The following is a 72,089-nucleotide window of genomic DNA, read 5'->3' as shown; positions in this document are numbered from 1 at the left end:
AAAACCATATAATCTGTAAATAGAAATAATTTTACTTCTTCCTTTCCAGTTGGAATGCCTTTTATATAACTCTTCCTTGTTTAATTGCTCTGGCCCAGTGCTATGTTGAATAGAAGTGGCAAGAGTGGGCATCCTTAACTTTCTCCTGTACTTTGAGGAATAGCTTTGTCTTCCACTAGTAAACATAATGTTAGTTGTGGGCATTTCATGTAAGGCCTTTATTATGTGGTAGTATCTTCCTCTTATTCGTAGTTTAATCATAAAATGGTGTTGAATTTTGTGGAATGCTTTGTCTGAATCATGTGGTTTCTGTCTTTCATTATATCAATGTGGTATGACTTGACTGATTTTTGTATCTTGAATCATCCTTGCATTCCAAGTATAAATCCAACTTGGTCATGATGTATAATACTTTTTTTTTTTTTCCTTTGAGACAGAATCTCACTCCCATCCAGGCCGAAGTGCAGTGGGGCAATCTCGGCTCACTGCAACCTCTGCCTCCTGGGTTCAAGTGATTCTCCTGCCTCAGCCTCCCGCGTAGCTGGGATTACAGGTGCCTGCCACCATGCCCAGCTAATTTTTGTATTTTTGGTAGAGACAGGTACTGGGAGAGATGGGGGCAGAAAACAGCCCTCACTGATAGCACAGAGCCTCACCTCTTCACACAGTCTCTTTCTCCTCTCCTCCTCTGCCCACACAGTGACTCCCAGCCTCTAAGATTCCTGCTTTCAGCAATGCCCCTGATAGCATACCAATTATCTGAGGAGTTCTCAAACACCAACTCTTCACTGCCCATTAGCACAATGAAGAAATTGAGGAAAATGTATATGTCCCTGAATATTGCTAATGGTCTTAGAGCAAACTGCTGCTTATTCTGCGTTATATACTTCTTAGTTCATTGGGGTTAGGATGTCATTTTTTAATGAAATCATGTTAATAGTGTTTGTAAAATGAATGATGTGCAACCTCATGAAAAATTGTATGTTTTTTGAAGGAGTAGAGGAAGCAAGGAGGTGTGATAAAAATTTTGACTGTTGAAGTGGCATGGGGGCAGGTTGAACTTGTCCAAGACTGCTTCCCTGCAGGCCAGCCTCCTTCAAGGCTTCATGAATGCTCTCCATTTCTGGGCGTAAGGTCATCAAAGCTGAGTTCTAGTAGAAGAGACATTCTAGACGTCTAGAATGTCTGATGCACACACACTTAGAGGTCTAGAGACACCTGTTCTAGAAGTCCACCATTATGCCTCCACTGCTTAGGTCTTGAAGAGAAATCACATTCATTCATTCTACAAGTATCTACTCAGGACGTGATATTTGTCCGGTGAGTGATGAGCACAATGGTTGATAGGCAGAGACAAACAATAATCAAAAAATGAGTCATAAAGGGTAATGAAAGCTGGGTGCAGTGGGTCATGCCTGTAATCCCAGCATTTTGGGAGGCGGAAGCAGATGGATCACCTGAGGTCAGGAGTTTGGGACCAGTCTGGACAACATGGTGAAACCTTGTCTTTACTAAACATACGAAAATTAGCCAGGCGTGGTGGCCTCTGCTGAGCTCTCTTTTGTGTTTTAATGTAAGGTTAAGGAGCTCCTGGGCCTTTGGGGATTCTCTGCCAAACCAGGTCCCATCATCATGGCTTTCTCCCTTCTCTGCACTGGTGGACAGATAATCTGCAGCTGCACACAGGACACACAGAGCTTACCCCTGCTCACTCAGGCTCACCTCCTAGGATGTCTCCTAGGCAGGCAGAAATCGAGGCTGGTTTGCCACACTCACATTCGGGGACCAGGGACCTGCACCTGCCCTTGCTATGCTCAACTGTCTCCCGGGCTGTCACCACTGCCCTCAGAAGAGCTCACACTGCTGGTGTGCCCAACCGTTTCTCAGGCTCTTGCCAAGAGGCAGCAAGAGAGTTTCCCCTACTCACCTGCCCACTGGGAACAAAACTTTATTTACTTTTTATTGAGGTAAAACAGATTTAACATAGACTACCATTTTAATCATTTTTGAGTACAGGATTTATTGGTGTTAAGCTTATTTACATTGTTCTCTTACCATCACCACCAATCCATCTCCAGAACTTTCTCATCATCCCAATATCAGACTGTGAACCCATTAATCATCCAGCTCCCTGCTCCCTTTTCTTCAAGTCCCTTAATTTGAAGTGGAATGAGGAGACTATTTTTGAAATTACAATGCTCACCTTTTGTTGACTTTCTCCTTGACAACCTTCCCTTGATTTAGTCAGATGTCCCCACCCCCTGGTTTCTAGGACAGATTCCTCCCAGGCCTCAGGAGACTGTGCCCCATCTGCTGATGATGCCATAGTAGGACCCCAACAGGAAAACTAGGATATCTAATGTGCAAGGGCAGGGTTTTCAGGGGAGAGTAGGGGTTTCCTGAGAATTCTGGAAGCATGTCTGGAACTAGAGCCTTGAGTGGGAAGTACAGCATTTTTCTATCAGCAAAGCACTGAGAATGGGGAGACACCTTCTGAGGGGGCATCACAGGCAGGGGAGAGGAGAGGCAGACAAGCACTGGCTGCACTTATACTCAGGTCTTTGAGCAGCAGAAACAGTCTGGAGTGTGTGGTACCACTTTCTCATTAGGATGCTGTGCCTTTTCTTACCAATTTTTGAGAACGTTTGGAATATTATGGATAATACTATGGATAATAACCCTTTATCTATCAAATGTATTGGGAAGTTATTTTCCCAGTCGATTTCACTTTTCAACTTTTTTTATTTAATTTATTTGCCAGAGTGAATGTACAACTTCTTATGTTGTCAAATAATAACATAGGCCTTGAAAACTTCTGGACATTTCTATTTTGGTTTAAAAGGTATCCTTAGTCCCAAGTTATTTTAAAAATACGTTCTTTTAAGTTTTCATCCTAGATACATATTTTTGTTTTGTTTTGTTTTGTTTTACACTTAGAAGTTCTTATCCATTTGTTTTGGGGTGAGACAGGGGATAGGAGGTCAACATTATTTGTTTCCAGAAAAACAGCCAATTCTGCCAGGCTCATTTACTAAATAAACTTTCCTCCACTTAAAATAAAATCAGTAATATCTTTGTTTACTATCAAATTGTGATAAATATTGTGATTTACTTTGATACCTTCTAACTTATACCTCTTATTTGATTGTATTGATTATATAGCCTTAATAATGTTTTATTTAGTCTTCCATCAACATTTCAAAATAAAAATTTTATTCTCCATCTCATTCAGTTGCTTACAGTAATTATACTAAATTTGTATAACTTGAGAAACATGAAATCTTTAGTCATATTATGCCATCCAAGAACACAGTCTCGTTCCATAGGAACATCTATTATTTTATATACTGTAATACATTTTGATAGTGTCTGATTTTTCAGTTTTCTGAAGTTCATAAATATTCCATAATAAGTCACCTTTGAATTGCTTTTGCAATGTACACAACAAAATTTTATTTTAAGCAAATCATTGAAATAGTAAGAATTTCATGAAATCAAGGTGGTCTACCTTTGCTCATAACAACCCTTCATCTCCTGCCTTCTCCTTGTTTCTCTACTCCTCCTTCCTCGTCCTAGAGCACTAGTATCAAAACATGTCCATGCAGCCACCTTATATTGGGTCCCACCAGAAAGTAGTCCCCTGAAACTCAAGCCAAACACCACAGGCAACACAAAGAGACTCACTGGGTGGTGTTGGCAAAGTCTGGGTCCAGGCCCTGTCCAGGATGTACTTACTGAAGCAATCTGGCTCCACATGTCTTGCAAATGATTTCAAAGCAGCTACAAATCCCTAGACCCAGGAGCCCCAACATCTTGAACAAATAGCTTATTTGAAATGCGAAAATTATTCCCTGACCTAAAGGAAGAACAGCAGCCTCCTCAGTAGTGAGTCAATCTCTCCCGGTCTTTCCATGGAAGGCCCAGGCTCTTCCTGGCCCTACAGGCAGGGAAAGTTCCAGTGATCTTGCAAAAGTCCCTTCATCCCTGCTGTTTGGTGGGCTTTGCTTTACCAAACTGGCTACAAAGGTTTGAGGAAATTAGCACATGATCAAACCATGAGAACTGGAGCTTCAGGTTTGCAAAAACCAGCATGAGCGCAGCCTGGAAAGATGTCAGCTTATCCTGATGCAGGAAAGGTGAGGCCTAAAGCTCTGACCCCACATGTGAGGACAAGAGATACTGTGGAAAGTGGAGGGACTAAGAATATTGGCATGAATATAAAAGTTACACCATTGATCTAAATATGTTAATAGAAGCCCCATTTTTATATCAAAAAGGCAACAGATAACTCCCTCACATTGGTATTTCAACAGGTATCTTCAATAGAGCTGCTATTAATGTATTATATATGCCTGCAAATTCAAACTTTTTGACTCTAAGTAAAAACAGAAAATTTATATTGTGACTCTGAGTACCCCCATATCTATAAATGAAAATAAAAGTTGTATGAAATAATGCTTGATGCACTCTCATATATTCAATTCTATTCCACACTATTCTATTCTCTTCCATTTCATCCCATCCCACTTTTGAAAAAGGTCATGGAAGGCCGAGCAAGGTGGCACATGAGAGGAGGTTAATGCCTGTGCCCTCCAGAATAAAGGACAAAAGCAGTGACTAAACAAGTTCATTTTGACTGGAGTATTTGAGAGAGAACCCTGGACAGCAGGGAAGAGACAGAAAATCTGTGGGTCAAGGAGAGACCAGGAAATTTCCTGGTCATTCCTAATACTTGTTTGTGAGGCCAGAGAACCTGGAAGCCTAGTTTCAGGAGCCAACACCATCATCAGAAACCACGAAGGACCTCTGTCCCAGTGAGGGCACCCAGGGATAGGGGTGTCTTGCAGAGTCAGTTGCATCAACTCAAGCCCTGTCCTTAAGGAGTTCATTTTTCACAAATGCACTCGATTTCTTTGGTATATGACAACTCCATGATTTAAGAATCGTAATGCTGCGAATTTCCAGACAGAAGCATGAATTCTTTAGAGCAGCACCATCCGGTAGAATGCTCTGTGAGTTTTGCTTTCAAATGCCGGATGCCTTGTTTATCGCTTGTGAAATGCTTTACCAGGTATACTGAGGTCTTGTGAAAACACAGATAATGTTGACCAATGACAACTTCAAAACCTCTTGTGTTGACTCTGATGAAAGGTAAGTATTTAAATTTAATTTAGATTTACAGATGTTATTGAGTATCCACTATGTCCCAAAGCACCATATCAGGCAGTGGAGATACAGCACTGATCAAACACACATGCCAGCCCTTGTGGAGTTCACATGTCAGTTTGTATGTGGAGAGAGGGGGATTGCAAATTTCAAAATGAAACAGAGTTAACTAACAAAACAGGGTTTTCAGTATGGAAATCCAGAAACTTTTCAAATGAAATCTTTTCACCTATAAACCCATTAGACCAAGGCCCATTGCTGTGTCATTTTGCTAATGCCACAGTTTTCCTTTATTTTCAAAGACGCCAGCAAACTCTGAGAAATTCTATGGCTTACACATATTGCTCTCAGGCAATAAATTGCCCTTTCTACAGTTGCTGTAGAGTAACAGCTAACAGATAATTCTCAATAAGTTGTAGAAATTGTAGGTACCTGTCCTAGGGAATTTACATCTATTAATGCATTTAAACATCACAGCAGGCCAGGTGCGATGGCGCACACCTGTAATCCCAGCACTTTGGGAGGCCGAGGTGGGTGGATCACCAGGTCAAGAGATCAAAACCATCCTGGTCAACATGGTGAAACCCTGTCTCTACCAAAAATACAAAAATTAGCTGGGCGTGGTATTGGGTGCCTGTGATCCCAGCTATTTTGGAGGCTGAGGCAGGAGAATCACTTGAACCCAGGAGGCGGAGGTTGCAGTGAGCTGAGATCGCGCCACTGCACTCCAGTCTGGTGACAGAGTCAGACTCTGTCTCAAAAAAAAAAAAAAAAAATCACAGCAGCCCTGTGAGGTAGGCCCTACTATTGTTCCCATTTTCAGATGGGGAAAGTGAGGCACATAGAGGGTGAGTAACTTGCCTGAGGTCAAGCTAGTGACTGGTGGTGTCAGGAGTCACACTCCAGCAATCTGTGCTTTAACTACTAAACCAGACCGAATTTCAAAAACCACTGCTCTTAAGTACAAGTAAAATATCTCCAAGAATATTCTGAGCAGTTCCAAAGGCAATGGGAGGTGCTTTGACTTGGGTACTCAAGGGTTCCCAGGCACAGACAGAGCCTCTGCTTTCTGCCCTCAGTCATGACAGCAGGGCCTAGTCTGGACATAGGTGGGCACCAGAACTTGTCAGCACGACAGAAGGAAGAGATGAACCATAGCATAATCTTTCCTGATCTCTGTGTATTATCCTGAAACCCCTTTGGATCACATCACCCTACTATAAAGGACATTTGAGCAAAGACCCAGTGCACAAAGCTTAGCGCTTGTTTGGGATGTTGACGTCCAGCAGAGATAGCTTGTAGCAGTTGTCACAGATAGAAATGCCATGGAGGGCAGTCAGCAGTGATGGAGGCAGCATTCCCTAGTGGGTCAAACCAGCCTGTAAGGTCTGTGGGTTTGCAGACCTGATGATTTGATTTTGTCAGAACACACATATTGTTCCCACACAGAGAGACCACCTTCTGTTAACCAAGTCCCCATTGTGGGATAAAGCTCAATGTCAAGGCATTCATTTACAAAGAGGAGCCTTTGTTTCTCAGTGACAAGGATCTGGTGCCTGATCATCAGGGACCCTCTTATCAGAGTGTATGAGATTCCATATTAAAAATCAGCGGTTGTTGGTGATCACACAATCAGAACAAAGGGGCATATTTTCTAGGTTAATAAAATTGTGGAAACAGCATTCAAGGGGCCTGAGAGTCCCTGACCCAGACCCAGGAGTGGATCCACCCAAGGCGTTTTCACCCACCCTGGTGCAGAATGAGCTCCTCTGTTCAGGTGGAGAGTAAGTGCCACTGTTTAAATGACAGCTGTGCTTCTCCACGCTCTTGGCTGAAAAGCAAGAGCAAAATCGACCCCAGCTCAATTGAGAGGAGTTACTGCATTGACGGTGATATGAGAAGGGGGCAGGGAAGTGCTGGGAGGAGAAGGGCAGGGTCCTCGGCGAGGGCTCCACCCCCGGGTCTGTGCCCACGGACCTAGGTTAGGAGAGGCATTTCTGTTTCAGTGCCCAAATGTATTTCCCAAGACCACCCTGGCCTGCCACGCCCCCATCCTGTGCCTAGAAAAACCCGGAGACCCTGGCGGGCAGGCACATAAGCTGCTGGACGTCAAGAGGAACATGCCGGTGGAACACACCGGCATCTGCCATCAGGCCATTGACCAGTGGATGGCCGAAGATAAGGCAGGGGGTCTAATTGAGCGGACTAACGCAAGCCGCCTATGGACGGATGGCTAAACTGAAAGAGCACACTGTAACACATGCCCGCTGGGGCTTCAGCTGTAAACATTCACACCTAGATCCTGCTATGGGGTCGGAGCCCCACAGTCCTGCCTGTCTGCATGCTCCCCCTAGAGGTTTGAGCGGCCGGGCTCGGAAACAGTAAGCCACACCCCCTTCACATGCCCTGCGAGGGGGATAAGGGAACTTTTCTCCATTCATTGGGAAAGCAGAGGACCTTGGCTAGGAACGGGCAGGGCTAGAGGACCAGGAAGCAGAAAGCACGGCAGTAGTCCTGCAACACGGCCAGTCTGTCCTGGACACCAACCCCAGTACTGTGCCTCTCTCTCAGGTTTCAAATCCCAGGGAGGGGTATCTAATTTTTTAAGCTAAGGCATGTGCCTGGCCTTGACCTAAAAGAGGCCCAGATACCGATCTTTCTAGACTGACATCCCACTCTTTAAGGGACGTCAGGGCACTTTTCAGAAGTGGAACTCAAGGCTGGTCTGCTCCAAAGCAACAGATGCCCACAGCGAGTTAAAGCTCATGAGACAAAACGCATTACCTGCACGCCTGTAATAAAAAGAAGTTCGATTTACTGGGCAGGGGGAGTGTACTGCAGAGGAACCATGAGGTTTTGCTTGATGATTCTAAAGAGGGTTTGAGTAACAGAGAGTCAGTCTGGATTGGATATTGCCTGGAAGTGGGTGCAATTAATGATTAGTTTTCTTAATAATTTTTAATTAGGAGCCAGGGAGATTAAAGTGAAGTCGTGGGTAAAGAAGCAGTTGTCAGTCTTGTTAGCAGAAAAGAGAGGAATATGTAGTTGTTGAGTCTCCTAGTCACTGTCTTATTTCAGACATGGACAGCATGGCCTTCCCTCTTTATATTCTGGGAATATCTCTGATGTTCCTTGGGAACCTCTGGGCTAGCTGTTAGCTGTGAGCTGTCACTTTGGAGTTTCTCACTTTCTCAAAATTTTGAACATTAATCAAAATGAATCTGGTTTCCAGGCCCTGACTTTCCCTCTAGTGACTTAGGGAGACGTCAGCATTTAAGGTGGTGTCTGCTGAGAGCTGATCACATTTTTAGTGACTGATGTCACCAGAACTAGATAACGGGGTGCCTGAGGGATGCCCTGCAGCTATTGACCACGGTGGCTATAAGGGGAGAGGGACTGGGCACAATGTTATTAATAAGTCTGAGGATTCCTTTAGATTTTACCAACTTTTTCCTTATGCCAGGTGAACACAGTTTCCAGTTGAAAGAACTTCTTTTCCCCAGATAAGATTAGTTGGGATACCAGAAACTTTTAATGGTTTCTGAGATTGGGTCATTAACATAAACAAAATAACTGGATCACAAATTGTCAAAATGCATCCCTCACGCATCAGTGCAACTTCTCCTCTAACTGTTGATGGCTCAAGTCTTTCTGAACACATTAATCTTGGGGTGAGAACTTGGGAGATAAACACAGTCATGTTCTTTATAAATAAGGAGCCTCCCTGACAGTAGAAGTCACAAAGAAAGAAGACCATGGGCCTCTTCCCTTTGAGTTGTTTTCCCTCTTGCTATGTTACTGCTTGAGCTTCCTTTGTGGGCTCCATATTATCTCTGTTCTTTCCACCACTCAGAAAAACACCACAGGGTAGCTCCAGAGTGACCACAGCCAAGCCCCAGCTCTGCCAGCAGGCCCCCATCTTCTCATGATTCTGTGGGCTTCTGTTTCCTGGCGTCTCTCTTCTTCCTGGCATCTCTCTTCATCTCTCTAGGCTCTTGGTGAATTTGTACTGGTGGAAAAAGATGTCAACATTAGTAAAAAAGGAAAGATTTACAGCCTGAATGAGGGCAATGCTAAGTATTTTGACAGGGCCGCCACTTAATATGTGCAGAAAAAGAAATTCCCTGAGGTGAGTGAAGAAAGCCCAGGTGGGTCATAGGGAGAATGTTGTCTCCATGGGATCCTGTTTGGGTGGTGGCTTCAGGGCGCCTTGTCGAAAGAGGCTGGAGCCACTGTTCATAGCTCTGGTCAGTATGAGAATGGCAGACTCTGCCTTTCTTCATAAGCAATCAGTATCTTTTATAGCTAAAATTTACCTTCTAAAGATAATACTTTCCTTTACATTTAAGTTGTTCCAGGAGAAATTGTTTATAACAAAAGTTAGGAATAACACTTGCAAAACTCAGAGCTCAGGCCAGAATCACTCTTAAGTCATTTGTTTAAGCTCCAACCTATAGGTTCACTCACTCAGTTGCATTTGCTTTTCGAAGGAATAATTAATTACGCAAGAGAACTTCAAAAAGCTCATGGAAAAAAATGAAATTAAAAGATAAACACAAAAAATATAAAATTTATTTCTTAACATAAGCTCCATTGAGCTCAAGACACTTTTGTAAGGGTTTGTACCAGCCATTTAGTCCAACCCTAAACCCAAGGTCCTGGGAATTTAACCCTGCCAAGGCAATCTTTTTTATGTTAATTGCTCAAGAAAAATGGATGCCCTTTAAAGGTTTTTTAATATTAGAAAACAAGAAGAAGCCAGAAGGAGCCAAATCAGGGCTGTAGTTATATTCCATTAAAACTCTTGCAAAATTCCCTTGTTTATTAAATTAATGAGAGGAATGAGCAGAGCATTGCTGTGGTGGAGAACTCTCTGGTGAAGCCTTCCTGGGCTTTGTCTGCTAAAACTGGGGCTTTCTCAGAACACTCTCTTAATAAGCATATGTGGGCCAAGGAGCCCCAGTGTTGTGAAAATGAATGGCTGTGATTAGTCAAGGCCAAATTGTATCCTGCACCTTCAGAGGCTCTTGCTCTCCTCCCCCAAGTTATGCCCATCTATAGTTATCTGTCCATTCATCCATCCGTCCATCCATCCATCCATCCATCCATCCATCCATCCATCCATCCATTCTTATATCCCTTCATCCCTCCCTCCCTCCTATCTATCTATCTATCTATCTATCTATCTATCTATCCATCCATCCTCCTTCCTATCTATCTATCTATCTATCTATCTATCTATCTATCTATCTATCTATCTATCTATCCATCCTTAAGTGAGAGATTTCTCACAGCTTTTCTTTCCAGAGCAAAGCTAAGTTGAAGAGTAGCAACACCTCCCTCTGTTATGTGGAGTCATTCTGGGCTTAAAAACTAGGAATTTAGGAATGTAAGTTCTACCTCTAGTTCCTGGTAGTTCACTGTGTGTCTTCTGAAAGATTCTTTCTGTATTTAAATGTTTTGGTTTCATGACTTAATGTTTTCTCCAAATATAAAAATTGTGTGTGTTCATGTGTCACACGTGGAAGGCACCAAAAAAATAAAATGTAAACAAAAACCATGTGTAAGTGTCTTCACTCTCAGGAACCCCACTGTGAACATCATCATACATCTCTCTAGGTTTTGTTTTCTTGCAAATGTGTTTACATAGTTATCAAATGTAATCCAATCTACTTCATGAGTGTTTCCTAATTATTAAAAATTCTTCAAAAGCACATTGCTGTACCATAATATATTTAATCATTCTCAGGTTGTTCCACACTTAGCCTGTGTCCAGCTTTTCACTCCATAAAAAAATGTTGCAGTGAGCCCCTTTGTGCCTTGTCTTTGCTGATCTGAAAATTGCCTTAGAAGGTAATCCTAGAAGTAGGATTTCTGGTAAAATAGAATTGTGGATCCTCACCTTAGTCTTCACTGTTAATTCAGTCCAAGATGTTTCATCTTGGATCCAATAAAGTGCTAAGTAACTAAAATACCAGAAGACTTGGTAATTTCTTGCCTGTAGTATGGTTTCAAGGGATGCAACTAGAGGATAATATAATATAATGATGTTCACTATAATTATGAGTTGGAGATAATAATAATAACAGTTAACATTTGCTGGGTGAGTAATAGGTGGTAAGCCCTGTTTTAAGTGTTTTACACGTATTAACTCCTTTATTCTCATAACAACTCTTGGAGGCAGGTACAGATGGGGAAGATGAGGCACAGAGGGGTTCAATTACTTATCCAAGGTAAGTGGCTGAGCCAGGATTCAAACCCAAGCATTCTGGCTGCCAACCCACACCCTTAACCACAACATGACCCTGCTTGGAAACAATCAAGTGGGGAAGAACCCTCACCTCCCACACACTGGGTTGCATGGCTTAGGGCTTCCTAACCTGCAGGGAGATAGTGCCTCCTCCTTGCTGGCTGCGGAGTTTCTGCCTCCTTCAGCTTGGTTCCTTTTCCTGCTTTACAGGCTGTGCGCCTGCTGGTTGTGGGCAGGACAAAAGCCCAGATGAAGAACACCCAATTCTGTTTCTGGAAGAGGAATATGTATTAGGTTGTTCTCAGGAATCTGCTGGAAGGGGGATGGAGGGAGGAAATGAGTGAGAAAACACTGCTTCAGGGGTTTGGTATTTTGTGTTCTCATTTTCGTTTTTGACAATCAGAGCATGAGGCTTGCCTAATTAGCAGTAATAGCTCCTTACATTTTTCACAAATGCCATCTGGTGCAAGGCCAGATGTGATCTATAAAATCAGAGTTCCTAGAGATGACAGGTCTAGTGGTAATGAATTCCCTCAGTATTTGCTTTTCTGCAAAAGATCTTATTCTCCTTTGCCGATGAAGCTTAGTTTGGCTAGATATGAAAGTCTTGGCTGGAGTTTCTTTTAAGAATGTTGATCATTCCCTATGACTCATGGGGAATGGACCTCTGCTGAGAGGTCCACTGTTAGTTTAACGGGCTTTCCTTTGTAGGTGACCTGACCCTTCTCTCCAGCTGCTTTTAACGTTTTTCTTTCATTTCAAGCTTGGAGAATGTGATGATTATGTGTCTTGTGGATGATCTTCTTGTGAAGTATCTTACGAGGGTTCTCTGCATTTCCCGAATTTTCTGTTGGCCTCTCCAGCTGAGTTGGCCAAGTTCTCATGGGTGATAACCTGAAGTATGTTTTCCAAGTCGTTTCCATTCTCTCCATCTCTTTCAGAGACACCAATGAGTCATAGATTGGGTCTTTTTACATAATCCCATATTTCTCAGAGGTTTTTTTTTTCATTCCTTTTTATTCTTTTTTCTTTATTCTTGTCTGTCTTATTTCAGAAAGCCAGTCTTCAAGCTCTAGGATTCTTTCCTCATCTTCATCTATTGTGCTATTAATACTTGCGATTGCATTATGAAATTCCTGTAGTGTGTTTTTCAGCTCTATCAGGTTGATTACATTCTTTTTCATATTGGCTATTTGGTCTGTCAGCTCCTGTATTGTTTTATTGTGATTCTTAGCATCCTTGGATTGGGTTTCAGCATTCTCCTTAATCTTGATATCTTCATTCCTGTTTGCATTCTGAATTCTATTTCTGTCATTTCAGTCATCTCAGCCCAGTTCAGAACTCTTGCTGGAGAGGTGATGCAGAAAGAAGGCACACAGGCTTTCTGAGTTGTCAGCATTCTTGCATTCATTCTTTCTCATCTGTGTGGGATTGATGTTCTTTCAGTCTTTGAAGTTCTGTCCTTTGGATGAGTTTTTTTTTTTTTTCTTTTATCCTATTTGATAACCTTGGGGGTTTGATTGTGGTACAAGGTGAGTTCAGTGGACTGGCTTTGTTTCTGGAAGATTGTAGGGGGGTCAAAGCTCAGCTCCCAACTTCTGGACTGTGTGCTCTAATTCTGGACTTCTACTGGGCCGATTTTGTTCCCAATTTCCTTGAGATTAGGAATCCACTGTGTGGGGGGTACAGAGGTTCTCCCAGATAACTGGTCACAACAGTAGTATGGGTGGTGCCAGCCAAAGCGCTTCATAGGGTGGTGGCAGTGGAATCTGTCCTCGTTTGCATGTGCCAGCAGCAGTGGCAGTGGCACTGTGGAGGAGTGCATGCTTGTCCATTGTGGTGGGGTGCTAGTGGGTGCTGGGTTGCCAGCCTCTGTGCAGGTGTTCACAGCAGTGGCAGAGGCAGCATGGTGTCAGGAGGAAGGGCACCCCAGCTGGTGTCTTATATGTATTTGCACTAGTGATGGTATTAGCATGTGGATGGGGTGCTGGTGGGTGCAAGAGTGTGTGTGTCCTCTGTGTGTGCTCCTGTGGGTGGCAGTGACCACTCAGGGTGGACGTGTGTCCATTATTCTCCATGCCTAGTTTCAGGCTGGTGGTAGCTTGGTGCAGAGGTGGGGCATTAGTGGGGGCAAGCTCTACCCATACACACATGCTCTGGCAAAGCCCTGGGGGGGCTGGACTGTGGGCAAGTGTATGCAGGCAAAGCAGCACAGGGGAGGCTGCAATCGTGGGAGGGCATAGGCAGGGTGGTGTATGTCTGTGGGGCTACTCTGCTGGAGCTCTTTGCTGGTCAGGTATGGTCTGCCAGCACAGGAGCTATGATGTGCAGCCCTAGGAGGTACCCTCTGTGGGCACCCAAGGCTGCACTACAAGAAGGCGTGGCCAGACTGGGGCCCTGGGAGAGACTGAGGGATGCTCTGGTCGGACCCGCCCTGTCTCATGGACCACCCTGCAGAGTTCAGATCCCACAGTTCTCCTAGGCCTTAAGACTCTATAGGAGCAAGTTGAACTTTAGGGGGATGGGTGTCCCTGGCCATGCTCCACTAGAGAAGCTCCTGCAACAAACTCTCTGGGCTCCACACTGGCTGGAGTTCTGCCCCTACCCCTTCTCTAAGCAGCTTTCCCTGCCAACTCAAGTGTCCACGGTCGTTGAGGGACCTCCTCCTGTCAGGGTTCCAGATGCCCATGACAAGATTGGGATACTCCTTGCCAGTTCAGCTCACCCCTTCTCCAGGAACCAGAGATGGTGTTTCAAGAAGGAGCTCATAGTCAATAGTAGATAGTGCTGCTTAGAAGTTAAGTATAGTGTCCATAGGCTATGGTGGTGATTGGTGACCTTGGGGGAAGTGTGTTCCACTGGAGTGATGGGATGGAAGTCGAGGAGCAGTGGGCAGAAGAATTGGGGGAGGTGGTGATGTGGAGGTGGTGATGTGCACACCTCCACACCTCTATGAAATGTGGCAGTGGGGAATCCCAGGATGGAACTAGAATCTGATATGGGGCCTTTGGATGAATTTCTAATCAAATGGGAGATCGTTGAGCTGATGGGCTGAGGCTGAAAGAGAAGTTGAAGTACGTGAAAAGAAGAGATGGGGGAAGATGGATGTCACTGAGTCTGTGAGAAGCAGAAGGGGGAGGAATCAGAAGACAAGAAGAGGATGGGCTTTAGGTAGGAGTTGGACACCACTTCTATTATAACAGGAGGAAAGGCAGGATATTTACTTAACACCTGTGACTGGCAAATAAGGAACGTGGTCCCATCTCCAGGAAGCTGCAGTCTAGTTGGAGTGGCAAGACATTACAACAAAAAAAGAATAATTCAGTGTGTGATAAGCCTACAGGGCCCAAATACTATAGAACTGTGTAAGCATTTACAAGAAATACTTCAAGTTAGGTTTCACTTATGTGAAACCTCACTGCAAATCAAGGAAGGTTGAGGTCCCTTATGTGGCCTCATTGGCTTTGTTCAGAGATTTCTCAGGCTTGGTTTCCATCTTAACTTACTTTAATGGTTTGTTGGTCACACACACACACACACACACACACACACACACACACAAACAGTTTCTAACCAAAACACCTTGAGAAGACATCAGTTCACATTTGATCTTATTGGCATTTACTCAGTTCTTGATCCATTACTCACTCTAGCTTGTGTTCAGGTCTTTAAAGTCTGGATATGTTATTTTACCAAAGTATTAGTTTTGAAGCTTGCTTTGCTTGTCATTACTCATTAACCCCAAACATTTTTGGAACACAAAACACTTGATGGCTGCCCTAAGGAATTTGCTGTCTCCTTGTGTGCTGTCAGAGAATTATTAGAGAAAGAAATCATAGATGGATCACTGAATGAGGAAAACCAACCTGCCTCAGCGAGCAATGTAATCATATTGTCATGCCTTACCTCTTATGCCTACTCTGAGGAACATCATGACCTTTGACTTATTTCTCTCTGGTCAAACATCCTTTTCATTACATGTGTGAATAGTGGAATCGAGGTTTACAAATAAGTTGTTTTATTTCTTTTCTTTTTTTTTTTTTTTTTGAGGTGGAGTCTCGCTCTGTTGCCTGGGCTGGAGTGCAGTGGCCGGATCTCAGCTCACTGCAAGCTCCGCCTCCCGGGTTTACGCCATTCTCCTGCCTCAGCCTCCTGAGTAACTGGGACTACAGGTGCCCGCCACATCGCCCGGCTAGTTTTTTTGTATTTTTTCAGTAGAGATGGGGTTTCACGGTGTTAGCCAGGATGGTCTCGATCTCCTGACCTCGTGATCCACCCGTCTTTGCTAAAGGTGTTTAAGATTTTGCCACGGATAAACACTGCATGCAGTAAGAGCAGAGTAGTCATTTAAGGACGTCTACTTCTCAGAAAGCTAAAACGATTGTGAACCACAGTGATTCAAGCAGGAGCTTCAAGGAGCTACCAAAAAACTGTTGTTCATGTAGACTTCCTCTTTCCTTCCTTCCTTCCTTCCTTCCTTCCTTCCTTCCTTCCTTCCTTCCTTCTTTCTTTCTTTCTTTCCTTCTTTCTTTCTTTCTTTCTTCCTTTCCTTTCCTTCTCTCTCTTTCCTTTCTCTCCTTCCTTCCTTCCTTCTTTCTTTCCTTCCTTCCTTTCCTTTCCTTTCTCTCCTTCTTTTCTTTCTTTCTTTCTTTCTCTTTATTTGTTTAGCTGCTCTCTTAAGATTGCTACAGGATATTGTCTCTTACTTTAAGTAGTCCTACATTTAATAAGTCCAATCACATGTTGACATTTAAGGGGCTCATAATGAACGAAAGGCACAATTGTATAATTGTTTCAATTTCTACACTAGTGGGTGGAGGATAGGGGGTCAGGAATGTAGAGGTCACCCCAACTGGATGTGTGATCCCAGAACACGTACTGACTAATCACGAAGGCCACTGAGTTTTGTCTCTTCTCTTTCTGCCTTCTAGGACAGCAGTGCTCCCTATGGGGTCAGGTATGTGAGCTCCATAGTGGTGGATATGCACCACATCTTGGTCTATAGAGAAATCTTCATGTACCCGGGCAACCAGAAGAGCCCTCAGGGCAAGGGAATTCTCCTTTGTCCACCAGCTGTGCATCCAGTCAGGGAGCAGGAGGAGCTCTCTCCTGTCACACCTGCTGTTTGGCTACTGTGCTGCTGCTCCTTGGCATGTCTGTGTGGTGGGCAGGAGAAGAGAAACTAGCTCTATTTCCCTTGAGTGAGCCTCCAGGCTGTGGTAGGTTTGAAGGGAGAAGGCCGAAATCATGTGACTGGTGATTCTTACTGTCCTTCCCCTTCGGCCTCACACTCAGCATTCACCATGAGCCAGCTGTGTGTCTTATTTGCCACAGGCTGCGTCTGACTTTTAGCTTCAGCACCAGCTGATTTGGGGTCATAGACCCCATAAGGAATCTAATGAAATTTATCAACACACTTCCCAGAAAAATGCATATAAGCATACACATTACATACACATTACATGTTTAGAGGGTTTACAGATGCCCTGAAATCTACCCAAGAATCCCCTAGAGAAGTCCCACACCCCAGAATAGGAACTTCTGCTCAGAGCTCATCAAATACGACTGTAAATGTTGTTCCTGGAAGGTCTAACTGCAACTCAGCTCTATCCCATATCCATTAATTGCAGGGCAGAGGCCAGCCGCAGAAGTCGTAACTGACAATTTTCTTTTGCGGGACCTGTGGCTGGCAGCTCTGGGTGGAGAAGATCTCCTTGATGCAAGAGCTGAAGGCTCTTCCCCAACATCAGCAAGCCTGGGGAGCTGAGCAGGTGGTCTTTGTCCTGCGCTTCCTGGGCCACCTTCTCTGGCAGCAGGGAGCAGCCCCGGGCGGGATCAAGGAGCACTCTTGGAGATGGGTCAGGCTTCTTCTTTTTTTTGAGACAGAGTCTCGTCCTGTCACCCAGGCTGGAGTGCAGTGGCACAATCTCGGCTCACTGCAAGCTCCGCCTCCCGGGTTCACGCCATTCTCCTGCCTCAGCCTCCTGAGTAGCTGGGACTACAGGCGCCCGCCACCACGCCCAGCTAATTTTTTGTATTTTTAGTGGAGACGTGGTTTCAGCGTGTTAGCCAGGATGGTCTCGATCTCCTGACCTTGTGATCCTCCCGCCTCAGCCTCCTAGAGTGCTGGGATTACAGGCGTGAGCCACCGCGCCCGGCCGGGTCAGGCTTCTTAAGGGGAAGGACCCCTCCAGCAGGGCTGCGTGAGCTGGGGACAGCATGGCCCTCCCATCAGGAACTCACTGGAGACACCTGGGTCTTGTCAATCAAATTATTTTCTGTCAAACAGTTGGGATGAACATTTCCCTCAAGGGGCCCCAGACTGCACCTGAAGGAACTGAGGTCTCCCTGGGTCTCCGGGGTTCTGGATGTGGATGTCCTGCGGACAGGAGGGGGCTTTTCTTGTCCTCCTGCTCCGGCGTCTCTACCTGACCCTCCTCCTCTATCACTGCTCTGGGCTTTCCTTGGGTCCTCACCTTGGTCTTATTCGGCAGCCTGGCTGGGATCGGAATCAGCTTCCTAGCCCCGGTCACCTGCTCAAGTGGCGAAGGCAGTTGGAGAGGGAACTGGCTGCTGGGAGGAGGTATCCTCACCGAGCTGGGGTGTCCCAGCATCATGGAGTTGCGAGCAGACAGCACAGGTTTCTTCCTTGAGGGGAGCCGGCCGCCCACAGCAGGCAGGATCCCCAGGGGGACGTCCGTGTCTGGCGGGAGAGGACACGGTTCCCTAGGGGCGCTGTAGAAGTTGACTGGAGAAGGCCCACGGCTCTGCTGAGGGTTGAAGAGGAATCGGAAAGGGCCCGGGGTAGGCGTGGGCGCCGCAGGGTGAGCCGGGCCAGGCTGAGAGGACTCACGGGCTATGGGAGCTTGTGAGCGACGGCCCGGCAGGGGTCTGCGGCGGGACCCGGGACGAAATATACTTAATAAATTGCCCATTTAGAGCAAGTTGTGCGGGTACAATGGCGAGAAAACGGTCAGTAATGGAGACGCTGCTCCGTAGTCGCTCACTTCTCTTTCGCCAGGCGCGCACTGGGCAGCTGAGCGCTTGTGACGTCCCAATGGGGCTGGTGACAGAACCAGGGCGCGCAGAAGCGCGCGGGAGCACCCCCGTCCTAGGGCGCCTACCAGAGGGGTCAAAGGGCAAAAGGGAGAGCCCCACCCCCACCACTCCCGCCTCCGCAGAACCCAGCAGGACTCTCTCACACCTGGGGACATCCTGCTCCTGGGGGCAGGTATGTGGCCCCTGATGGGCCCCTCTGTGAGGCTGTGGGGGATGCAGGGCTGACATATCAGAGCCCTTTCCGCCTGGCGCTTGGCCTGGGCACTGTCTTGGCACCCAGTGGCCCTGTATTGCCCGGCCCTGTCCCCTGGGTTACAGGGCCAGAATCTGCTGGAAGCCCAGCACAGGGCCACCCGCATCCTACCAAGTTCCCCCAGGGCTGTTCCAGTGCCTCTGTGCCGCCTGAAGCCAGGCCCGTCTTCTCCATGGCGGCCCTGGCAGCTAGGGCCACCAGTCCCGCTATGCAGGTTTCCAGGGAGAGGATGCTGTGCCCTGAACTGACTGGATGCTGCCCCTTACCACATCCCTTCCTGGCAGGCAGGGTCTCCACTTCTTTTCACAAATTTACCTAAGACCTTCCCACAAGTCCTTCAGGTGGTCATGGCCCAGCTGGGCTTTGAACCCGGGCTGTGCGATTCCACAGCTGGCACTGTGGCCTGTGTGCCTCCTGATCATGGATACAGCACGTATTCTTATTTTTTCCTGTAGTCCTGGGGTACTTAGCACCGTGTACTATCTGTAATAAGCACATGCACACCTAGAAGGAGGCCTTCACGTCAACACGTAAGTTGACCATGGCCCACTCTGGGCTCCGGTCCTCTACAAAGATATAGGGCAGGGACTACCCATTGTCAGCACAGCACCATCCCACATTGCTCTTCTAATGGAGCGTTCAGCCCAGATGTTTTTTCTTATCTAGTGGGAAGGATCCAAGTATGTAAAGATTATGTTCTAGATCAGCTTTGGTCTATCCTGAAAGAAATTCACCAGGGGAATTATTCCATATTGGTAAGAAGCCAGTTTCTTTGGCCTTCCTGAAATATGTCTTGAAAGCAAATATGTCATTTATTTGCAAGTTAACAGTGGAGCAATGTATTGGATTAAAATATGATCAACAAAGTTTGGTCATTGTGAGCATGCCAGCTGGATCCACTCTTCACCACACATTAACACCTAAATACAATTTCTGATCTTATGCCCAAGAGAAGGACATACTCTTGGGTGTCTGGACAAGGAGAACATGCATGAAAAATCAATGATTCTTCTTACCCATCAGGCAAGTGAAGTCATGGAGCAAACCACGACCCCATAACTGGAGAGACAGAATAATACCAAAGCCACAACTTACAGCCTCAGAAACCCACAGGTAGAGACCTCCACAGGAACAAGCAACTGGGTGGGGAAAGCAAAGTGCAACTGACAAATTGCTGGAGGCCCAGTGTGAACAAGGCTGAGAGTTAAAACTCTAAGAGTTTCCAGCCATAGAGAGGCCCCATGAGCTGTAAAGCTTCAATAGCTCTACTGGGTTCTGAAAGTGAAAAGGTGTGAAATATTGCATTTCTCTAATAATTAGTAATGTTACATTACTCTGGTGGTTAGTAATTTTTTCCTTTTTTCTGGCCACTTGTATGTCTTTTTTTGAGAAGTGTCTGTTAATGTCTTTTGCACATTTCTTGATGAGGCTATTTGGTTTTTAATTTTGTCTTGTTCAATTGTTTACGTTCCTTATAGATTCTGGATATTAGGGCTTTGTCAGATGCTTAGTTTGCAAATATTTTCTCCCCTTCTGTAGGCTGTCTGCTTACTCTGTTGATAGTTCCTTTACTGTGCAGAAGCTCTTTCATTTAATTAAGTCCCACTTGTCAATTTTTGTATTTGTTGCAATTGCTTTTGAGGATATAGTCATAAATTCTTTGCCAATGTTGATGTGCAGAATGCTGTTTTCTAGGTTTTCTTCTAGGGTTCTTATATTCTGAGGTCTTACATTTGAATCTTTAATCCATCATGGTTACTTTTTGTATATGGTAAAGGTAGGGGTCCAGTTTCAGTCTTCAGCATATGGCTAGCCAGATATCTCAGGAACATTTATTGACTAGGGAGTCCTTTCCTCTTTGCTTATTTTTGTCAACTTTGTTGAAGATTATATGGCTGTAGGTGTTTGGCTTTATTCTTGGGTTCTCTATTCTGTTCCATTGGTCTGCATGTTTGTTTTTGTACCAGTACCATGCTGTTTTGGTTACTGTAGCCTTATAGTATAATTTGAAGTCTGGTAGCATGATGCCTCTGGCTTTGTTCTTTTTGCTCAGGATTGCTTTAGCTATTCAGACCCTTTATTAGTTCCACATAAATTTTAGAATAGTTTTTTCTAGTTCTGTGAAAAATGATGTTGGTAGCTTGATAGAAATCGTATTGAATCCATAGATTGCTTTGGGCAGTATGACCATTTTATCAATATTGATTCTTCAAATTAATGAGCATGGAATGTTTTTCCATTTGTTTGTGTCATCTCTGATTTCTTTCAGCAGTGTTTTGTAGTTCTTGTAGAGATCTTTTACTTCCTTGGTTAGATGTATTCTTACATATTTATTTATTTATTTGTTTTTGACTATTGTAAATGGGATTGCTTGCTTTATTGGGTTTTCAGCTTGATTGTTATTGTTATATAGAAATGCTACTTATTTTGTACATTTGTATTATATCCTTAAACTATATCGAAAGCATTTATTAGTTCCAGGATTCTTTTGGTGGAGTCCTTAGGATTTTCTAGGTGTAGAATCATATAGTTTGACTTCTTTTCTTATTTGGATGCCTATTGTTTCTTTCTCTTGCTTGATTGCTCTGGCTTGGACTTCTTGTTATGTCAATTTTATCTGAATTTTTAAAACAATGTATTAGAGATAAAAATAAACATATCTACAACATGAGTAATAATTGCAGACCAGGGGTTACGAACCCTGAGAATCGTCATTTGAATCTTTTTTTTGTGTGTGGGGGGGAGGTCACTAACTGACTTTTTCTCATTCATGCTCAGGATACGCATTGAGCACTCTTCATCTAACAGCCCTGACCCATGCAGAACCTGCACCCAAGAATCAAGCTCAGGCTTTTTGGCCACTCAGTTTCCAAGAAAAGCAGCTTTATGGACTCTCTCAAGTGTGGGCTGCTGAGGAACTTTCTCTAAAGGTGAGGTCCTGACTCTCCTCTCCCTCCCAGCTACAGCAGATTCCCACCTTTGCCCCGGCTCTAAGCTTGCAGATGGACCTCGGATGCTGGCCCCTGTCTCTCCAGCATGTGTTGGCTTCTACGCTCTCTCCCATCAAGGTCTGGAGGAGGAAGGGTTTTGCATCAGTCCTTGGCCTATGGCTGACACAGTGGCTTTGGTGGCTTTCAGCTGTGGTCTAGGCTGGCTGGTGACCCTGTGTGTACCCCTTGCTTTCCAGCAATGGCAAACTGCCCCAGCAATAGCAAAATAAGGGTTCCACTGAAATCACAGCCACAGACACAATGGTCCATCATTGTAAATGTGCCAATTGCAGAATTGCATCATGTTCTACTCAGGGCTCTGCCCTTAAAAGCAAAGCTTGGACTCACACAGGTCTAAGCATAGCATAGACCAAATATCGGCATCAGGAGGAATCCTCACCTCTTACACCTTCTTCCTGGAATGCTGCAGGGTGTTGCAGAAAAGGAAAATGCAGTGGAAAGGCTGGAGAGAGAAGGCCAAGGCTGGGAGGTACATGATGCCCTGTGCATGGACTCCCTTGAGTCCTTTCTGGCCTGCAGCCTCTGTAAGCATAAAAAACCTGTACCCAGACTGTTTCTTGTTTTTCTCAGGTTTGTCAAAGATCAGATGGCTGTAGATGTGTGGTATTATTTCTGAGGGGTCTGTTCTGCTCCATTGGTCTATATCTCTGTTTTGGTACCAGTACCATGCTGTTTTGGTTACTGTAGCCTTGTAGTATAGTTTGAAGTCAGGTAGCGTGATGCCTCCAGCTTTGTTCTTTTGGCTTAGGATTGTCTTGACAATGCAGGATCTTTTTTGGTTCCATATGAACTTTAAAGCAGTTTTTTCCAATTCTGTGAAGAAAGGCATTGGTAGCTTAATGGGGATGGCATTAAATCTATAAATTACCTTGGGCAGTATGGCTATTTTCACAATATTGATACTTCCTATCCCCTTTTGATTGATGGGTTCAGTTGTTTCCTACCATAAGAGGCAGTTTTCTTTCAGCATCTCAATATTGTAGTTCACTTCCCACTGAAGCATGAGATAGGTAATTTATTTCCAATAAGTTTGATGATTTTCTTTTTCTCTTCTTTCTTTCTTTCTTTCTTTCTTTCTTTCTTTCTTTCTTTCTTTCTTTCTTTCTTTCTTTCTTTCTTTCTTTCTTTCTTTCTTTCTTTCTTTCTTTCTTTCTTTCTTTCTTTCTTTCTTTCTTTTTTGTCAGAGTTTCACTCCTGTTGCCCAGCCTGGAGTGTGATGCGCGATTTTGGCTCACTGCAACCTCCTCCTCCTGGGTTCAAGTGATTCTCATGTCTCAGCCTCCCAAGTAGCTGGAATTACAGGCGCCCGCCACCATGCCCGGCTGTCTTTTGTATTTTTAATGGAGACAGGGTTTCACCATGTTGGCCAGGCTGATCTTGAACTCCTGACCTCAGGTGAACCAATTCCTCAGCCTCCCAAAGTGCTGGGATTGTGAGCCACAGCGCCTGGCCAATTGTTTTCTTGTAAGTATTAAAAATGTCTTAAAGTCTTCTTTGACTTTTCTTGATGACTTCCCTTGCAATTGTTTATGTCACTACTACCACTAACAACCTGAAGCCCATGGTGGAGCTGCTATTTTATTTTTCACATGTCACTAGTCCATCATTTTCATAGTTACAGGAAGGGACAAAAGCTGAAGGTATACTTACAACCACTATGTGGGTAATTGCCTTATTTCCATCTGCCGACTTTTCTTCTTTCAGCCGCAAAGTTTTCACATCATGTTCTTGCGTTCTTGCCACTGCTTCTGGTTTAACCTCTGGCCCCTTTATGACTGCACTGATAACTCGAGAAGGAGTCTGGCCAGATGCCTGCTGAGTAGGAACCGAGAGTCTCATTACAGGTGTACCATGGGCTACTGAAAAAGGGGTAAGTGCTCTCACAGCCAATGGCATTCCAACAATGTTAATGCTTCCTGATCCAGTTAAATTTGACTTTGTCTACAGTCGACACTGTGCAAGCTGTGTAGCTGGGATGGTAATAATTTTGACAGGCTGCATGGTAATTTTGTCTCGGTTTTCAGTAGAAGCTGGCATCATAGTAGGGATTATCTGAATGACTACTTTTGGAGAGGTCACCGTTGTTGGACTAGTGCTGGTTATTAATGATGCACCTGCATTGACTGACTGAACTGCCACAGTTGAAATGTCCTGACCCAGTGATGTCATTACAACAGTACTTGCATTGCCACACGAACTGTCCTTGGAGCTGCTATTGCTGATACAGATTCAGTGGTAACTGGAAAGCTGCATGAAGCATCGTTACCAGGGGCAGTGATATTCACGACTTTAGCTACACCCTTCTCTGCTCTGAGTAGCCTTCTCCCCCTCAAGTCAGCTAGGCTTAATAATAGTTACAATTGGCATTAATCAGCTGCACCTAGCATTTCTACATGTCTGCACCCACGCTTTCTTTAAAGCGTTTATAAGGGATGAATTTTTCCCCCATGAACAGAGGATGTTGCTTTCAGGAGACTTTCTGCAGACAGTGACACTCATTCCAAGATTTTTCAGCAGTAGCTCCTGCTAAATCTTCATTACAGGTTTCACTTCTGTCATCATCTACGACCACTGTGTTTTTGGGCATATCCTTGAACTGATATACAAGCCTCTGTCCTTCGACCTTTGCAAGAATTCCCCTTTGGTAGCTTTGCAAGAATACCCCTTTGGTAATAGTATCTCAAAGCTTGTTCCATAGTTTCATAGTTCATGTCTGGTTTGTTCTTATGCTTTCCCCAAAGCTTAGAGACAGCCTTTGAATCCACCAGCCTGAATATGCCTTTTTCTCTCTGAATCCATTTAATATACTGGGGACAAGTATTTTTATCTTTAAGTATATCTAAAAGAAACTCCTACAAATATATTATGTTTCCTTTTCCTTCTCTCGGTTTTTCTTTATACCTGACTCAGGAGACCCGCTGGAAATTGGTGATTGTTGGGTCTTTGGTTTACGGCCAATTTTTTTCCTTTTCATTGGTTCGTGGTTATCTGGTGAGGCAGGAATAGGAGAGGTATCCATTGGTTCAGATCCCTCAGTTGACATCTCCACTACAGTTTCTGTAATGACATCTGGCCTCATAGCAACATGGATAAATTCAGAACTTCTTGCATCCCTCAAATAGGTAGGAGATTCGATAGGAAGCAGGGCTTTAGCAGCTTCAATTCTCTTTTGGAGTCGTATTCAAAATAATCTTGCTCAGGCGAATGTCTTAAAGCATTTCTGCTGTTTTCCTCTAGTGGCTTCATATTTTGGGGTCTTATATTTATGTCTTTAATCCATTTGAGTTTATTTTTCTATCTGGTGGAGGATAGAAATCCAGTTTCATTCTGTGTGTGCACATCCCATTTTCCAAGCACCATTTGTTGAAGAGTCTGTCCTGTTTGCAACGTGTGCTCTTGCCTTGGCACGTTGTCAAAAATCAGTTGGCTGTAGAGGCATGGAGTTATTTCTGGGCTTTCTGTTCTGTCCCTTTGGTCTATTTGTCTTTATGCTAATGTAATCCTGTTTAGGTTATTATAACTTTGTAGTGTATTGTGTATTTTGAAGTCAGGCAATATGATGTTTGGAGCTTACTTTCTTTTTTTTCTTCTCCAGATTGGTTTGGCTATTTGGGGTCTTTTTTGGTTCCATATGAGTTTTAGGATTGTTCTTCCTATCTCTGTCAAGTGTGTCACTGGTATTTTGATAGAGATTTCGTTGAATCCATAGATAGCTTTGGGTAAGACTGGCGTCTTAAAAATACTAGTTTTTCTAATGCAAGAACACAGGACATCTTTCCATTTATTTGCGTGCTCTTAATTTCTTTCATCAATGTTTTATACCTTTCAAAGCAGAGGTCTTTCAGCTGCTGGTTAAATTTATTTTTAGGCATCTCATTTTTTGTGGCCATTTTCTATGGAATCATTTTCTACATTTTCTTTTCAGATAGTCCATTATTAGTGTATACAAATGCTACCAATTTCTGTATTTTGTCTTTGTATCCTGCAACTTTACTGAATTCATTTATGTTAACAGATTTTTTTCGGTGGAATCTTCAGCATTTTCTGTATATACGAGTATAAATCTAGAGAAGAGTAAACTCTCATACACTGTTGGTGGAAATGTAAATTAATAAAGCCACTATGGAGAACAGTTAGGAGGTTCCTCATAAAACTACAAACAGAGCTACCATACAAATCAGTGATCCCACTGCTGGGTATATACATAAAAGAAAGGAAATCAGTATATTGAAGAGAAGTCTGCACTCCCCTGTTTACTGCAGCACTGTTCACAATAACTAAGATTTGGAGGAACTCTAAGTGTCCATCACTAGATGAAGGGGTAAAGAGAATGTGGTCTATATACACAATGGAGGACTATTCAGTCATAAAAAGGAATGAGATTCTGTTATTTGCAACAATATGGATGGAACTGGAGGTCATTATGTTAAGTGCAACAAGCCAGGCACAGAAAGATAAATGTAGCATTTCTCACTTATTCATGGGATCTGAAAATCAAAACAATTGAGCTGATGGGCACAGACAGCAGAAGAATGGTTGCCAGAGGCTGGAAAAGGTAGTGGAAGGGGATTGGTAGGGGTGGGTGGGGATAGTTAATGGGTATAAAAAAAATTACAAAGAATTAATAAGACCTACTATTTGATAGCACAGTAGAGTGACTATAGTCAAAAATAAAGTAATTGTACATTTAAAAATAACTTAAGAAGTATACTTGGATTTTTGTAACAGAAAGGATAAATGCTTGAGGGAATGGATACCACATTCTTCATGATGTGATTATTATCCATTGCATGCCTGCATCAAAACATCTCATGTACCCCATAAATATATGCACCTACTATGTACCCACAAACATTAAAAAACTAAAAATAAAAGAAAAATAAAAAGAGATGCATCCTTTGGTTCCTGAAGCACAGAGGTGCTGCTACGAGGTGCAGGAACTCCTTGTGGCAGCCACAGCTAGAGTGAGGTGGATGGAGATGCTGGTAATGGAGAGTGGAGTCCTGGTGAGCTGCAGAGAAGGCCGCTGGCAACCATGCTGGTGAGATGCCTTATGCTGGGGTCAGGGTGGCCTTAGGCCAGGCTCTGCCTCTGCCCATTCCAGCTGTGTGAGAAGCTGGTGGAGATCAGCCTCCTCACACCCATTTCTCTTCCTGGGCCCGTAGGAAGACTACATTTCCCAGCCTCTCTTGCTTTTAGGTGAGGGCCAGGGGTTTTGTCAAATGGGGTGGGGGTAGAATTACATCTAGGTTGACCCCCAATGCTCAATCCTTCATCCTCTCTCTTCCCTTCTGAGCCACCTCTGAAGCCATGCATTTTAGAGACAGAGTCACGAGACTCGGCAGGAGCCTGGAGGCCTGAGCCATTTACCTTGTTGCTATCAGCCTGGCATGGGAAGGAGAAACAAACCTTTGCTGGATTAAGTCACTGGGGTTTCAGGCTTATTTATTGCTGCAGCATAACCCATGCTATCCTGACTAGGGTAGACTAAGCTTGGCAACATTTTTCACCTCTCTGAGTCTCCCTTTCTTCATTTGCAAAATGTTAATTGTAATATCTGTTGTACTCAAGGCCATCTTTGCTGTAGGTAACAGAAACCCATCCATTCTGGCTGAAGCAGAAAGGGAATTTGTTGGAATATTTCAGGGGACTCTTATGAAATCCAGCACCCACTGCCTTCCTAGCCTCAAGGACATATCCTTCACGTCCCAGCATTGTCATCCAATCCACTGTGTCTCTGTGTCTCACAGAGGAAAAAATCGGATTGTCTTAGTTCGTGTCAAGTCAGCTGTAGCCAGAGACCAGGGTCACATAAGAACAATGTGTCCTTGGGTTTTCTTATGAGCAGGGTGCACTTTTCTGTTAGGTGGGCATCAGGAGGGAGAGGGATTACTAGTGCCATTTGTAAGGAGTCATCTCTGCCCTGTAAAGAGATCCAAGGGAAGGCCTGCTACTTCTGCTTGCATCCAGACCAGCTGTCGACCCCTTTCAGCCACATTTAAATGTTAGACATTTGAGTTACCCGCATGGTCTGAAATTGCAGCTGGTGACCTTTCAGCAAATCTTAAAGTTCTTTCAGGGCGCACAACAGTGTGGACACACAGAGCAGCCCAGAGGGAGGGAGAGTGGTGTCCACTTCACAGTTACTTCAGCGCCACTGATGCATCCGTGAGCACAAAGCTATTTATGGGCTTGCTCTGCTTGGTAGAGACCCTCACCAGCCTGAGACGAAGTAGTAAGGATGAAAGGAGTCTCTGAACAATAGGATAGTCTGATGGTAGTTCATAGGGCGGGACCTCCACCCGAAGGCTAGGATCTGGGCTGTGACTCTAGAATACTAGCGGAGGTCACATTCTCTGTTAGCAAAACTGTGCTAGGTTGCTTTCCATGCACCCTATCAAGTGATCCCAACATACAGTTTTGCATGAAACCTCAGCATTCCTGCATATAGCATGGCAGACACCTTTGGGGCATCTGCTCAGCGCATGATCCCCATCTCATACAAAAGAAAAAGGATGTGATCATCATCGCCAAGAAGGTGCGTCCAGGGGCTGCAGTGCCCCTGCTCGCCATTAGATGATGCTACTGAGCCAGGAACAATCTGCTTTTCTTTAATTTCTGGGATTTTCCTCTATTTCTCAACATTGGTTTTCTAGAAACAATGGATTGCCACTTTTCCAGTTGGAAATCTTGAGCTGTCTAATGAAAGAAGACTCTACAGTAGGACAGTGATTCATTCAGGAAATAGTTCAGAGTGATGTACGGAACCACCTCAGTGGGCAGTTATTCACGGCTGTTCACTTTATCTGTCAGTGAAAAGTGACACATCTTTTGGGGCTTGAATTTGTGGAGTCCAGTAAAAACCAGAGTTCCTGGGAAGAGCTGTAAAATACAGCCTAGTACTCTCACCCCCCTTCTTGTTTCCATCCCCACCCTCACCCCACACTTTGCAAGGGGGTTATTGTTCCAGCAGAGATTTGTTCATGCCTGGTGAGCTGTTAGACCAGTCTAGAAAGGAAATCACGAGGATCCTGTGCTCTTGTCTAACACAATGGTAAAGTTGGTTAGTGCAGGGCATGGCTAGGGTGGGACCATATTCACTATGGGTCCACGAATAGCTTTTTATAGAGAGAAGTTTGCTGGCGGTCAAAAGGTTCAACCAATGTTCAGCAGCAATACAGTAACATAGAATAGATGCTATTCTATCTGACCCAAAAAGTTGGCTGAACTCCTTAGGAGTCACAAGCACACTGGCCCTGATATTTCAATAAACTATGAAACAAAGCACTGACCCGCCTCTCTCTCAAATGGAATAGCATCTATTGGGCTATTTACCCTTCTTTTACACATTGGAAATTGCGGACAAGAGGCTATTTCTTTGTAGATTGGCTGGAAGAATTGAAAAGGTAAAGTAAAGCCAAATGTATTTAACCTCTGCTATACGCCAGGTACTGTGCAAGACACTTTTACACTTGTCTCACATAATGTAAGCCACATCACCCCTATTATTTTAAACTTTCAACTTCAGTTGGTATGACCCTCGTTTCTCTCTCCTGTCTAATCTGCCATTGTCTTCTACCATTGGTCTGAACTACACAGGTTTTCATGCAGCTCTTGAATACTCCATACCCGCTGATCTCTCTGCCTGGACCTCTCCTCTCTAAGATGAGCATGGTGGCTAATGCCTGCAATCCCAGTGCTTTGGGAGGCTGAAGTAGGAGGATCACTTGAGCTCAGGAATTTGAGACCCGCCTGAGCAACATAAATCAAAATACAAAGAAATAGAAAAAGTAGCTGGGCATGGTGATGTGCCCCTATAGTCCCAGCTATTCAGGAGGCTGAGGTGGGAGGATTGCGTGAGCCTAGAAGTTCTAGGCTGCAGTGAGCTGTAACCACACCCCTGCACTCCATCTTGGGCAACAGAATGAGACGCTGTCTCAAAAAAAAAAAAAAAAAAAAAAAAAAAAAAAAAAAAATCTGTTCTCTGGGTCTCTCTGTGTGTCTTCATTCCTTAATTCTAGTCAAGCCTGTCATCAAATGTGACCCCCTTCATGGATCTCCAGCCCCTCCAGCCTGTGTAGGTTTTCTTTAGGGCACACACCGCAACCTACTTGCGTGTGTGTGCTGACCTGTGTGCTGCCTGTTCTCACACTAGAATGTCAGTTCCAAGAAATCTAGCCTTGCTGCCAGTATCGCCACCCCCCTGAAATCCCAGCGCCCTGAACGGTTCCCAGCATACGCTAGAAGCTCAACAAGTATCTGCTGAATGAAACCATGCATGAATGGACTAAATTGGATCACTATGGGATTCACTGAATTATTGTAGAGATGTTGGAGAATTTCTAAGTTTATAGATTATCAAACTTTTTTTGTCTGCCTCTAACTGAGCATGGAAAAAAAAAATAGAAACAAAGCTCAAATGAAGCTAGGCTAATACTCATTGGAAAGTCAGGGAAAACTAATTTGGGTAGAAGGAGAAATGACCCTCATCTCACTTGAAGTTTTGTTACCAGTGTCTAATGAGCCAAGGACTCCAGTCCCCATCACTAAGGGCTCTCTCAGGACCTTGCACACAGGCGGCTGTACAAAGGACCCAGGGACTTCCCTCCATGGCAGGAGCTGTCTGTGACAGCAGAGTGGCTGGGTGTAGGGATGTGGGTCTTTCAAGACCCCACCCACTTTATCTTCTCGTCTTCACATTGGACAGGCGAGTTGTCCAACACAAAACCCAAAAGAGTATTTTTATGTAAGCTGACACACCCTGCCCTCTGTAAGTCATGGTGTTTTTTGATAAGGATATGGTGATTCTCTTATCTTTTTTCCATGTGGTGTTCTCTGCTGCACACAACCCTGACGTAGCGCAATTGTGCTAATGGGAAGATGCGCTGACTGGGTGGTGCTTCCCTCTCTGATTTAGAGGAAATACGTGGTCTGCTCTGACCCACTGGATGGATCTCCCAACATTGACTGCCTAGCCTCCATTGGAACCATCTTTGCCGTCTGCAGAAAGGTGAGTAGACAGGCAAAATGTGAGGAGGGCTGACGTTTCATGCGTCCCTCCTGGGGTTGTCCCTGGAAGGTTCCCAGGCTGAGAGTCATGAGTTTGGAGTCCTAATCTCTGTCCCCCCACTAACTAGAAAAGCCACTACAAGCAAACCACAAACTTCTCTCTTCCTAAGCTCCTCATTAGAAGAACTGAATTGGTGATTCTCCCTGTGACTACTTTCTGTTGTTCCTAGGGCAGTAATGTAGAAGGGCAGCCGGGATCGTGTTTTGAAATCTGGATGCAGATGTCAGACATAGTATTAGGTTCCAGGTGGTATCCAAAGACCCACTCTGTTTCTTCTTTCTGCATCTCACCTCTTACGGTATTCATTTTCTTTTGCTGCCAGAACAAATCACCACACACTTAGAAGCAGCAAACAACACCTGTTGATTGCCTCCCACTTCGGTAGGTCAGAAGTCCAGTTGACTTGGCTGGATTTTCTGCTTAGGGTCTCCTGAGGACAAAATTGAGATGACAGCCAGTGTGGCTCCTTATCAAGAGGTTCCAGGGGAGAATTTGTCTCTAGGCTCACTTAGGTTGTCAGTGGAATTCAGTTCCTTTCTGTGGTGGGATCAAGGTCCTCATTTCATTGCTAGCTGATAGCCAGGATCCTTCTTGGCTACTGAATGCTGCCCGTGTTCTTTGGCTTGGTAGCCCTTCATTTTCAAAAGCAGCAACAGTTAGTCAAGGTTTTGAATCTCTGACACCACCTCCCCATCTTGCCTCATCTCCCCTGTCCCTAGCCACAGAAAGTTCTATGCTTGTAAAAGCCGGTTTTATTAGATTGGATTAATCTAACCAGGATGACCCAGGGTGATCTTCCTATTTGAAATCCGTACCCTGATTACATCTGAAAACTCCTTATTGCCATGTAATGTTCAGTATTCACAGATTCTGGGGATTGGGGTATCTTTGGGGCCATTCCGCCTACCCGGAAACCCTAGCAAACAAAGCAATGAAAGAATGAAGCAACAAAAGCATGGATTTATTGAAACCAAAGTACGCTCCACAGAGTGGGAGTGGGCTTGAGCAAGCAGCTCAAGAGTGCTGATTGCAGAATATTCTGGGGTTTAAGTACTCTCTAGAGGTTTCCTATTGGTTACTTGGTTTACAATCTATGTAAATGAAGGAGTGGTCTGCAACCAGTCTGATTGGTTGTGGAAGGCAACCAATCAGAGGCTGAAGTGAAGTTACAAAGTTACATCCTATGCAAATATCTGATTGGTTTCACTTCAGCCTCTGATTAGTCCCCTCCTGAAACCAATCAGCATGCCTGTGGTCTCAGCTACTTGGGAGGCTGAGGCAGGAGAATCGCTTGAACCTGGGAGCCGGAGGATGCAGTGAGCTGAGATCGTGCCACTGCACTCCAGCCTGGGTGACAGAGGGAGACCCTGCCTCAGAAAAAAAAAAAAAGAAGAAGAAGAAGGAGAAGGAGGAAGAAGGAGGAAAAAGAAAGAAGAAGAAGAGCTGGATGCAGTGGCTCGCTCCTGTAATCCCAGCTCTTTGGGAAGCCAAGGTGGGTGGATCACTTGAGCCAGGAGTTCGAGACCAGCCTGGGCAATGTGGCAAGCCCTGTCTCTACACACACACACACACACACACACACACACACACACACACACACACAAATAAAACAATACAAAAATTAGACAGGCATGGTGTCATACACCTGTGATCCCAGCTACTCAGGAGGCTGAGGTGGGAGGATGGCTGGAGCCAGGGAGGTCAAAGCTACAGTGAACCGTGATCACTCCATTGCACTCCAGGCGGGGGCAACAGAGCAAGATCATGTCTTGAAAAAAAAAGAACAAGAAGAGTATCTCTATGCTGGGAAGTGTTTGTTAATTACATAACTTGTCACTTTAATCCTCACAATACCCACAGAGGCAGGCATTTTTAATTCCCCTTTCACAGGTGAGGAAATGGAGGCTCTACAAATTTATGTTTCTTGCCCATAGTTACATGGCTGTGAAGAAGCAGAACCATGTTTTGAACCTAAAACCATTTAATTCCAAAATTAGTGGCCTTCATTACTCTTTACTCATGTGTTTATTGTCTGTGTCTGCCAGCCACATTGTGCTCACCACTCGTCTGACCAGTAGTATATCCTAAATAAATATCTGTAGAATGAGTGAATACTATCTCCCCTCACAACCTCAGACTAGAAGCATAATGGTCGTAGAGCAGTTCAGTGCTTTGTTTCATAGTTAATTGATATATCAAGACCAGTGTGCTTGTGACTCGTAAGGAGTTCAGCCAACTTTTTGGGTCAACAATAAACAAGGGAGAATTTTATGTTTTAGCTTACAAACACATCATCTGGAGACTTTTGTAGAATGTAAAAAAATTTCCTGCCTGTGGCTGGGTGTGGTGTCTCCTGCCTGTAATCCCAGCACTTTGGGAGGCCAAAGTGGGCAGTTCTCTTGAGTTTGACACCAGCCTGGGCAGCGTGACAATACCACATGTCTACAAAAGATACAAAAATTAGCTGGGCATGGTGGCACACACCTGTAGTCCCAGCTACTGGGGAGGCTGAGGTGGGAGGATCACCTGAATCTGAAGAGGTTGACACTGCAGTGAGCTGTGGTCATGCCACTGAACTCCAGCCTGGACAACAGATCAAGAACTCATCAAAAAAAAAAAAAAAAAAAAAAAAATCCTACATGCTAGATCAACCTCCTCAAGTTGTTACAAAGCTCACAAATTTGAGTTAAATAGAATTCATGAACAAAATGTTTTTCAGAGGGAGCTAACCAATCTAGCCACAAATGGGAAATTTTCCCCAAAATATCAATACTCTAAACACGATGGCAAATATTGTTCCTTCTATCAACAAACCCAAATCACATCTACAGGTGTCTGATTTTCATTGACTTCAAATGATTTCAGACCTAGTGGCATTCCTCAGCGTCCAACTTTCTTTCTCCTCTTCTTCTCTTGGATTCAGTCCTTCAGACATAGAATTTTTTCTCCTTAGTTCAGCTAAAACCCAGGTACTTGTCTCATGACCAGGAAAAATTAGGCACACAGACACATTGAAAGATGAGGAGAGCAGAATGTATTAAAAGAAAGCCTCAGTGAAGAAAAACAAACAAACAAACAAACAAAACCGGGGATCTTGCCAACAGGCGGATCACAGACTGAACACCAAATACCAGGCCCCCACACATGAGATGAAAAGGCCAGGATCCTCCCCACTGCATAAGGCGTGAATTCCTGGTAGCTCCACCCCCATTTCCCCAGTGCACAGGTGAGCCCTTAGTCTGAGGCACTCCACATTGCTTTATTTCCCTCACGGCACATGTGTTAAGGGAAGGAAGTTTTCACCGTGGGCATCTTTAGGCAAGCCCCCTGTGCATGACCTGGGCGGCGTTTGGCTGTCTCCTGTCTCTATTATTTTCTCCCAAGTTAGCAGGTTTATCTGAGCGGTGTCCTTTCCATCTGCCTTGATCCTTTCCTTACCACCTACTTGCATTTGCCCACTCTGTCGCTCAGTGCATTTCTCCCAGGATGCTCTGGCCACACTGACCAGGTGTCTCTATCTCTGCTGTTTCTCTTTTGTTTTGTTTTGTTTTGAGATGGAGTCTCATTCTTGTCCCTTAGGTTGGAGTGCCGTGGCACGATCTTGGCTCACTGCAACCTCCACCTCCCAGGTTCAAGAGATTCTCCTTCCTCAGCCTCCCCAGTAGCTGGGATTACAGGCGCCTGTCACCATGCCCAGATAATTTTTGTGTTATTAGTAGAGATGGGGTTTCACCATGTTGGCCAGGCTGGTCTCGAACTCCTGACCTCAGTTGATCTGCCTGCCTCAGCTTCCCAAAGTGCTGGGATTACAGGTGTGAGCCATTACACCCAGCCAATCTCTGCTGCTTCTCTTTAACCTGAATATCGTACTATGTTTTCTTGAACCTGTGAACTTCTTGTAAATATTAAATACTAAGAGCTTCTCAAAATGAGACCCCACATTCTAAACAGAATTTATAGTCAGGATTCCAGGGAAGGTCAGCAGAAGCACTTTGCTGTTCAAGGTGTTGTCTGTGGAGCATCGAGGTCACTTGGGGCATTAGAAAGATATTCAGGAAGGGAGTTACTAAGTCTGAATTTCTGGAGATTATTTTAGTAGAGGAGAATGATGGGTCTATGGCTATCCTTCTTCCTTTTTTTCCCTCCTGTCTAACAATTGTGTATCTTATGATCAACATCTCCCTAACCATCACCCAATCTCAGGGTAAGCACCCACCATTCTACTCCCTACTTCTATGAGTTCAACTCTACTAGATTCCACGTAGAAGGGAGACATTTAGTATTAATATTTCTCTTTCTGTGTCTGGCCTGTTTCACTCAGTGTGATGCCCTCCAGGCTTACCTATCTTGTGGAAAATCACAGGATTTCCTTCTTCTTTTTTAAGGCTGAACAGTATTCCACTGTGAATATATGCGACATATAAAAATTCATTCATCCACTGATAGGCACGTGAAGTGCACGTGAATGCTTCCAGCATCTGTGGAGCCGTGAGGACTTGGTATCCCCGTTCCCTTCAGCAGAATCTTCTAGACTCCATGTTCAAGGAGCCCCTCGAGGTTGTTTACCCTCGTCATCCCTTAGTGGGCTCTTGACTTAAGCTTCTGGATTAGCCAAAATGGGATGAGTTGTTTGCCAAGCATTGCTAACCATAGTCTATCTTCCTTGTGGGTGAACATAAATCCCTACACAAATAACTGGTTGGCACCTGAGCACACTCGGTACTGGAATTTGGTTTTTGAAAATGACAGCTGTCACAATGGCTTCCTTGGAGAATGCATCACTGAGGATTGTGGTGGGAGCTCAGGAGCAGGCAGTGCCTGTGGAGGAAGCCAGGAAGGGGCTGACCTGCAGTTCTAACTCGAGTCACCTTGAGCAGGAGACAATGGACACGTGATGTGGGAGGGGGGAAGGGGAAGAAGAGGTCATTCACCCTTTGGAGCATCTTAGGACCATTTTCTTCCTTTCCATGTCCTTTCTGTTGATATTTCCCAGTGTTTCTCACTGGATGCCTTTGGGGATTTGGGTGAATGGGAACTCCTGTCCTTGCAGGATATTTCTTGTCCGTGGCTTCCAAGTATCTAACATGCTAGCATCCCCTACAGCCCCATATTGTGAAACCTAAACAATAGCTACACACATTGCCTGATGTCCCCTGGGTTGCTGCCATACTCTACGAGAACCACTGTGGAGCTGGATCAGAGGAGATCTCACACAGTGTGGGGGAGAGGCCTGTATCTGGAACAGCTGAGGTGGCCATGTTATTTGGTTTCCAAATGGGCCAAATGATGAGAGCTGTGTTCCCAGCTCTCATCAGTTGACATTGCCTAGGAATGTGTTTTTAAACTACATTTGCTAGAGAATCAATGGGACTAGGCATCTGGAAGTAAAACCAAAGTCCTCTTGTTTCCCTGGACCAATGGAGGATGGGCAGAGGAGAATGACTGGCTGTTTTCATTATTAGACGGTGCTGGAGGCTGCCCCATCGAAATTGGACCTTGCAGACAGGACATTCCAGGGGCCCAAGTGAGCTGCCCAACTGGGTGGGGCAGGACAGGGTTGAAGGTGACTGAGACCGAGGTTGGAGTTCCTGGGGAAAGAAAGAACATGGGCCAGGGCTGATCTGTGTGGGATCTACTCTGAAAGTTCACAGGAAATAAACTAGGGCAGTGGTGTGTGGGAGCCTCCAGTGCTGTCCCTGAGAGCCGTGCATGTCTTCCCAACTCAGTGACATCACATGGGGTACTTGAAATCAGCCAGGATGGGAGCATTTACACCACAGGAATCAGCAAATGCTACAGATCGGTGCCTGCTTGCCCACCAGAGGTAGCTGACCATCTCACCATTGTTTTAGAGGTCTTTAATAGCCCCCACAGCTCCACCCTGGCTGTAGGTACCCCTTATTACAGAGGGAGGTTGCACCTTCTACTCCTCTGTACTCACTGCTACCAATAAAACAAAGCCCAGTGCAGCTGAGGCAGGATAGGTAGTCAAGGAAATGACCATGTTTTCGGGATGCAGCAACCATGGTGACCAGTGACCGTACCGCCAACACAGTAAGTCTTAACATTTACATTGTAATTGAGCTTATGCAAGCAAAGCTATCTTCAGTAGGGACTTTCCCTTCTAGAGAGCATACACATTTTGATTTTACCTCTCCTCAAAATGACCCTTTGCTCATAATTGTAAAAAACATGGCCAGGTGTGGTGGCTCACACCTGAAATCCTAGCACTTTGGGAGGCCAAGGCGGGTGGATTGCCTGAGCTCAGGAGTTCAAGACTAGCCCGGGCAACATGGTGAAACCCTGTCTCTACTAAAACTACAAAAAATTAGCCGGGCATGGTGGCGTGCACCTGTAATCCCAGCCTACTCAGGAGATTGAGGCAGGAGAATTGCTTGAACCCCGGAGGCGGAGGTTGTAGTGAGCCAAGACTGTGCCACTGCACTCCAGCCTGGGCGACAGAGCAAGTCTCCATCTCCAAAAAACAAACAAACAAACAAACAAAAAACACTGGGTAGAGATTTAAGATGTTAATGAGACATGCAATGTATGAAGAAGTATGTACAGTTACTGCACATGTGCACCCAGAAGACTACCCAGAACATGCTTATTAGCAAAACCTCTTCCCACCTCCTTATTAATAACCATGTAAGACTCCCATAAAGGGGGTTTCTCCAACAACAATCAACGCTGTCTCATCCTCTCACGCTAAGGAGAAGCCGTGCTGAACTCTCTCTCTCTCTCTCAGGGTGTACTGTCTCTTCTGCACCTAACTTTCAAAATATTCTTTTTCCTTTACAATAAAATCACTCTATGTTGCATCTCCTTTGCTGTGTGCCTTTTGTTTAAATTCTTTTAAACCAAGAAGACAAGAACCGAGGTGTCGCATCAGCCATCAACACAGCCGTCCAAATCTGCCTGAGGATGCTGGTGTTGCTTAGCCAAACCCAATTGTCCTTCTAAAAGAAAGGAGGGACTCCTTCTATGACAGGTAGTGACAGGGGATGCATCTTTATTTTACATCAGCATCCATTTGTACTACAATCACTGCAAGTCCCATTCTTATCTGATTTTAAAATAAGAGTTTCAGGAGTTGGCATATTTTTATTTTGTTTGATTCTTCTTCGACTCAGATTTTCCATGAACTGATATTAAAAGTAGTTTGCTTTGACTTCATCAGACAGTGAAGAAAGATGCCCGGGAATATTTTGAAAAATGAAAAAAAAAAAGGGGGGGGAGGGGGGAGTTTGCCCAGAATGAAAAAATCACCAGCTGCAAGCTGCATTTGCATAATTAAGAGCTGCTGCTCCATCCATGGGCTCTCACTACACCCTGCCACGTGGGCAGGGCCACATTGCCTCTCAGTGCTCTTGTCTGACCTTCCCAGACTGGCAGATAGTCTCCTCATTAGCTTGCAGATGTTTAGTCCTCTTTTCTGATGAGATAAATGAAAATAAATTGCCAGGGTTGGTGCTGGAATAGAGGAAACTAGAAACTAGGAGATTCACCAGGGCTTCAAAGAGCAATGCTGTTACCAAATAACATTCATTCACTCACCCACTGACGACATATTCCAAATGTCTACTGTATGCCAAGAGCTGTTCTGGGCACAGCAGAGACCACAGTGAACAAAATCGGCAGAACCCAGCCAGGAAACAAATAAGAAAAATGCCATATAGCGTAAGTTGAATCAATGGGTGATAAATAACAGCCTACAATTCACCACCTGCTTCCGTAAATAAAGTTTTATTGAGACACAGCCACACACTCCTGTCTACGGCTGGTGTTCATACATGGCAGAGTTGAGTTGCCACAGAAATCATCTGGCCCTCTACAGAAAGGGTTGCTGCCTCCTGGGGTAGGTGCCATGCAGGGAATTGAAACAGGATGAAGTGAGATGAGAGGATGGTGGAGTCTGCTTTCACCTGGCTGATGAGGACCTCTCTGATGTGACCCTAAAACCAAGACCTGAAAGGCAAGAAGAAGGAAGCAGTCCGAGGAAGGGCTGGAGGAAGGCAGAGGAATAGGGAGTGCGAGGGGCTGGGGCAGTGGAGTTGAGTGAGCTCAAGCGTAAAACAACAAAGAAGGAGGGTAACTGGGCTAGGGCCAGATGATGGACCCAGGGGTGCAGGCAAAGAACAATGCACAAGCAATGTGACCCCCACGATGTGACCCGATGACATGACCTGAGAGGCGGCACAGCTTTATAGACCTTACCCAGCGGGGTAAGGAGGTTGGGTTTGGGTCAAGTGTGTTAAGCTGGCAGGTGCAAGATCTGCCTTAGGTTTAGGAATTACCCCCGCCTGCTCAGACTGGAGCCTCGGGGTCAGGGGGCGGAGCAGAGGGACCTCATAGGAGGTGGAGCAGAGGGACCTCATAGGAGGTGGTCTTGGCAACCAGGGGAGATGTGACGGTGCTTGGACTAGGGCTGTCCAGGCTCTATTACTTAGTGAGCCTTGGGCAAGAATACATGTGGGACCCTCCGTAGGAGCCAGGCCCGGTGGGAAGGACCTGGGGAGTCCTGTAGCTGATGCTCACCCGGGTTGCAGACGTTACCCACACAGCCTGTCATTTGACTGCCAGGATCTGTGCGGTCCTCTCATGAGTCCATTTCAGAGGAAAGTAACCCAAAGCTCAGAAGTATGAGGTGGGTCTTCCCAGGTGAAGGGGACGTAGCAGACGGGGGCATCCCCCACAAGCCTGCAGTGCTCTGTTGAGTATGAGGAGGGGATGGGGGACATTGACCATCATTTAAAAATCAGCAGATCAGACCTAAAAATGTGGATATTTGGCTTCTTGTAGGAAGCCTGTTCCACATTGGATACACCATCCTGCATGGTGCTGGGTAGTGGGGAGGGGGCAGCTGCTCCACTTAGAGGGAAACAGGCTCGATTTCATGATGTTCTCCACCTGCAGCCCAACTTCAAGAGTCAAGAGTCCCTTAGAACAGGAGAGCTCAGAAGCAGGTCCTGCCCCTGGTGTGAAATTCTGCTGTGTGATGAGATTTCCAACCAGGGGAGAAGTACAGTACCCTGCACAGGAATGCATTGCAGTGTGTGGGCCCTGGTAAGGTCATGCCTAGTGAATGTCAGAGGCGACATTCAGTCTCAGAGCTCTCTGGCCAAAGCCAGGCAGCCTCTGGGAGGATCTGGCAAGAACAGGAGTGTGCAACCCCATGGAGGCCCCCATTTTTTAATGCTCAGGTGGTCCATTGGCTCCAGAGGGGTGGGTAGAGTGTTATCCAATACCAGGAAGTAAGGAGCTTCACCTACAGTTAAACCAGCATCTGTCTGAGGCTATAAAGAGGTAGGAGGCTGTGCCCACAGGCCCCATAGCACCTTTTCCTCCTGCCTGGTGTGGGGAAAGCTTGACTTGGGGTGTGCACCTGCAGCCTTGAGTCTGAGGTAGCCCTGGGTAGGAAGCACAGCTCAGCAGCTGGACCAAGAGTGGATGGGAAGATGCCACCAGCCCTGGGCCAGGCAGGTCAACAGTCACTTGATGCTCTTACAGCCTGTGCATCAGCACCAGACCACACCCCACAGGCAGGGGACTCCTGTTCAGGTGGCATGGGACCAGTTGGGGTCCTGCACTGAGCACGCCATGGGTGCTGGATGGAGTAGTGCTGGGAAGATTTAAAGCTTCACCTTTCAGAAATATTTGAGTGCAAAGAACACACTGAAACATTAAAAGAAAACACTCCCTACATCTGTATCTCCGCATTAACTATGACTTTCTGGCTCTAATGAATGGAATCAGAGTCCATGTGCATTCTGTTCTCTGGAAAGCTGGTGTCCCCTGAGCTCCCTGGAGCAGAGCTGGCTGTGGCAGCACAGAGACAGGAGAAGTTTGTCCTGTGCCCGCAGACCCTGCCCTTGAATTACAAAAGTAATTCCAAAGTGACATCGTGGAATATCTAGAAAACTCAGAGAAGTAGAAAAAGAGTCACTAACAAAATTATTGAAGGACATAAAATAGATGAACAAATGGAAAGAGATTGCTATCCCTGATAGCAAGGTAGGACTGCACGTTTCAATTTCTCTGAGTTGTATACATTTAATAGAGTTCCAGTTAGCATCTGAATGGGACTAAGGAGACTGAGTTTCTATCTTATAACTTTAATAGAAGAATAAATAAAACATTATAAAGGCTCTATAATCAATATGATTAAATAAGTTATAGGAACAGCCTAGAGAGTGTAGAAGTCAATCACATTCTCTACAGAAATTTAATAGAAAGTAAAAGATGTTATTTCAATTTAATGAGGAAAATGTTTGTTAATAAGTGCTCTTGACACAGCTGGCTACTTGCCTGAAGGCAAACGATGTTGAACTCTTGCTCACTACAGAGCACAAAGATAAATGGATTAGAGCTTTTCACTGTGAAATGATAAACAATATCTTAAATGGAAATTTGGGAAAACGTGTTTTTAAAATAACTTGGAAATTTAGAAACCTTTTAAAACCCTAGATATGTTTAAAGAAAATGTACGTATTTAAAATATACTTTAAAAAAAGACTTTCTGGCAAATAGATTCCACAAAGTTACAAAGTGAAATAGACCCGGAAAAAAACATTCTTGATGCATTTCACAGATAGAGGGTTACTACTACCTGTAATCTTCAAAAAGCTCTCCAGAATTAGTAAGACAAGGGCAGACATCCCAGTGGAAAGTGCTAACGCGTTCTCAGAAGGTTCCTACCGTCCAAGGCTGAGTGTCAGCTCTGGGTCCCTCTCCTGTCCAGCAGGGGCCACCTCCTGCTATGGGCTCCCCCTTCCAAAACCCTGCGCTCCCAACAGCAGGCGCCAGATCCAGACATGTTTTTGGAATTCTCAGGAAACACAAAGGGAGTATTCCGGTGAGGCCTGGGAGGAATCTGTCACAGAAACCTGGGGCGGTGATCCGGGAACTAACAGTGGTCTGTGAGGGCCCCAGCTCTTCCTCACCAGGTCGGGACTGGGCTGCATTCCTGAGGCAGGAGGGAATAATCCCTGGAGATTTTTGAGCTGGGCTCTGGCATGATCTGCTGCTTCTCAGACAATCCCTCCTCCCCAGTCCCCAAACTGCTGAGCTCAGGCAGGTGGAGCCCACCATGTCAACTGCACTCACGCCTGAGAATTTTGTTTTGGGAATAGGGAGTGGAATTTAGCTGATATAAAAGGATTTGAGAGGGGAGTGAGGAATTAATGGCACAGTGCAGCCCGTGGCATGTGTGGTTTCTAATCAGGAGGTGTGTGGATTATATGAATCTGTAACATAGGCTGATTTATGTAACCAACTTAAAAGGTTAGAAAATCATTTCAAGCTAATTACCAAGAATAGGTCTAATTGGAAACACTATTTCAACAACAGTCCCCATGAGTGCCTAATTTACTGGTGAAAACCCACTCTGATATTGATGATGACACTCATGCTCTTTTCCTCTCTTTTTGTTCATAAAGTGACCATTGCCTGAGTGAAACAGTCACAAGAGAGATAGAAAGCGAGGGAAGAAAGGTGGGAGGGAGGAAGAAGTGAGGGAGCGAAACATTAGGAGTTGGTGAACATTAGTTGATTGAGTGACTGAGTCCACAGTTCCAAAAACATTCCTGGAAGACTCAAAATCTAATATGACCAGTTGAACTGAAGAGCCTCTATAAAACTTTATATTTGATAAATTGATTCCACTTGATGGTAACTGTAAAATAATAACTGCCCAGTACTCAAGCATAAACGTGCTCATTTTTCACCAAATCACCTGCAAGGCACCTGAATGAAAGGCGTCCGTTCCACCGAGGCTCTGCTCAGAGCACCCACAGCTGCAGGTGAGTTAACCTGTCCCGCCGTGCCTCCTCTAGGTCTGCCCTCCCATGACTCACCTGTGTGAGAAAATCATCTCCACGCTGCCTTCCTGGAGGAAGCTCAATGGACCCAACCAGCTGATGTCGCTGCAGCAGTTTGTGTGCGATGTGCAAGGACCAGCTGAACCCTCTGGCCATCGAGGAGGACCTCAGGTGCATCGCTCAGCAGCTCCACAGTGCAGGCGAGGTGAGCCCTTAGTAGTCCAGGCAGGAGGCTGTGAGGAGCACCAGGAACTCACACCTGTCCCAAATTCCAGTTCTTGGAGGTGGTATGAGCCTCAGGAGGCAGTGTGGAAACGGGCCAACTACCCATAATATTTCCAGAAATGTGACAGTCACATACAGCCTCAAGTGACACTCTGAACTGCAGTTCTCAGCCCACCTGAGGGGCTGTCATTTTGTCTTGTTGTGTGTTGCTTTTGTTTCCAGAGTCTTAGTTTGGGAGTGCAGTGCCTGCTGCCCTGGGTGACTGGGTCTCTCTCACTCCCCCTGGGCACCTGGTACTAACTTGCTATTCCTGGCAGCCTTCAGGATGGCTGCTTTCCATGGAGTGTGGAGTTACCAGCTCTAAACAGGCTTCCTGGGTGCAAAAACAATTGAGAAAAGGCAGTGAGGTGTCCTTGTGGAGACAACGTTTGAGGGACCTAAGGCAGAGAATGTGTGCACAGACACACAGGGTAGTCATAATTCGAGGAACACGTTCAACCCCCCAGCAAGTGATTCCTGGAAGAAACTGATCCAAAATGGGAGGCTTTGCCCTGGTTGTGTGGCATTCAGCACTGGGGTGTGGTTTAAAAACCCAGCCATGGAGCAAAAATACAAAACCAGTTATCTTGTAGAATGTTCCTACTTGTGGATTTATCTGATTGTCTTTTCCCAGTGACATTTTAAGTTATCCTTCCATAAAGCTAACCGAACAGTTGAAAGCAACAACTATCCAATGCTATCACCAATTATAGTATCCTGAAATGAGAGGAAGGAAGGAAGGAAGAAGGAAGGAAGGAAGGAAGGAAGGAAGGAAGGAAGGAAGGAAGGAAGGAAGGAAGGAAGGAAGGAAGGAAGGAAGCAGGGAGGGAGGGAGGGAGGGAAGGAAGGAGGGAAAAGAACTAAGAAAACTAGGAAAGTTATAGTTGTAGAACAATGGTAGTTTCCTTTAATGGAATAATTTAATGTTAGGAAAAATAACCCACCGGTGTTCCTCTTTTTCTGCCATGTTCCTGGACTAGTGATAAGCCCACCATGGGTTGTGTGACTCTAAAGGTTTATTGCTATGTTTTGTTTGCTCAGGAGCCTTTGCTCTCTGTTATGCATAGAAGTGCAGGGAAAGCCCTCAGGCCCCATCTCATGACATATTTCATGGCCATGTTTATTCCGTCCCCCGACTACCAAAACGTACCCAAGGCCCTTGCGGGAGGGCCATACTTTAAGTTACACAGTCATTTTGGTTGCTCTTAAAATAGGGGCATAGGATCCAAGAGTCAGGAGGAAATGGGAGGTTCTCCGTTCATCCAGAGCATCACCCACCATGAAACACAGGGGTTGGGCAGTCTGCTTGAACAGTCCCAGGGACGGAGGATTGGAAAAGCGGGTTTAATTCCTACGTGAGCTGACACTTGCTACCTGTACTTCTCGTCCCTTGTTCTGTCTTCCAGGTTGTAAAGAAGCCTTGAATCCTCCTCCATGATACCCACTGCACTATTTGTTAGCACAGATATGATGCTGCTCATGGACTGTTTTCACTCCTAAAGGCAGTGGTGCAAGGCAAAGTGACCTGGAGCCAGGCCGTCCTGAGTGCCCACCCAGCTTCCCAGGAACCTGTTGGAATTTGGAAGGACACTTCACCTGTCTGTATAGAGCCTGGTTTTTGGTTGAAAGCCAGGGGCTCAAAACGTGTGTTTTGGAAGTCAAACCCTGAACATTAGACTCTTATTCTTTCCGTTTCTCTTTTAATAATCCTAGCATTCCCAAGATGAAGGCTACTTCTGGCTAAATCAAGGACAGGTTACCAATAAGAAAGTCAACAAGAAATGAACATTGTTAATATCCTCATTCCAGTCACAATTAAGGGGCTAGGGAGAGGAGAGTGGGGAGTTAGTGTTGAATGGGTTAGGAGTTTCAGTTTGGGTTGAAGAGAAAGTTCTGGAGATGGATGGTGGTGATGGTGGCACAGCAATGGGAATGAACTTCATGCCACTGAATTGTACTCTCAGAAATGGTTAAAATGGTCAACTTTATGTTATGTCTATTTACCACAATAAAAATATTAAGTTGGTTCCCAGCAGGCAGGTGAGTAAGAAAAACTCTTGCCACCCCTTGGAAAGAGTACAAGAGGCCAGTGTGGTGGCTCACACCTGTAATCCCAGCACTTTGGGAGGCCAAGGAGGGTGGATGACATGAAGTCGGGAGTTCGAGACCAGCCTGACCAACATGAAGAAACCCCATCTCTACTAAAATTTCAAAATTAGCTGGGTGTGGTGGCACATGCCTGTAATGTGAAACACAGGGGTTGGGCAGTCTGCTCGAACTCTCTTCAGAGCTTGACTTTCAGGACCATTGTGGACATAGAAGTCTATTTGGGAAGTCTATTGCTGAATATTGATTTTTATTTTATTTTATTTTGAGACAGAGTCTCGCTCTGTTGCCCAGGCTGGAGTGCAGTAGTGCGTTCTCGGCTCACTGCAAGCTCCACCTCCTGGGTTCATGCCATTCTCCTGCCTCAGCTTCCTGAGTAGCTGGGATTACAGGTGACCGCCACAGACTAATTTTTGGTATTTTTAGTAGAGACAGGATTTCACCATGTTAACCAGGATGATCTCGATCTCCTGACCTCGTGATCCACCCACCTCGGCTTCCCAAATTTAATTTGCATGTCTGTGGTTAAAATTCTCGTCTTAAGTCAGCATTTTAAAAATCAGTTGATTTAAAAAATCCTTTGACCTCTTTCAATGCATCATACATATTTGGGGGCACAAAAATCAGAAACAACAGGGGAGAAAGCAATGAGGATGGGAGCTGGTTTGACTGAGCAATCCCAAGGGCACAGGAATTCCTTCACCCTACGTCAAACCACAGAAGAGAGCTCAGCAGGGACAGCCTGTTGACATGGCTCCAAGTCATGTTTGTGGCCTCGTGTCCCTATCTGTCCATCTCTGTTCTAAGACCGCCCAGGTCTCAAGAGCTTCTCACATGCCCTGTTACTTTCCTGTATTTTCTGACAATTCTGCCTAAAATCTTCAGTGGTATGTCGTAAGACCCAGCAATGGTGTTTCCGTGATATACAGGCACTAGTAGATTCCAAAACACCTTTAAGAAGAGTAATAGTAGCTCTATTCTGGGGGGGTTTTGGTAACCACACTTATCTCTTTAATCTTCAAAATACCCTACAGAGGTAGGCAATTTACTTCCTCTTTTACAAGTGAGGAAATGTTGGCTCCATAAGTTTTAGCGACTTGCTCAAAGTTACATGCCTGTGAAGAATCTGAACCATAATTTATTCTCAGAACTATTTAATTCCAAAATCAGCGATCTTAATTACCCTTTATTTGTTCATTTGATTATTGTCTGTCTCTGCCTGTCAGTCATGGTGCTTACAACTTACCTGAAAAAATGTATATCCTAAATAAATATTTGTAGAATAAATGAATATTATCTCCCCAGAAAACCTAAGGACTGTAAGCATAATGGTGGCACTGCAAGCCACTGTTTTGTCTCGTTGTCTATTGAATTATCAGAGCCAGTGTCCTTGTGGCCCCTAAGGATTCCAGACAAATCTGTGGCTGTCTGGTACAGGAGTGGAAATTCCTAGTTGCGCTGCAGAAACAATTCATGTTGAGACTTTTTAAGGACTGTATTCCTTTTCTGTTGCTTTTGTAAATATCTTACACACTGTATCAACCAGCTTAACTTATTACAAAGCTGCAAAATATAAGTATAAATCATAAGCAAACCCTCGTTCAGATAGAAGGAAAATTAAGTCTAGCCTCAAAAGATGTTTTCTTCCCCAAAATATCAATGTATTTAAAAAATATGGCCAGCATTGTTTCCTCTATTAGCAAACCACAGTCACAGCTATAGGTGTCTGATTTTCATTGACTTCAAATAATTTCTGGCTTTGTGGCACCCTCAGCATCTAGTCTCATCCATCCCTCCTCTTCTCCTCTTAGATTCAGTCCCTTCTCTTGAGTTGAGAGGTTGTCTGGACAGCGTCTTGCCATCTGCGTTGCTCCTCTCCCCACCACCCATGTGCATTTGCCCCACTGTCCCTCAGTGCTTTTCTCCCAGGATGCTCTGGCCACACTGACCAGGTGTCTCCATCTCTGCCGCTTCTCTTTCCCTTGAGTGCTGTCCAGTGTTTTCTGGAACCTGTGAACTTCTTGTGAATGCTAAATACTAAGAGCTTCTCAAAATGAGCCCCCATGTTCCAAACAGAACCTGCAGTCAGGATTCCAGGGAAGGTCAGCAGGCTCCCACCCCCAGAAGCACTTTGCTGTGTAAGGCGTTATGCATGGAACACAGGGATCACCTGGGGCCTTGGAAAGACATTGAGGAAGGGAGTTACCTGGTTACCAAGTCTGAATTTCTGAAGATAGTTATAATAGGGATGAATTCAATGTAATTCATGAATTATTCATGACTTTCTAGACAGGTTAATGAATGTTTCTTTTAGCCCCTCAGGATGGGATCTCTGAATCAGTGGGGAGCTTCATGAGAGAGGTCGGGGGAGTTGGGAGGATGCTGATGGAAGTGGGGAGGACTGTGGTCGCCCTGCACTTGCTTGTCTAAAAGTGATGAGAAGGCCTCACCCAAATGCAAGAGCCATGACCCTGAGCCATCACTGCCCCATGTTACAGGAGACAGGACTTGACCATCCTTCCACAGGTCAGAGCTATTGTTAATCAAGGTGACAGTGGAAGTACGCGTTCCCACTCCTGACTCCACCTGACTGCTGTAAATAGAGCCCCTGAGTGTGTTAGCTGGTTTCGAAACTGAGAGACAATTCAGCAAATGTTTCATCACATTTGACATTTGCTGAAAATACTGACACATTTCCCACGCAAAGATGAGTCACTATAAGTAACTCAAGGGTACTAGTCCTGCTCTCCACATAAGAGAATATTGGTGCTGGGTAAATGGGACCATATTTGAAGATAACAAAAGGGATAACATGGGAGATGATGGTGAGATTCGTATCCCAGTGACTGCTTTGAGTATATTCTGGCTGGCCAGTGGGTTTCAGTTCCCCTATATAGACAAAGAAATGCTCCTCATGATTGGCAAAAGCAGGAAAAGGTTTTGTCATCAGCTCTACACCAAGGCTGCCAAGCCACTAGAGTGGTCTCTACAAGACAATGTCCTCAGCAATCACTGTTAGCAAGGAGCTTGCTTCTGTAGTGCTGTGTTGTTGCTAATAGTTTTTGTTACAGCAACTGCAATGTAGAAGACTTGATCCAGGGAAAGCAGAAACAGAAACCCATGCCTTTGAGAAGGTTACAAGCAATGAAGACCATTACCACCCACCCTCTGAAGGAGGAAGCTGGAAATGGCAAGAGGCACCGCCCATAGCTAGAGCCCCAGCACATGGGTCATGACTCATACTGTGCATGTCAACTACGGGCCCTGCTTCCTCAGGCCTTGGTTGTGGATCACGCCCTTGATTCTTCCTTTTTAGGTGCAGCCCAGTTGCTATGATGCTTCTTGAGTCAATGAGTTCTTTGGCTTGAGCAAGGAAATGGTCTGGCTTCAGTTCCAAGAAGCTGACAAGCACCCAAAGACTTCTTTTTTCTTTTCTTTCTTTCTTTCTTTTTTTTTGAGACAGAGTCTCACTTTCTTGCCCAGGCTGGAGTGCAGTGGTGTGATCTTGGCTCACTGAAACCTCCGCCTCCTGGGTTCAAGTGATTCTCCTGCCTCAGTCTCCCGAGTAGCTGGTATTACAGGTACCCACCACCATACCAGCTAATTTTTGTATTTTTAGTAGAGACGGGGTTTTATCATGTTGGCCAGGCTGCTCTCAAACTCCTGACTTCAGGTGATCCACCCACCTTGGCCTCCCAAAGTGCTGGGATTACAGGTGTGAGCCACTGTGTGCGGCCCCAAAGGCTTCTTTAGGCAGGTGGCAGGACATGGGTGTATCCTGCAAGTGCTCCTAGCAAGCCTCAGGTTTTCACGCCAGAGGCTTGGGGTTTTCCAGCTCTCAACCTAACATCCCCAAATGTTTGTGATCCAATTCCTCCAGAAATAACAGGGTAAACACGCCACCCCTGCCAGTGAAGAATGGGTTCCTGAGAGCTGGGAGGCCCAAGTCAGATCTTGAGGCTCTTCATCAAGCAGTTGCTGTTGGGCAAAGCAGCAACTCTCCCTCTCTCTTCTCTCTCTCTCTCTCTCTCTCTCTCTCTCTCTCTCTCTCTCTGCCTCTCTCTCTCTCTGGGAAGGAAAAGCCATCTCAATAGTTTTTCTCACAGTTTCCTTTAAGGAAATCCTCTAGGACTCAATGAGACCTCAGACCTAGTGGAAATGTAAGGAATCAAACATATATCTCAGTCCTGGGCCCAGTACAAACATTCCTCCATATATCTCAGTCCTGGACCCAGTACAAACATTCCTCCATTTGTCTCAACTTCCTGGGCCCAGTGCAAACATTCCTCCATTTGTCTCAACTTCCTGGGCCCAGTACAAACATTCCTCCATTTGTCTCAACTTCCTGGGCCCAGTGCAAACATTCCTCCATTTGTCTCAACTTTAGAAAAACACCACCTGGAGAGTCCCCGATAAGGTCACAACCGTTTGTGTAGTGGTTTTACTGAAAGCGCGGGAACCAATGAAAAAACTGCTAAATGTACAACTTAAAATGTTAAACAATTGTAATGCTGGAACCAAAAGAATTCCCTTGTTCCTCTGTAACCTTACATATCCTGTTTACATCGGGCTATAAAAAGTGAGCACATGCATCGTTCGGGGCCCTCTTGTATGCTGTGGAGCAGAGGGACCAAGTTCGAACTTGCAGTAAAGATCCTTGCCGCTTGGCTTTGACTCTGGACTCTGGTGGTCTTCTTCGGGGAATAAACGGTCTGGGCATAACAGAAACTATGAACTGTTCCAAGCAACATATCTGGATTCTGCAATCTGAAAAGCTAGGACCAAGGCAAATGTAGGTACCAGTCGTCAGGAAGTGAGTACTGAGCATGTTAGGAAGAAAGTTTTCAGAGAAGGGAAGCAAATAGTGAAGAATAATCACCTCACTGTTATTTAGGATCATTTCAACTACCCTCAACTCATATCCTGTTAGGTGGAGGAGGGCAGCCAACCTCACTCTTGAGGCCAAATCAGCCTTCTCTTTGGGCCTTAAAAAGAACACTCATGAGAGAATGTTGTTTACCCTCCCAGCCCTGCAGGGATTTGCATCCGCCAGGGAAGCATGGCTCAGTTATAGGCAGACATCAGCACCACGTGGTTCCCTGCTCCTCATCCACTCCAAGGCAGCATCAGGCACCATTCATCTTTATATCCATGCCTATTTGCTGAGACCCTGTGAGTGTAGCATCAGCAGGTTTTATGAGTCAGAACCAGTTTCTTCTCATTCCTCTTCACAGAATAAGAAAGCTGGAGCTTAGAGAGGTCAAGAAGTTGTGCCCTGATTCTCGCACTAGAAGGAAGCCCCGAGAACCTGCACCCATCCCCAACTGGCCTCCCTCACCTACTAGGGAATGAGCCTGGGAAACACAGGCTGATTCTGGGATGATGTTGGAGAGACCCTACGTCCTGCGGGCACTCCCCACTCCACGTTACCCTGGTGAGTCAAAGAAAGACATTTAGTCACTCAAAGATGCTGCAGATCCCAGTGTCCAGGGAGGAACTTTCACCCTGGAAAACACAAGTTCATTTCCCTTTGAGGAAATCATTTCTTCAGGACACTGAATGGCACCAACCAGCACCCAGGATCCTGAGAGGGTATTGCAGCTCCCAAAGCACCACTGGTGTGAGAAGCTCAGACCTCACAAATACCATGTTATTCTTCCTGTGGAGGACTGCTTCTCCCAGAGAGCCCTATCAATACCTCCAATGTGATGTGATCTTTTCACAAAATGACCTCAACATTCTTTACTGAGTGATGACTGTGTGGCCACTCATATTTGCTTTTTTAATTCCTCCCATTCATCTTAATTTCATGTCTTTTGACCAATACCTTCTTAATGACCCCCTCACAAGTCCCACGCAAACACCATCCTACTCTCTACTTCTGTGAGTTCAGCTTTTTTAGATTTTACATGTAAGGTAGATCATGCACTATTTGTCTCTCTGTGTCTGACATGTTTCACTGAACACAATGTCCTCCAGGTCCATCCATTTCATACAAGTGATAGGATTTTCTTCTTCTTTAAGTCTTAATAGTATTCCATGTTGTATATATGTCACCTTTTCTTCATCCGTTCGTCTGTTCATGAACACTCAGGTTGACTCCATATCCTGACTATTGTGAAGAGGGCGCAGTGAACCTGTAAGTGAAGATAGCTTTTCCATGTACTGGTTTTCATTCCTTTGGAGATAGACTCAGTTCTGGGACCTCTGCATCATTCAGTAGTTCTAGTTTTTGAGGAACTTCCACACTATTTTTCCATTATGTGTGTACAAATTTGCATTCCCTATATCTCTATTATGACAGGTCAAGCACAGAACACAATGGGTTATATTTTAGGTCTTATTGAAACAGTCTCAAGACACATGTACCTAATTTGATATGTTTGGGAGTATAATTCAACAATGTAAGGGACTGTATCTTTGCTTTTAACATATTTGCTTACCCACCACAATAACATTATAATTAATTTCAACAATTTGGTCACCTGGCTCACGACGGGAAGAAAGAAATAAGCGAGGTTACCTGTGCATCAAATCCTTGAATAAATATTTTCTTAAATAACCAAGACCTCTGGAAAGATTCTGTCTTTGACCCCATAATAAGGTGGTATAAGATCAGCCCTACTGGCCGGGCGCGGTGGCTCACGACTGTGATCTCAGCACTTTGGGAGACCGAGGCAGGTGGATCACGAGGTCAGAAGATGGAGACCATCCTGGGCAACATGGTGAAACCCGTTTCTACTGAAAATACAAAAATTAGCCGGGCATGGTGGCGGGCACCTGTAGTCCCAGCTACTCAGGAGGCGGAGGCAGGAGAATCACTTAAACCTGGGAGGCAGAGGTTGCAGTGAACTGAGATCGCACCACCGCACTCCAGCCTGGGTGATGACAGAGTGAGACTCCATCTCAAAAAAAAAAAAAAAAAAGTTAGCCCTACTACATGCAAATGTTTACATATCTCATTTATTCTTCACAACGATCCTGTGAGGAAATGTTATCCCCGTTTCCTGAGTGATGAAACAGTGATGAAGGGGAGGTGTGCAACCTGCCCAAGGCCCCACAGCTGGAAACCAAGGAATGGCTGGTCCCTCCCAACGCTGCCTCTGCCACATCCTCCTCTGCCCTGTCCCTGTGCTGTGGGTGCCTGCGGTGATTAAGGGCAGATGTGAAGAGACAGCACGGGAGAGCTTTGACAAAGGTGTTTCAGGAAAAGGAGGCAGGACCGGCTGCCTGGAGGTGGGGAATGATGTTTCTAAGTAGGGCAAAATCAATACACAGAGGGCAAATTCATTATCTACTGATACGTCCTTCTCAGCTTGAATAACTATTTTTGTTTCAACTTTTGAAATATTGCTTGGCTTCCCAACTGCTGGATGTGGCCCCATCACATTTGTGAAAGTGGAGTAGCCTCTCCCTACAGCTGCAACTCTTTCCCACCTAAGATCCAACACTTCTCATTTATTTTAATTTTAAAGAAATAGAGACCACTGTAAAAAAATTTTTCCAAACAAGAAAAAAGTAACATATATGAAGGAAAAAATAAAACGTCAGCCAGCAAGCAATGTTCTACTTTTTGTGGAAAAGAAAAAGAGAGAACAAGAAAGCATATATGTATTTGTCCTCAGGTGCATAAATAAATTCTAGAAGGACACTAAGAAGCTAACAATAGATCCCAGCACTTTGAGAGGCCAAGGCGGGCGGATCATCTGAGGTCAGGAGTTTGAGACCAACCTGGCCGGCATGGTGAAACCCTGTCTGTACTAAAAATACAAAAAATTAGCCAGGTGTGGTGGCAGGCACTGTAATCCCAGCTACTCAGGAGGCTGAGGCAGGAGAATCACTTGAGCCCGGAAGGTGGAGGTTGCAGTGAGCCGAGATCACTCCATTGCACTCCAACCTGGGCAACAAGAGCGAGCCTCCATGTATCTCTCTCTCACACACACACACACAACACACACACACACACAAATGATTAAAAAAAAAAAAAAAAAAAAACCTAACAATAGATGTTGTATGGGTGGGCTGGGGACTGAAGTGGATAAAAAGTTTTTACTGTCCACCTTCCTGTATTTGGGAGATAGGGATTTAAACTATGTGACTTTATTTTCCATTATAAAAAATTTTGTTCAAATAAAAAAAAAACTGATTCACAAAATAAAACATAAAGTAAAAATCAGTGTTTCCAACACTGTTCCCATTCCTTCCCATTGCAAAGATAATGGTTACTATTTTAATACATATGCCTCTGGGCTTTCTCTGTGTATAAACCTATGTTCACCTATTAAAATACATAGACATAGTTATCTTATTCTATTTTGGCTTTTAATGGGATCATACTATGCACATTGTTCTGGAATTTGCTTTTTGCTCTCAGTGGTATATGAAGGATACATTTCCATGTTTATACCGATGGAATCATAATTAAATTTTCTCTATTGATAAACACTTGGATTTATTTAAAAATCTGTAAATATGTGATGTATTTAATATTTATACTTCTATGACTATTTGTATGAGATGGAAATGGATTTGCTAGGGCTGGGAATGTTTCCCTTAAAAATAATGAGCAATTCCAAGTCCAAAGACAAGAATATCGCATCCCTTTATAACAGTAAACAAGAGGACCCATTCCTTGCAAACTCTCACCAACCCTAAATACCAGCAACTTCTACACTTTTGAAAAAGTCAACGGTTTGAGATAGAAAGAGATCTTGATTTGCCTTGCATCTCATGGGCCCTAAGAGGGCTCAGCTTCTGCTCCTGGTGTGCCTCTCTTGATGCTCACATCTGAGAACGAAGAAGGCCCTAGCTGGACTCCATGGAGGGAGCATGGCTTCCCCTCCTCAGTCCTTGACTCAGAAGATTTCATCACATCACAGGAGGAGCCATGAGACATCAATGTCATCTAAGACAGAGGTGGAAAATGGAAATGGTGGTGGTGGGGGCCTAGGGGCTGCAGGAAAGTGCCCATGAATGCTGACAGGAGTCTGGAGAGGCAGTGAGTGTACCCTTGCTAACTGAAGGGTACACTCCTTACCTAAAAAAAAAGAAAAAAAGAAAAATCAGATTTCAAAAGGTGGTCACAATGGTGCACCTATCCATGGAGCAGATTTGGCCACCAGCTACACCCTGATCTGAAACAGTAGAGTCTGGTTGCCCAGAGAAATATATCCAACTGTCAGATTTTGGCTTCTATAGAAAAAAAAATCCCTTATGTCCAAAATTCTAATTTTTAACTATTTTTTTCTTGTTTTAAGTTAGCCTTTTATGTTAATGTTGAAATTTCAAAATAAATCTTAATTTTCAGAAAGCTCATAAAGTGCTTATTTTTTCCTCACCTAGACTGAAAATGAAAGGTTACAAAAGAGTAATGATGAGTTTTCCAGGAAGCAAATATTAGGAATTTGCTTATTTTTGTTTTAGCATTTATCTACGTGCATATAGACACATTTGAAGTACAACTGAAACTTAGACCTAGTATTACACTGAATGACTTGAAATGGCTATTTTGAAGGTGAAAAGTAGTCAAATGTCAGCAATGCCGTATCAATCAATGAAAAGCTAACCAGCACTCTTGCCTACTCCACAGCCAGTTTATGTCAAAATGTCCAGACCTTTCCACAGGAGGGTGGGAACAATACCACTGAAGTGCTAAGACTCTTGTGAATTAGTTTGTTTGTTTTATGACCTGATTCAGGCTCTGGCTCCATCTCTGTTTTGCTTTGATTACCAACATGGAGGGAGTTTTGGTAGCAGCCTAAACCAAGGCAAGCAGCTGTGTCTCTAACATGAAGGGTCTGCCTATAGGTGCAATGTTTCCCAAAAGTTTCTTCCGCTTCAGAGAAGGCTTTTTGGCTCTGATTGTAAACAGTGGCTAGGCACTGACAGGCAAAATGTTCTGTTACACTGAGATGTGAAACATCACCTGTTTGGTGAAGTAATAGCCCATAACTGCTACACCTGGGCCTCTCCAGCCAGATGATTCCTCATGTCATGGGGCCAGTTGTCTTCATTGTGATCCTCGTCCCCACCACTTAGCATCTGCAGAACATCCTCAATAAGATGGCACTGCACTTCATGCTTCCCAAAATACAAGGAAGATGAAGAGTACAACTGATCCAGTCATCTGTTGGATCTGTACATTGAGTATGAAACAGAGCTCAAGCATACCTGTAAATCTGAGCCTATCCAGCCCACACGTGGTTGAATAAACTCATTGCACCTCACCATGGAGCTTCACAATGGCTATTTCTGTTGCAACAGAGGATGAAGCACATGCTCTTTCCAATCAAAAGATGTTGAGAAAGGCTCCAGGTCTCCTTGGGGATCCCAGAATCAGACTGAAGATTTGCAAGGGCCTTTGTTGACCACTGAGTCAAGCTCCCCAGAAAACTTTTATAGAGCCCTTGACCAGTGAACAACCATCAAGTCTCCAAAGATTTGGGGAATTTTCAGACTCCAGAGAAAATTCCATGGATTAAGAGGTGGGATTTTTGAAGACTTTCATAAAGAAATTCTCAAATCAAAACACACTTGAAATTATCATGAGAAGACTAATAAACAATTTTGTTCCAGTTGGTCATCCTTAATAAAAGTGATTGCAGGTGAGCATTGGGTTGAACCAAGACCATTTTCTTCCATTGTTGCCATTCTGATTTCAAATTGCACCTTGCTGCTTTATATCCTCTTCAGTTCTATCTTGCACCAGATACAGGCAGAATAGAAAGAAAATGGGTTTTAACAAAACCCATTTGTGCCAACTTGAATAGTAAACACCTGTCTGAGGAAAATCTCAAGCTTCCTCTAAGATTTCAGTAGCGTTCTCCAGTTCATAGGCAGGTTGTGTGTCTTCAGTATGTGACCAATTGTTGTTTGGGAAACAAGATGTCTTTTCCACTGGAAACCCTGCACCAAATTCTGCATTTTCTCAGTCTTTCCCTTATAATCCATCCTTCCCAGTGCACTGAAACATGAGACACACTATATAATCAATGAACAATTCATAGGTGGCATAAAATGCCTTGCAGATACACAGTACTTTAATTTCTGACACATCCCCATGTAGTAGATAATGAATATACTACTATTTATATTTTTCTATTCGAAGATCAGAAGCACAGACTGTCCATATTACTTGACCAAGGGCACACAAGTAACTTTCCTTTTGTGTTTCAATTATACAATTGCTTCATGATTCTTTCTTCACATGGTTGTTGTGAGGCGTGAATGGAATCAAATCAAGCCTGTGTGGAAAGTGCATGGGATGTAGGTTCTTAATGTAGGGTGTTCTTAATGCAGGATGACTATTGTTAGCATCTATTATTTGTGGTAATGATCATAATGATGATTAACGTGGTGGAGAAATAATAATAACTTTAATTAATGATAATAATAAAGTTGAAATTGAACTCTTCCTGCAAAGGACATGGAAATTACAGCAACAAATTACATCACATTTTGCCTATAAAATGAGTTAATTAGTAAGTTGTGAAGAAATGCATATGCTAATTCACTACAGGTAGGAGCACACAATGAAATCACATTTTTTCAGCAAGTAGATGCATTTCAAAAAATTAGTTTTATAGTACTATTTGCACATCTCTATAAAGATACACATGCAAAGATATAAAGTACAGTATTATTTGTACATGAAACATAAAAAAGTTGAAATACTCATCAATAAGAGAAAAGGAGATTGTTAAATCATTTACAATAGGGTCAACAATGGAAACTCTGAATGTATTGACAAAGAAAGATGTCCATGGTACAGTATTTAGATCTAAAATAGAAGAGTTTCGCAGTAGCTCACTCCTGTAATCCAAGCACTTTGGGAGGCCAAGGCGGGAAGATCACATGAGGCCAGGAGTTGAGTCTGTGGTGAGCCATGGTTGCACCACTGCATTCCAGCTTGAATGAAAGAGCAAAACCATAATTCAAAAACTACAAGTAAACAAAAAAAAGAAGAGTTTATATTCCTTGATGCCACTTATGATCCTACACATTTTGCTATAACTTTTGATGGCAGACAGAAGATGGATTCTTCACTCATTCTGTTAACATGGATGTTGTGCTTCCTGAGAAAGAACACTAAAGTGGTGATAGTGTTTGAATTGACACTTCAAAAGCTGCAGATTTCTAATAGCTGCACCGCTCTTGTGGAGACCTGTTCTCCCTGAGTGGGAACATCAGCCCTTGATTTGGAGCTCTCCATCAGGACTCATTGTGCTGGCGCCTGCAGTTCCACAGTGCAGTGATGTAACTTCTTGGAAATGGAGACCGGACACCAGGTTACCACAGGGTGAGCTAGAGCAGAGCCAGATGACAGATGGTGAGCCCTCCTGATTAGGACAGAAACCCTTGAGTCAGTGAGGCACATTCCATCAATGATGAAGGCACCAGGTAGCCCTGGTCAAATGTCTTTTGAGACAATGTGTGAACTTCTATGTAAAGTCTTTCAAGACTTCTTTTTTCTTGTGAAATCTGGAGAAGAGGAGGTAGCCACACTTTCTCAGATTCCCTCTATTAGGGGGATGGAATGGCGACGTGGAAACCTCACCACTCAGGGACCCACAGATGAAAAAACTGCCCAGAACATTCGTTCAATCGGGAGGAAAGGAGGTGCAAAGTTTATACGTCATTCAAAGGGGAAATTGATTCCCACCTACCGCCCAATTTGACTGTAAGCTCCCCCAGCACAGGGGATGTCTCAGTGTTGGTTCATCATTGATTCCTCAGCACAAGACCTGACTTAAAGAGACTCAATAAAATTTTTCAGAATGAATGAATGAAAAAACACTGTTGCCTGAATTCAGCCATGGTGCTACCATGATCACAAATTCCCTGCCCTTTCCACCCCAGCATTTCATCCCCTATTCCAGGGTGGAACAGAGTGGAGACTGCAGAGGAGGAAATGGGGTCAACACCCAGTTCCACAGCTCTGGCTAAGGGCTAGCGGTTAGGGCAAGGCTTAATCATTCAAAACCTGGTCTCCTCCATCAATGTCAAATGAATCAGGCCTAAACTGATCAAGACCCTCTGCCTCACCCCTACCCCCTCTTCTCTAGTGGAATTGGGAGAATATTTGACAGTTCTATTACCCTTCTCGCAAGACTTCAAATTCGTTCATGGTCCCATGTAGAATTCCCAGATAAGAAAGCTTTTGAGGACAATGAAGGTAAGAAAGGGAAGAAACCTGGCAGGAGACCGTCCTGAATGAGAGGGAATCAGGTCTTTTGGTTTATGATATTTGTGGGTATTTCCCTGAATCGAGTTAAACACTTCTCTAGTGCATTACAGTAGGATTTTAGATGAGTAGGAATGGTCAAACAATAAACATGGTCGGTATACAGTATCTCAACCTCAACAGCGTTTGTTGCAGCATTTGTGTGCCTTTGGATTTAATGTCATTTCTCAAGAATATGTCCATTTCTGAGAGAGGATTCATGAATATGACTGGTATATTAATATGCATATTATCTCAATTAATTCTTAACACAACCTTATGAGGCCACTGGAATTATTTACATTTTATAGTAAATAAAACCAAGGCTTGGAGATGGTATGTCATTAGCCAAAAGTTTATGCTTACCAAAGATGAGGATGAAATTATCTACATTCCAAAGCCAATATAAATTGGACAGCACATTGGATCAAAGTATACTGATGTTGCTTCTATTGGTTTCTCATTTTTCCACTGAATCCTTTAATGCAGACAGGACTGTAATGTAGAAAGGTTTTAAAATAGAAGCTTTCAAATATTCTGTAATTTTAGTTATCAAAGTTTAGTATTTCCAATAAAATACTATTTTCACTATCTTATCCATCTCAATCAAAATCATAAATTAGAAACAAGGCATACATAATTTTCACTTCTACAATCCAAAAGAAAAACCGAAGAAGTAAAACAGAAATGAAAGTTCAGACAAGTATCCAATTTTCTTGCCTTTCATCAGTTATGTGGGAAGGTAAAACGGCATAGCCACTGTGGATAGCAATCTGGTAGTTTCTTCAAAAGTTACACATACCAATTCCCCTCCTATGACTATACCCAAGAAATTGATAAACATATGTTAATGCAAAAATGTATGCACAGGTGTTCCTAGCACATTATTCATTATAGCCAGAAAAGTGAAAGCAATCAAATGTTCATCAATTGATGAATGGATTAATATTCATACAATGGAATACATACAGTGTATTCATGCCATGCAGTATTTTCAGCCAGGAATGAAGTACTGATACATGTTATAATATGAACAAGCCCTGAAAACATGATGCTAAATAAAAGCAGCCAGACACAAAAGATCACATATTTTATGACTCCGGTTACATGAAAGGCCCAGAATAGAGAAATCTATAGAAGCAGAAAATAGATTATGCAAATGAAGGCAGAGGGAATTGAACCTAACTGTGGGCTATGGTTTGAATTTTTTCTCCTAAATTCATGTTGAAATTTAATCCCCATATGGCAGCATTGAAAGATGGGCCATTTTAGGGATGATAGGATCATGAGGGCTCTGTCCTCAAGAATGGATTAATCCATTCGTGGGTTAATAGATTAATGGGTTATCATGGGAATGAAACTGGTATGTTAATAAGAAGAGAAAAACAGAGCTGAGCTAGCATGTTAGCACACTCAGCCCCTTCACCATGTGATGACCTGTGCCACCTTGGGACTCAGAGTCCCCACCAGCAAGAAGGCTCTCACCAGATGCACCTCTTGTGACCTTGGACTTTCCAGTCTCCAGAGCTGTAAGAAATAAATTTTGTTTCGTTAGGAAAGACCCAGTGTCAGATATTCTGCTGTAAGCAACAGAAAACAGACTCAGACACTGATTAATAAATACAGGACTTATTTTTGGGGTGAGGAAAATGTTCTGGAGTTAGATGTGGTAATAGTTGCTTAAGATAATGAATACACTAAAAACCACCAAATACTTTAAGATGATGAGTTTTATGTTACAGTAAAGTATATCTCAACAAAATAACGATATATACGGACATGAACTGCATAATGACATGTCAGTCAAGGACAGACTACATACATCATGGCCAGTGGTGGTCACATAAGATTATAATGAAGCTGAAAACTGCCTATCACCTACTGGCATCATACCTGTGGAAACATTTAGTGCTGCTTACGTATTTGTGGTGATGCTGGTGTAATGTGCTGCCAGTCATATAAAAGTCTAGCACATACAATTGTGTACATCATATAATACTTGATAATGATAATGCACAACTATGCTATTGGTTTATGTATTTACTGTACTAGACTTTTTATTCTTATTTTAAAGTATACTCCTGCCTGTAAAAAGAAAATTTTAGATATAAAACCACCTGAGGCAGTTCCTTCAGGAGGGATTCTAGAAGAAGGCACTATTATCACAGGAGATGACAGCTCCCTGCGTGTTACTGCCCCTGAAGCCCTTCCAGTTCAATAAGATGTGCAGGTGGAAGACGGTAATACGGATGACCCTAACCCTGTATAGGCCCAGGCTAATGTGCATTTGTGTCTCAGTTTGTAACTAAAAAGCTGAAAAAGTAGAAATAAAAATTTAAAATTATAACAATAGAAAAGCTATAATAGAATAAGAATATACAGAGAAATTTTTTTTGTGGGGGTGGGGATGGAGTCTCGCTCTATCACCCAGGCTGTGGTGCAATCTCAGCTCACTGCAACCTCCACCAACCTGGTTCAAGCAATTCCTATGCCTCAGCCTCCCGAGTAGCTGGGATTACAAGGGCATGCCACCATGCCCGGCTAATTTTTTTTTTTGTATTTTTAGTAGAGACAGAGTTTCACCATGCTGGCCAGACAGGTCACGAATTTCTGACCTCAGGCAATCCGCCTGCCTTGGCCTCCCAAAGTGCTGGGATTACAGGCATAAGCCACCACGCCTGGTCAAAACTATTTTTATAATTTTAGTATAGTCTAAGTATACAGTATATAGTTTACAGTAATGTCCTAGGCCTACACGTTTACTTCACTCACTCACTCAGTCACTGACTCATCCAAGGCAACTTCCAGTCCTGCAAGTTCCATTCATGGCAAGTGCCCAATACAGGTACATCATTGTTTATCTTTCAGACTGTGTTTTATTGTACCTTTTCCATGTCTACATATGTCTAAAGGCATAAATACACAGTATTGTGTTACAATTGCCTACAGTATTCAGGACAGTCACACGCTGTGCAGGCTTGTGGCCTACCATTTAGCCTGAATGTGTAGAAGGCTCTACCATCTAGATTTGTGTAAGTTCACTCTATGATAGTCACACAACAGTGAGATGACCTCATGATGCATTTCTCAGAACATATCCCCGTTGTTACGTGACAAATGACTGTATTTTTTTAAAAATACACATTAGGTGAAAATCAGTCTCTGTGTCAGTTTGGCGAGTGGTGAAGACAGAAGCTTCTGTGCTGTGAGAGGCTCAGCTTGCAGATGCACCTGCCCTGGGGGTTGCTTGCAAAGGAAAGTCATCTCCCTTTGTGAGTTCCTGCAACTCCTGGAAATTGAAGCATTACTAGAAGAGATCCCTGCCATGATGGTGATGATGGCGATGATAGGAATAGCTAAATAACTCTTAGGTACAGGCACTGTTCTGGGCATTTCACACATGCTCTTCGTGTCATCTTCACAACAAACCTATGGCAGTGGTTCTCAAACTTCAGCAGGCATCAGAATCACCCGGAGGCTCCTGAAGGCTCAGATTGCAGGGCCCATTCTGTGAGTTTTTCATTCAGTAGGTCTGAGACAGGGTTCCATAATTTGCTTTTCAAACAAATTCCAAAATAGTACAGGTGCTACTGGTCAGAGAACCACCTTGGAGAACCACTGCCCTAGGAGATGAGGGCTCTTCTATGCCCCATTTTACAGGTGAGGTGGAAGACACTTCTTTCTTCCTCCAACTCCACCAAACCATGGACAATTAATTCCTTGATGACATTGTCCTCTAGGTCTAAAGGTCCCCAACCCTTGGGCCGTGGACCCCTACTGGTCCATGGTCTGTTAGGAACTGGGCCACGCAGCAGGAGGTGCCTGGCGGACAAGAAAGTATGACCGCCTTAGCTCCGCCTCCTGTCACACCAGCTGCAGCATTAGATTCTCATAGGAGCATGAACCCTATTGTGAACTGCTCATTGGAGGGATCTAGGTTTTGCACTCCTTAGGAGAATCTCAGTAATGCCTGATGAGCTGAGGTGGAACAGTTTCATCCTGAAACCATCCCCCCAATCTGCAGAAAAATCGTCTTCCACAAAACCAGTCCCTGGTGCCAAAAAGGTTGGGGACCGCTGCTCTAGATTCATACAGTAGCTTTTTAGATTGGGTCCTGCAATTTAAAAACCTTTTCCTCTCTCTTCAGTCTTCACTTTCTGGACCATTGTCAAGTCAGAAATTCTGTTCGGGAGATCTAAGGCTGAACACCGAGTCTTTTTTTGATTTGCATTCCTGTTGTTAAAATCCATAGTCTGTGAGATAACAATACCCCTGGCGATAGAGGGGAAATGTCCCTGTAAAGAGAACAAAAAAAGATTTTTAAAAAATGCATCACTCCCCTTGCATTATATACACCACAGGTCTGCAGGTATAGGGCAGGGGTCAGAATCTGATACTCTACTCTCCCTTCCATCCCACCTGCTCCAGCACCTGCTGCAGGTGAAATAACTCAGATGTGGGGAAATCTTCTGCTAGAGAAAGGGGTGGCTGGTGGTTCCTACCAACCTGAAATAATCAAAAAGCCAGAATCTAGTTAAAGAAAGATTGAGGATTCCAGCCAGGAACACACTTCCAAGTTTCTTTGGGGAGTGCTCAAGAGAACAAAAGAGAGGCCTGAGTTTTTAAAGAAAAACAAAAGGTTTAATCAGGAGAGTGAGCAATTACAAAAGTTGTTCGTCGGGAATTCTCATTGGTTTACAGAAGTAATGTTAGTTAGTGACTGGCTACACATTCCAGAACTATAGAGTGTGTGTTGTTTTATGGCTACTTGGCATCAGTTAATCTAGAGCCTGCAGAGCAAGTGTCTTCAAGAGATAATTATTTGGCTTAAGGTGGAGTGGGACATGACTGCTATTACATTTTAAATGCCTTTCTGGGCCTAATCATTTAAAGGGACTCTCGTTCATTGGGTAAAACTCAATGGAGAGTCACAGAAAACAGGAAGTGCTTTTGAGGAAGTTTTGAATGGAAGCAGGAGGTGAGAGTTGGGAACTGTGTGTTGGGGAATGACCTCCCAACTGGGTCCCTTGGGAGGGGTGTGGTGTCTTGGTTGCTGCTCCTGTGAACTGTAGAGAAGGTCATGTTTAGCATAAATCATTCCCTGCAGTGCTCCTGCAAAATCCTAATGACTACCAGCCCTCAGTACCAAGGTCCCATACACCCCTGCGGCACTGCATTCCGGTTTGTCCGGTGTTCCACCTCCTGAGATCAAATCCTGGCTTCCTCACTGACTAGCCCTGTGCCCTTGGGCAAGCTCCGTAACCTCTCTAACCTCAGTGTGCTCATCTGTAAAATGGGGATGAGGGTTATCCTGATGATCAAATGCCATAATACATGACAAGGCGAATGCGGTGCTTGGCACGTAAGTAAGCAGTGTGTTCCCAGTTGACCACTGGTTTCAAGAAGACAAAAACAGGTACAGTGAGATTTTGGGTGAGTCTTTGGGGGTTCACCACCACCTGTTTTTCTTGTTTATCTATATTTTTGTTTTTTATAATGCTTACTTGTTTTACTTGATTTCTTTTACATAAAAATTATTGAGAAGCAACAGACAAAACAGCTGGAAGGACAAAGGGTAAGGTCCTCTGAGAATGGTTGAAAACAGCCGCGAGCAAGTTACTCATTGGAAGCACTAATTGGAGGAAACCAAGCCACCGCAACAGCAGGCTTACTGCTCTAGGGCAAGGTGGAGGGAATGGGGGACATTATTGGTTATAAACCAGAGAGCTAGTGGGTTAATTGCTCTATCTGGTAAACACTTACAGAGTCTGCATTTGTATAACAAATCAATGGCTTTTCATCAAATTATGAACAGGTGAGGACACAGAGACTGGAGTTTGAGGGCAAATGTTCACTCATGTCTGTTCCACACACAGTTTACCAGGACTTAACAACAACGGTCAGTCCAAGAAAGTGATTTTTGATGTGCTTTTTACGTTTCTGAGAATATGCAAGAGAAGGGGAAGAACAAAAGTTTCCTAGGTGGGCCACTGGTTGGCAAGCTTACATTTTAGCCAGAGATTATGCCCACCATTGATCTATTTCAGTGTGTCCCCACATATATGGAGCTCAACACACAGAAACAACAAGAGAGTAAGCAATGATCATGGGAACTGGTTTGGCTGACAAACCCCAAGGGCATAGAAGTATAGAAGTTCCTTAATCCTACATCAAAGCATAGAAGAGTGCTCACCACAGGCAGTGTGCTGACATGGCTCCAGGTCATGTTTATGGCCCTGCATCCCTAATCTGTCCATCTCTGCTTTAAGACTTCAGGTGAACAGTGCCCCCACCCTCCCCCCTCAACCCTGCCCCACCTCCCCCCCTCCCCGCCCCTCCGCGCCCCCACCCCCGCCAGGTCTCAAGGGCTTGTCACATGCCCTGTTACTTTCCTGTGTTTTCTGACCATTCTATCTAAAATCTTCAGTGACATATCTTACAATATTATCTCAGAAAGAGTGTTTCAGTGATACCGGGGCACACTAATCTTCTAAAACATCTTTAAGATGAATAATACCAGTGTAGGAGTAAAGGGAAAACTTTTCCTTCACCCTCCCAAGCTTCACTAAAAAGTCAACTCACACAAGGCATTAATGAGTTTAATTAGTTAGATTAATTAATTAGAGAAAAGGCATTCAAATTTGTTTAACATGTATACGCGGAGACTTCAGAATGAAGATGCAACTCCCCAGTGGGATGCAGAAGCTTATATACTCTCTGGAGGTTACAAAGTCAGGGCCTGGATCCTGGAAAAACAGGTTATGGGAGGGGGCAGAAGAGGATTTCTGCTGAGGGGCAATAAATGATGGCCAGGGAGAGTTGATGGGCTTCAAGAACATACAGTGGTCTGGGACAAAGTCTGTTGGGCCCGCAGGGCAGACAGGGGTTTGTGACAAAACTTCGTCCAGGTTTGTCGACAGACTTCAGTTTCTTTCCTCTTAACATGAGCCCAGTTAATGAAAGCTCGGAGAGGGAAGCAGAGGTAATTATTTTCCTCTTTGGTAGGTCCGGACTTTAGGCAGATAAGGCAGCTTCAGAGAACAAATTTACCCCACAATTTGAGAGGCCATTTCTTTTTCATTCTTTCTTAGAATTTTCATCTCTCTTTTTACATTGTCCATGTGTTCTCACTTGTTAATTTTTCCATTAACCCTTAGCATAGTAATCATAGCTATTTTAAGTTCCTGGTTTGATTGCTCTGACACCCATGACATACCTGATTCTTGTTCTGAGGCTTGTTCTGTCTCTTCAAGTTGTGCTTTTGTTAATGGTGGAGGATGTCCAGGTTCTTGGTGTCTTCAACAAAGAATTGGACAAAACCCACAAACGAAGCAAGGAAGGAACAAAGGGTTTTATTGAAAATAATAGTACACTCCACAGTGTGGGAGCAGGCCTGAGCATAGGGGCTCAAAGGCCCTGTTACAGATTTGGGGGAGTGCAAATACCCTCTAGAGGATTCCATTGGTTACTTGGCATATGCCCTGTGCAAATGGAGAGGATGAAGTAAAGTTACAAAGTCATTTACTTGATCTATACCCTATGGAGAGGATATTTCCTGTCATAGCTAAAGTGTGAATCGGCCTTATGTTTTCTGCCTCCAGACCCTACTTTCCTACCTCACTTTTGGCCTTTGAGAATGCCTTGTAATTTTCTTTTGAAAGAGAAACTTGAGGTACGGTGAAAGAAGCTCTGATAAATGACCCTTTAGGAAAGTGGTGGTGTGGTTTAGAGGGAGGAGAAGCACTCCTTAGTCCTGTGAGTTGCAGTTTTTTAACAAATCTGTGTCCCTACACTATGGAATTCACAAGTGCCTCTCAGTTTTTCCCTCCTTAGACAGAAGAGAGAGGCCAAAGTGGGCTGTTGTTTGGTGCTACCCTTCTCCACCTGGAAGGCTAAAGCAGGCTGGAGTTGGGTATTTCCTCGCTCAGGTCGGTTAAGCTTTGATAAAACCCAAATAGGTTAGAGTTTGGTAAAACAGTGTCTCTTGAGTGTAGGCCTTATTAAGGAGAACAGAATGCTCTGGCAGATTCCAAAATTGTTACTTTTTCCGTCCCCAGCAGGAATCATAAGGGAATTCTCAGGTTTTCACTTTGAGAGCCTGGTGGAGCTACTGAAGCTATAAAACCTGAGGGCACTCCCAGGACCGAAGCCAGGACCAAAGCCAGGACCGAACCCAGGGCTGAGTTTTAATGCTGCGATTTGTCCACAACCTGACTCTGGCAATTTGTCAGTTACAGCTTGGTTTTTCTTAGGAGGCACTTGTTCCTGCAGAGGCCTCTGGCCATGGTCTCCGCTCCTGTGAGTTGCGATTCTCGGTATTCCTTTCTCTTTCCAGGTATTAGGGCAGTGGTTTGCTTCATGACTTCGCTTGTCTTAGGGATCTAAGAAGAGTTGTTGATTTTAAAATTTATTCAGGTTTTTATTTGTTAGTAGATGGTTACAACTTCCAAACTCCTTCCATGCTGTAATGGAAACAGGAAGTCACTGCTGGAATCTTTTTTCAGAATTACAGACACAAAGCCAAGAATTTAGTCTTATTTTTTACCTATATTGGACACCCCTGAGTGCTCGGTGATTCGCAGTTTGTGCTGCTCTTGAATGTGACTGAAGAGGAAAGAATATAAAGCGCCAGGGAAAGAGCGCTTCTGTTCAGAGCTCAACATACTGCCCCGGGTTGGGGTGAGGGGAGTGTGTGTGGTTGTGGGGAGTGGGGCAGCGGAAGGGAGCAAGTGTTCTGGAGTTCTGAGCAGAGCCACTGCTCTGCATCCTCACTAAAGCAGTCTCATCAGAACACTGTCCTGGTTTATCTCCTCGTTGTCCATCCCTCCTTTAGCCCTTAGCAAAGCCCCCTCCCTGTTTCTCTTGGCTGGGAATGGTAAGTTGGAGCCAACAGCCACCATCCTCTGAGAGATTCTGTGTGACTGAGATGAGCGTGGAGTGTCCTGGAGTCCAGCTGGGCAGTGGTGCTTCCTCAGGCCTGTGCTGTGTGATGGACCCGCTGAGCAGCGTCCGCACAGATCTCAGGAACATCAGTCCCCAAATGAGAGACTCGCCTTTATCAAGTTATCTGAGGACCCTCTGTTTCTCCCCCTCTTCCTCCTCCTTCTTCTCCTCTATCAATTCTTTAACTTTTTTCTTGAACTACATACTTTCTGAATCTGTTATCTCATGAAAATAATGAATGCTCGTTACTTAAAAATTGAAATAATACTGCACAAAGAGAAACTGCCCCCTCATGCCCTGTCCAACATATGACAGCTATGAACTATTGAAATCGAGATCAGATGCTACTTGCTTAGACCGGCCCTGACCCCTAGAGGGAAGCACCTTCCTAGTGTGTGCCCTGACTGTCCCCGGCTCCCTTTAGAGCCTGCGCAGTGCTGCACTTGCCCGTGGATTTGTGCCAGGTTTTGATTTGCTTGTTTACGTGGGAATATGAGGTCCAGAGGAAGAAGCTGTGAGTATATGCTTCATTTGTATGTCCTCAAGGCCAGCACAGCACCATCTCATAGGAGATGCCCAATAAAGACTTAAGCATAAACATGAAAAAAGCCTTTAAATGTACGAATTATGATTTTTGTTTTGTTTTGTTTTGAGATGGAGTGCATCACCCAAGCTGGAGTACAGTTACTCGATCTCGGCTCACTGCAACCTCCGCCTCCTGGGTTCAAGTGATTCTCCTGTCTCAGACTCGTGAGTAGCTGGGGTTACAGGCACATGCCACCACGCCTGGCTAAGTTTTGTATTTTTAGTAGAGACAGGGCTTCGCCATGTTGGCCAGGCTGGTCTTGAACTCCTGACCTCAGGTGATCCATCCACAAACAGTAAAACTTTGACAACAGCTCATATATCTGGATACTATGAACTGCAAGTTGTTCTACACACTGCTAAAGCAAAGAGGTCAATCACCTCTTGGCTTTCCTGGGGAGATGGGAGGTCTGAATCTGACACTATATTACCTGATCCTTCACAGGAGTCACAAAGCCTTTCTGTCTCCAAAGTGCTGGGATTACAGGTGTGAGCCACTACACCAAGCCATAAATAACAATTTATAAAGAGTTATGAAGTATGTACATTCATGGGCACATTAAGCATAACCCCATGAATGCAAGTACTTAGCCGGGCATGGTGGTGGGCACCTATAATCCCAGCTACTCAGGAGGCTGAAGCAGGAGAATCGCTTGAACCCAGGAGGCGGAGGTTGCAGTGAGCTGAGATTGTGCCATTGCACTCCAGCCTGGGAGACAAGAGTGAGACTTCATCTCAAAAAAGAAAGAAAGAGAAAGGAAGGAAGGAAGGAAGGAAGGAAGGAAGGAAGGAAGGAAGGAAGGAAGGAAGGGAGGGAGGGAGGGAGGGAGGGAGGGAGGGAGGGAGGGAGGGAGAGAGGGAGGGAGAGAGGGAGGGAGGGAGGGAGGGAAAGAAAGAAAGGAAAGAAAGAAAGGAAAGAAAAGAAGGAGAGAGAGAGAAAGAGAAAAAGAGAGAAAGAAAGAAAGAGAGAAAGATTGCATATATAAAATAAACTATGTGAAATCTACAAACCCATATATTTACATTGAATATTTTGTACCAAATAGTCCATCCTGCTTGTATGTCATGGTGGTTTTCAATTTTTCTTCCTCAGCGTCTACAAAGAAAAACTCTTACCTTCTTTTTTTTATAGGACCAGAAGGAATCAAGAAGTCCGTAAGCAACAGGAGAGATGGGTCCCACAGTTGCCACAGCCGTCATTAGGGCCTTCTCTTCCATAGGGAGTATTTGCATGTACCCAGTGTCATTAGTAGCAGAATACTTAGGATTGTACCTACAGGCTTCTTCCTTTTAAAAGTAAAGGGGGAAGAGACTTGATTACCACCATCCTCCCTCTGGACAACATGAGTTAGAACCACAATGCTCAGCACTTTGCAGCTTAGGATTTACCAGGAAATGAAGTGCTGTTGGTTGAGTTGAAACTAAACATTAGCTCAAGTCTCTTGAATGAGACCCTTAGGCTTATGATCCACCAGAAATTTTTTCACGATGGAGAAAAGTGTATTATATGTAAAATAGTTTGTATATTCTCGATGTTACTATGTTTGGCTCTTCTCTATGTTATACGTTCCTGCTGACACATAGCAAGAACAGCTGTGTGTTAACCACATAATCATAGAACTGTGCAAAGGCTAATAATTTATAATGACAGCACTGACAGTTTGCAGATATAGATTCTACCATCTCAAATGTGAGTTCTGAAAAAAGTGTCTGTTACCTCTGAAAGTGCTCCACTTTCTAAAAGCAGAGCTGGAATGACAGCAAGAGAAAGAACTCCACTGACCTTTCTTTCATATGGATAGGATTCCTCAGAGTCCAGGCCTCCATTGTCGGCAACATACTGGAAGCAAAATAATGGTTCTCCAAAAACGCAGCCAACATTGCCTTGAAACCTAGAGCAGTCCACCAGGTCTGCACACTCAGTAAAACTAGTTTCTCAGTTTTCCGAACACCTGTCCTTCCAGAGCCCCAGCTGTACTAAAAGTATAAGAAGATGCACACTTACCCGGAAAAAAGAAGAAAAAAGCTGTCATTCACAAAGCAAACAGCAAAACTTTGACAACAGCTCATATATCTGAATACTATGAACCGCAAGTTGTTCTACACGCCACTAAAGCAAAGAGGTTGATCACCTCTCGGCTTTCCTGGGGAGATGGGAGGTCTGAATCTGACACTATCTTACCTGATCCTTCACAGGAGTCACATAGCTTTTCTGTCTCCAATCCACAGATTTGGGGATATCATGAAACAGAGGTTCCTGGAACACTTTCCCCTTCCTGTGCTTCTGGTATTGGAAGCCATTCACCACCCGCCTGAATTCTTCACTGGTCTTCAAGGAAAAGGAAATAAAACGTTGAAAAGCAAGAGATTACTTTAGTAAAGAACCGAGGGGAGGAAACGCAGAGTCCACACAGCAGTCCACAGCACACTCACCATGTCTCCAAAGGCACTCATGGCCACTGTGAAGCTGTGTTTCCCTTGACTGTATTCCTGATTGTGCTGCTCGGTCATCTTCATGTTCTTCTCCCACACTGCTCTCCTCCACCCTTCTTCATTCTTGAGGCAAACATGTAACTGAATGCTCTTTATTTCTACCTAAAACCCAACTCATGCTCACCAAGTGAATCTGCAGACAGACACAGGAAAGAAACCATGGCCAGGGAAGGCTTGACGCCTCTGGGAGCTGTTCTCCAAGCCAAAAAATGACAGGAGCATATGCCCATATCATGCTCATAATCGGCGCCATTAGGTTATTGCATTAGGTTATTGGTAAGAGCTGGCCTCTAGCAGCTACTCTCTGGCTATAATCTCCCAACATCAAGGACCATTCTCTCAGGAATCCCTTTGGATGGTTTCAGGTGCCACCAACCATGCCATATAATCTCTTGTGCTTTGCCTTCCACTGGTTCCACTGTGCATCTAAGCTGTTAGAGTAGCTGAGGCTAATCTCAGGCAAAAGGCAACCAGGAGAAGTGAGGGATTCATGTTTCAAAACCTAGGAAGGGAAAAGAAATGAGGATCTGATTAGACCAATCCTAAAAACCCACCTTACTGCCCCCTGAGAAACTAGAACCACCACGGTAGAATAAAAATATTTAAGCATCTACCTAAGGACTGTGGAAGAGGCCAGGGATCTGGTTGGAGAAACACAGGGCAAGTGGAGGTATTGGATGGACTCACCAAAATGAAATGCAGCCTGTCCAGAGCTGTAGGAGCTGAAACAGTTTGTGCGATGATAATTTAGGTTATGAGAAAAATATGAAGGTACCTCGTGTGTGAGAAGGTAAAGGCAACAACTGGGAAACCAACTGATCTAGGTTTTGTACCAATTGTACTGAGGTCATCCAGGCAAAACCTCACCAATGGAGACTTCTAATCCCAAGTAGGGATAAAGGGATCCCCAATAATTGGGAGGTGAGTTCACACCTTGTTTTTGGCTAATACACAGCAGGAGGTGAGCTATGTTTTCCAACCTCCCCTTCTTGCAGGAAACCTTTCTGGAATGCCTTCCCAGGAGACAGTGGGAAGGAGAGTACACACTGCTCCCGCAGCCCTACATGTCATGTCGCCAGTGCTGCCAAAACCTCATCTGCCTCTCCAAAACCAGGGCTCTGGGCTGGGGTCCCAGGCTAGGTCCCACGCTGCTTGCCCCCACCCTCTGCTCAGGATCACTGTGGCCACGGGACGTGTGCGGTGGTGCAAGAAGCAAGGCGCATCTTCACCCGACTCGCAGGGGTTGAGCTTCCCTGTCCTGCCCCACCAGCCTTAGGAACACCATAACTCAGCACCCCAGAAATGCGCCCACTCACAGAGCGGAGGTACTCGCCGGGCACCGGGGTGGCCTCTGTCCCATCTGTACAGGCACAGTCAGGCAAGTGCAGGGTCCAGGGGTCTTCAGTCCTCTGCGGCCGCCTCAAGTTTGCTAGTTTGACCTCTAAAGTCCCCCACCAGGATGCCACCCAGGCGGCTCTGTCCCCACCGCCTGCCGCACTGCGATTGGCTGCGCCGCCTCTGGGCGTAGCCTCAGGGCACCGGGACGCAGCACGATGCAGCTCAGTCCCAACCTGTCGCAGGGAGCGGCGCGCCTGCCTGGTGGACCCGAGGCAGGCGTGGGGGGCGGGAAGCCGGAGCTGCGCGATCCAGGGGCTGCTGAGTGGAAGGTCGGAAGTCTCCCTCTGAGGTTCAGATCAACCAAGTACCCGACTTAATGCGCTGGGCGAGTGATTCATGAAAAGAAGTTTAAAGCTAGCCCTGTGTGGATTACCAGCCCAACTCTGCTTTTCTTTAGTCCTAGTTTTTGACTAAAGTCTCCTGCAGGGCTGAGATTTACTCTAGTTCAGT

The 72,089-nt window shown here is 44.6% G+C and overlaps 2 pseudogenes; both read right to left on the bottom strand.

Moving 5' to 3' along the window:
• Window positions 1–17,022: 17,022 nt before the first annotated feature.
• Window positions 17,023–27,767, bottom strand: LOC104673811 (annotated as a pseudogene).
• A 27,185-nt stretch (window positions 27,768–54,952) lies between these two features.
• Window positions 54,953–70,265, bottom strand: LOC104673730 (annotated as a pseudogene).
• Window positions 70,266–72,089: the final 1,824 nt, after the last annotated feature.

This window comes from Rhinopithecus roxellana, chromosome 16 (assembly GCF_007565055.1).
Source record: "Rhinopithecus roxellana isolate Shanxi Qingling chromosome 16, ASM756505v1, whole genome shotgun sequence".
Lineage (NCBI taxonomy): Eukaryota > Metazoa > Chordata > Mammalia > Primates > Cercopithecidae > Rhinopithecus > Rhinopithecus roxellana.
The sequence above is the reverse complement of the archived record's forward strand: the minus strand, read 5'-3'. Positions and strand labels throughout refer to the sequence as shown.